The 71578-nt window shown below is 46.5% G+C and overlaps 1 protein-coding gene across 1 annotated transcript; it reads right to left on the reverse strand.

Moving 5' to 3' along the window:
- Positions 1–833: 833 nt before the first annotated feature.
- On the reverse strand, positions 834–6167 carry UPK1B (uroplakin 1B). The gene is made up of 7 exons (XM_009487051.2): positions 6099–6167; positions 5352–5552; positions 3717–3791; positions 2853–2975; positions 2390–2569; positions 1510–1593; positions 834–884 (listed from the first exon to the last, which is right to left on the reverse strand). Exons 1-7 carry the CDS (start codon positions 6165–6167, stop codon positions 834–836), a joined length of 783 nt encoding a protein of 260 aa, XP_009485326.2.
- Between the last annotated feature and the right edge of the window lie 65411 nt (positions 6168–71578).

Genomic DNA, 71578 nt, shown 5'->3' on the forward strand with positions numbered 1-71578 from the left:
AAAGCCAACTACAGCACACGGCCCCTCATATTCTGCACAAATTCTAGCCCATAGACGTGTGAAATCTTGTGTGAAGTACATAACAGCTTTTTGAAGGAGTCACTTGTTAGCAAGAGGAGCTTTTTCTGGACTGACAGTTCTGAAGGTAGGAGCACACACATTACTTTCATCAGTGACAGGAGGTAGGCTTTAATATAGGCAGCATATTGCTGAGGAATGAGCTAGCCTTTTATTGAGCTTGACTAGCAACAGACTTTTTATCTGTGACATGTCTTTATTGCTGAGACACTTAAACTCTTAGAGAATCTGCCTTATTCTAAGTCAAGGGGTGACAGAGACCAGGAATGGAGAGTTGAACGAGAGGTCTGCAGTCTTCTCCCTTGCAGCATTTGTCTTTATTGGTCACAGGAGGTTACAATTTTGCTCACATACCTCTTGCCAAAGCCTTTCATGTTATGATTTACATTAAACCTAGTTTTAGAGAGACATTTTTCTGGAGCAAGCGTATATGGACATTTTCCTTTCTGATGTCATCACAGAACAAATCAGATCACTTTTTATCTTATGCTCCAAGGATATCTTGCACAGCAAAAGAAGGATTGTGCCTCAGCCAGGAGGCATTAAGGCTGCAGAACAAGGGGCAAAGAAGGGACAAGAAGATTCTTTCCTGGAATCACCAGCTCTCTGTGTCAAGTTTTTGGAGGGGCAAAAGTAAATATGGGAGAGGTAGTGGGAAAACTTCAAATCCTCCATGGCACAAGGAGAACGGGGCAGGAGACAAATGAATGCAGTTTCACATGGTGCTTCAGGATAGCGCTCAGGACACCGGGCCTTCAGTATTCAATTCTGCTCCAGTAGAACATGGTACCAAGGAGGACGCAGAACTGAAACGACAAGACTACTAAGTTTCTCTGCTCCCCATTTCCTTCTTCCCACCTCTCCCCCAGCCCCATTTAGTCCTACTGGTTGGAGAGAGCAACAGAAATTCTTGATAAGCAAAGCACATTCAGGCAGAGGAAGCTTAAAGCTTTTTATCTGCACAGAAGCTTCACAGTGAAGAAAGAAGATACATGCAGCCCTAAGTATTTGACTGGATCACTCAGCTGCTGAGGATTATCTGTCATGAAGCTGCTGAACCCTGAGTACTTAAAACACTCACACAAAGCTTCGAACTAAAAACTGAATTATCTGTCATGATTACTGTTTAGATGTTCCAATACCCTTTGCAAACAAGTATCTGCAAGCTGTGTTTTCTGTGTTGTACTGCTGAGGTGGCAGCAGGCCACAGCAGGCTGGAAGGCCATCTAGCTCCTCGCCTGTGGAAGCCAGAATGGAAAGGAACTTGTAAATGTAGCCCTGTTAGTGGAAAAGGCTACAGGCAGATTGGTGACGAATGAAAAACTATAATCTACAGACATTTTAAATGCATCAGTCCTGTCATCCACCTCCACCCAACTGGGTGTGGAATAGCAAGAAAAGAGGAAATAAAGACAAATAGTAAATACTCACAGTCCAGCAGAGGATGGCAAAACCAAACCAGGCAACACCCCAGGCATGTGTGTTCATTGGCCCAGAAATAGCATCATAACAACCCTGTAAGACAGCCGTGAATGAATCAACACCAGCTTTGAGCTTGTACCACAAGGCAACAAGCTTATCCACCTCTGAGAGAGACTGAGGTGGCATGCTCCTCTCCTATTGCAATTTGAGTAGCTCACAGGGTCTCCAGAAGACAAGCGAGACCTAAACTGCTTATTGACAAGGTGCAGATAGCTTACCTGTTTCTAACTCCAAACACAAAGTAGACCCATCCCAGACACTTCAAGGACTTCCTGTGCCATCCTCTTGCCAAGTATATATATATAACTAAACACAGCCAACACAGAGTTGACCTCCAGAATCAAGAAGCTGCAGGAAAATTTGGAAGCTTGAATGCCCTCTAGAAATGCTCGCTAGTGCAGAAGCTGATGCTCGTGATCCAGCAATCTGTTTGAATAGGACAAGCTGGTCTACTGAAAAGTTCTACCTTGAGGGGGAGAACTGCTGACTTGCTCACTCATATTGTATGCACTCATCTTTGCGCTAAGTTTGATTTAGCTACTGTCCATCTAGATGTTGGAGATGTCACTTCTTTAGAGATGCCACTTCTTACTTGTGGCATTAAGAGAGTTCTCTTAATAGTTCTCTCTCCATCAGGAAAGCCTTTATTTCAACCTATCCTGTGTTCAGCAACATGGCCAGGACCCTACAGGTATTGCTTCTCCTCCAGAAAGCTTCTGAACACCTGTAGCTTACAGTGGAGGAGGAAGGCTATTCACTGTTTCCTTCCCTTCCAGCAAGGCGCTTTTGACCAACATATGTTAACTGGAGAAAGGGGAGAGGATCTTACGTTGCTGTTATAGTAGCCAGGGACTCCAAGCTTGCAGCCATCGAGGTTGACGGGAGACCCTCGGGCGTCCATGACACAGCAATTGTGCGGCCAAGGGAAGTCAGCATCGCTGTGTGTGGTGCGGAAGGCGGACATGTACTCCTGCCAGTCAGAGGGGCCCTGCACCCCACAGCACTGGTTCTGTGGGGCAAGAGAAGGGAACAGTCTTTACAGGCCCAGGTCACAGCTCTGCACATGGCTGGTTAGGCATTAACCACAGATTTACGGGAGAGATTTTTGAAGTGCCTGCCTTTGACAGTGTGCCATCTGATAAACAAGCAAAATGAGGAGCGTGGCAGGACTTTCTCTAAGGTTCAAGGCAGATGCCATTCTCTTTATTACCAAGTGGCCCCAAGGAGGATCTTGAAATTCCAGGGCTGCAGACCATTTAATAATTAGTGAGAGTTTTCAGTGTTATTATTACCTGAAGCATGAGTTTATCCCATGTTTTTGTGACCCCTTCAGTCATCCATTTGTCATTGTTATTTACTGTCTCTGACTTCTGATACCTCTCAAGCATTTGCTTCAGGAAGAGATTCGGAGTGAGCTATAGAAAAAAAACAGAGAAGAATGCAGGAATTATGTAAATAAGGGGCCATGTAAAGCAAATATAAGGTTATTTGGGGTGGGTTTGTTTGCTTGTTTCAGTGTCCTGGTAGAGAACAGGAATGCTCTGTCTTCCCCAGTTTTACACACAGGAGACTAAAGAGCAAGATTTGAGGAGCAGGAGCAACAAAGACGTAGATCTTGAGCACGACTCTTAAGCAGGCCCTACCAGATGTCAGATCGCAAGAGATGTGCAGAAGCTGTGGGTTACATTTGATATGTTGCTTGGAACTAAAGCACCACAAATAATTTCCTCTCTCCTGCCAATATCTCCAATAACCCACGTAATCTTTCCTTCACTAGTAACTCTGCCTGGGGCAATGCTGAAGATTTGTCTTCTGCATGTATGGTAGATTAATCAGCCTGTAGGTGAAAGATTAAAAACTGCATTGATGATTCAGCTAACCCACACTATTATTTCCTTAACTGCAAGGTTGTAAACATTTTAAAATGTTAAAAACCCTAAAACTATGTTAAAAAGAAGAAAGTTATTTCCTTGACTGGAATAATGACATTGGAGACTTTACTTGTGGGGTCTTATTCTAACTCAGCAATAGTCCTTTGAGTTTACACTGTACCACCACACAGGCAATTTACTACACTGAACAGGACAGCCACATGCCCTAGGACTGCAACATTTCCTAGTGCGATTACAAGAATACATGAGGAAAGCAATACTCACGAAGTCTCGGTGAGTCGCTGCTGTGATGCAAGAAGCCATTTCAAATGCATAAGTGATAAGCATCAGAATAACATACTTTGGGAGAAAGACAGCAGAGTTAGCTCTTGGAGCAACAGTTAAGCAGTTTCTTCCAGTTCTGTATTTTTCAAGATTAAGCCCAAGACCCTGCTCAGTGCAAAGGAGGCCAGGCTGTCCTAGTCTCCTCAGTCCTCTCCATTCCCCTGAATGTTCATGTAGCCCTTCCCTGTGCTTGTTTCAGTTTGCAGTGTACTTTCTTGAAGGTGTATGACCGGAATTGTTCTCCATTTGATGGACAAAGTTTCATCAGAACCTCATGGCATTAATACCACCCCGTCTCTATGGAAAATACTTTGCCTAATATGTCCTAGAATAACATTTGCCCTTTTCTTTGTTGCACCTTATTGGCAACTTATGCTTGTTCCATGTCTCCTTCCACTTCCACTTGCCAGCTATAAACTTTTCAGCAATAAGCTGTTTACTCCTAGCAGGAGAGCTTGTACTTTGGGGAAATAGAAGGTGCAATTTAGGGTGTCGTTCAGATCCTCCTGATTTTGCATCATCAGATTTCCTCAGCACTCCTACTTTGTGATCAAAGATCCTTCATGAAAACAGATCCTGAGGATCACCTCTCTAGTCTATTTCACTGTTTCTTTTCCCTTCTCAGCACAACCCCTTTAACCTTTCCCATATTCCCTTTGCAGTTCTCGTGCCTCTATTTCTCCTCCCACATTTTATAACGTTCTTCTCGGATTCAAGGCATTTGTTTTCTTCTTACTTGCTTCTGCCCCTTGTACCCTCTCTTCTCTCCTATACCACAGCCTTGGATTTCAGCCAAGACACCAAAATTCAGAGTTAAGGGAATTCTGTTCCATCAGCTGTTTGCTGGTGAATTCCCTGGCACAAGAGTTCAGATCTCTCAGTGTCTGCTGTTTAAAACAAGCACCCTGCCATCCCATATCAAACCAAGAGAGAGACAGTTCCAGAGCTTTCAGTTCAACTCATCTTTAACGCAAGCACCAGTTAAGTTGCACCACTGTCAACCTGAAGTACTAAGTAAGAAATCATACAGAGATTTGTTCACACCTTAACGTTGTCCTTGGCTTATCCAAAGCTCTCTGTCCCCACCCCTGTAATTTCTGCCTGCCTGCTGATGTCTAATGTTCTCAACTGCACCCATATTTGGTATACTAACACATACTAATGCCTTGTACAGATTTCATTACTTATCAGCTCCTAAACTGAATTGTACATGACAGCTGAAAGGCAGTAAGGGGTGGGGAGAAACAAGGATCTAACCACATCCCAGCTACATCTGATTGCACAAGTGCTTCTGCATTGCTTCAGGGCAAGGTCAGAGTCAAGCCAGTCAGCTTAAACCTTCACTGTCACTATCACCATTAATTCCCTCAACCTGGTTTGGGACCTTCTCACGCATGTGTCCTCACAGGATTCACCTTGTGGGAAACCACAGCCATAGTCAAGAAGAGCTTTTGCTCCTCATCACTAATAAAAGCTGTCTTTGCTCAGTGGGTGATTACCAAGGTGAGCAGGGAAACTAAGGTGGCATTTTTTTCATTTTGGTGGCAATGAGTGGGCAAACTTTGCTATACTTACCACCAGCAGCAAGGTCTTGTTGGACTTAATGACTCCAAAAATGCCAAGGATAGACAGAGCAAAGAGTGCAAAGCCAACAAAGATGCCAATCCAAGCGGCAGCATAGATGTCGTCATTTTCTGTGGCTTCCAGTAGAGGGTAGAGACCATGGGGATCAGACACAAAGAAGATGCACTCTGCTGTCAGGGCAATGCCACACATCTAAGAAGCGCAAGTTCGGGAAATCCATTAGATCAAGCTTCCGCAAAGAAATAGCAGAGACAGAAAAAGATGGAGACCGCTTTCTTTTCATTCAGCTTCCTGCCAAACAGGAGCTACTCAACTCCTCCTCTGCCCAACTCTACAATCTCTTGTATTGTGCCTTCACAGAAGGATCGCAGGCAAAACTCACCCAGCCTAGACCTGAGAGGTCAAGCCTAGGACTTGAGGATGTTAAGGAAGAATTAACAGAATTTTTCCTGTCACTATATGGAGGGTGGTGGCTGGAAGGATGTTGGTCAGCAGCAAGGGCTCTTCCCCTAGAACTCATGTTGGTCTTGTGGATCAGCCCCTGCTGTCCCTTGCTGTTACCTCCCCACCCAACAGATCAGCTAGCACAGCTCTCCTTTACCCCTCCTCTCACGCTTTAATGGTCTATCTATATGTGTGTTTGACATGTGAAGAGGGATTTCATGGCTGGGAACTGCTGTTTTAAGAAGTGTCATATTGGAAGGAAGCCTCCACCCATACTTGTCCCACTTCACGTACCCCAATGACCACATTCCCAAAGACTAATAGACCCTGCAAGATGTGTATGCCATCATCACTTTTTGCCATCTTTAATTAATTCTTCATGCAACCTGGGAAAAAAACAAAGACAGTCTTCAGTTAGACCAGTACAATAGCCTTCACTCAGAACTAGAAATTATCCCTGAGGAGGAGAAGGATAGACAGAACCTGCCAGCCTGTCTGTACACCTCCCACCCCTTGCTTCATAGTAGTTTCAGAGGGGAAACTTCCCAAGGTGTGAACCTGGTAACTCAAACTCCCCCTGATACTTGAGCTACAAAAGATTGGGACCGCTCTGGGGGCAGCCAGTGTCTTCAGCTCCCTTTTGGGTAGGATTTTCATCATCACAAGAGTACCATGCAAACCTCACCTCATAGTGTTGTATTTCCACCTGGCTAGAAACACCAGCTACACCCGGATGGACAGGGGACAAGTTCAGTGCCCTCATCTCGCTCCTCTTCCAAAGGAGCCAGTTTTACCCCAGAGTATGCTATCCACCCTGCTGGACCTTTTCTCTTGGCCAGCACTGCCATGGAACTGAACTGGTAACCATGGCGCTTTAGTTGTATCCCACACACATACCTACAGGTCACAGCTTGGCAGCACCTTGCCAAGGGTAGCTCCACCTCTCCCTCATGCCGGGAACTGGAGCTGGGCCCCCTGTTCCTGGTCAGGTGTGAGGGAGGGAGGGAGGGAACTGCTCAGGCTGCAGCTGGCTCATGGGAGCCAGGCCAAGTAGCATTCCCACCAAATTCCTGAGAGCGCTACATCCTGCAGGCTGGGGCCAGGCACCCCACATTGAATTCATCCCCTTCTAGATAGGGCGGCATAAAGGCACTAGTCAGAGGTGTGAGACCTCTTGGAGAAAAAAGCCCAGATGCCAGTGCCAATGAAGCCCTTCTTTCACAGGGACGGAGTGCATGTGTGCATGGGGAAGGGGAGGGAAAAAAACCCCGACCCTGAGACAGCTGCATTTGCTGGGTGCTTAAGAAAATACCAGCTGTGAAAGAAAGGCTGAAGTGGGGCCAACTTGAGCAGGCAACCGGAAAAGCAGCTTGAACACCCCTCTTCTGCTAGAGTGCCTGCACTAGTGCCTTCTCTTGCTGGGGTTACTGACTCTGGGATTCTTCAAAGAAGCTGTCGGAAAATAAGAGCAGACAGAGCTGTCAATGAAGGGGAGTTTCTTGAGGAACAAAGCATTGTGGGACCTCCCTAACAATGCCACCTTCAGCCTCCTCAGCAGCTGCCCTTTTAGGGTAAGCAGGACTTCCAACAGTGACAGAGGGAAAACCAGAATTTCCTATCACCATTTCTGCAGTGGTTTGAGGGTTAGGCATGGAGACATCTCCAGTGCTCTCACCATTATACCAGCAGCAGCACACTTAAGTATTTTCACATGATAGCGTGAGTGGGCATAGACATTATTTCAAAGGTAAGAAGCCATTTTTATTCCCAGCCAGGTTGTTGGAGGCCAGCCCAATACACCTGAAGCTGTATGGCTTGGTACTTGAAAATGGCAGGCTCATGAGGTCAACCTGAAGCTCTGTCCCTACCAAACTTGTTGACCAACCAGCATGCCCAGGGGCCACATAAAACTACCTCACAGGTCAGATCTAGGTCTGGGCAATGTTTGGCTACATTGGTCTGCAGTACAACACTGCAGAGTCTGCCAAACCTGAGACTGACACTGGTCCTCTACTCATCTGAAAGCTGTAGACACCACTGCCTGACTCATGGATCTTTGTGCTGCAAACTCCAGAGATTTTCAAAAAGCCTTTACTTATTGCCAGCTAAGAGACAACACAAGTCAGGGGACAGTCTGAAAAGCAAGGAAATCTTCCCTGCTCAAATGCAGGCACATGAACTCTGACTACTACAAGGGAAAGCAGGGCTGCTCCAGCTGCCATGTATATAGCAGGGTTGAGTGTGTCATGTGGCTATCATGACAGATTACACCAAGTGTGATTAACAAAGTCACAACACTTTCTTTAACATCGCAGGAACCTCTTTCTCCTTCCCTTTCTCTCCTACAGACCCCCCTGCAGTGTAACAACAGCATTGTACATGGGCCATCCACCCAGCCCATGCGCTTGCCTCACTACAAGCTGACTTTCTTCTCCTCCCTGGCAGGCGGGACCTAGCTTGCCTTTGCCTCTCCCTGGGCATGTATTACTGCAGGCATGTCAGCCTGAGAAAGCAAGCCTCTTCTCCTGGGGCAAGCCCATCTCCAAGGATACTGTAGCTGGGAGGAAAACTGGACACAGTCACCACCTGTCGTGGTTTAGCCCCACCCAACAACTAAGCACCACGCAGCCGCTCGCTCACTCCCCCTACCCCGATGGGATGGGGGAGAGAATCGGAGGAGTAAGAGTGAGAAACACTCCTGGGTTGAGATAAGAACAGTTTAATAATTGAAATAAAGTAAAATAGTAATGATAATAATAACAATATAATAATGATAATGATGATGATGATGATGATGATGATGATGATGATGATGATGATGATAATAATAATAATAATAATAATAATAATAATAATAATATACAAAGCAAGTGATGCACAATGCAATTGCTCACCACCCGCCGACCGATACCCAGACAGTTCCCAAGCAGCGATTGCTGCTCCCTGGCCAACTCCCCCCCCCAGTTTCTATACTGAGCATGATGTCGTATGGTATGGAATAGCCCTTTGGTCAGTTTGGATCAACAATTCTGGCTGTGCCCCCTCCCAGTTTCTTGTGTACCTGGCAGAGCATGGGAAGCTGAAAAGTCCTTGACTAGCATAAGCAGTACTTAGCAACAACTAAAAACATCAGCGTGTTATCAACATTCTTCTCCTACTAAATCCAAAACACAGCACTGTGCCTGCTACTAGGAAGAAAATTAACTCTATCCCAGCCAAAACCAGGACACCACCACACAGATATCAACTGGAGGGTGGCAAACTTCTAGGCACCTTAAAGTTCTCCAGTACCTTACCTAAGTCCAATGGGATTGCAGGATGGGGGGAAGCAGAGAGTCTGGGAAGAGGAAAAGGGAAGGAAAAGCCTTCACTGTAGACCTATAAATGAACATGTGTCATGATGCTGCCATATTAGTATGAATTCTTCCTCTGCCTCCAAGTGATCAGCACTGAGGGAGTCCATTTCTTGGTGTCTACTTTGTTCCCCTGTGCCACATGTGGCAACCCCTTGTCTGGCCCCTTCTCTGTCACAGGGTCTAGTATTGACATCATGGATGAGAGACTGGGGAGGTGATCTAAGGCCGTGACACCAGCTGGGCAGCTGGAGAGCCGACACACCCCAGAGGAGAAGACATGGGAGATTTGGGGCTTTCCGCATGCTGCCTGCTCCTCACACCTCAGACGTAAGCTGTGTTAAGCAAGAACATCCTGCACAGCACTTGGCGCAGATGCGTGACTACAGAGGCATGAGGTAAACCTTGGCCAGCTTGCCTGAGGCAAGCTGCACGCTGGTATAACTCACAACCACCCATGGGGTGTGACACTGGTAGGCAGTCCTCCTCCCAGAGCCCAGAGACACAGGCACCAGCAGCTCATGCCTGCAGACACAAATTAGTTTGGAGATAGAGGAGCCTTCTGCGCAAGCTGGTTAAGATTAGTTTTACAATCCAACTACAGTTTCCTGGGGCTTCAGGGAAACTCCTGAGGAAACTGTAGCTTCAGCTGCAAGCGTTATCCAAAATCTCTGTACAAGAAGGCAGCCAGGTTGTGGGATTTCAGCCTTGAGCTTGCATGGACCTGGGGCTCCTCAGCACATCCCGGGCACCTTGCAATTTAGCTGTGACCTGTCTAGGTCCCAGGTATTCAATTATCACTACCACAGACTTTGCCTCATGCTGCAAGCATCTTTGGAAAGGTGTCTGTTACTCCTGTTTTACCACAAAAGCCTCCCCTCCTACTGAAGCACGTCCTTCTTGCTCTTCCTTATGCCCTGGTCACAACCCAGATTGCAGCTTCTCTCCTCTCGTCTCCCCTTGCACCCCCAAAACACTCCTGTCACTCATTGGGGTCCAGCTGAGCCTGTCAGAGCCCAGGAGCAGTGGTAGCCCTGCCTCCCCCATCCCTCCACAGATTGCCCAGGGACCTGTTATTTCCATGCCCTTAGAGCTTTCTTGACCTCTTCTCCGTTCCTCTACTCACAGGGGCTCTGCAAGACCTGCAGCATGACTGTGGCAGCCAAAAAGGAAGATCCTTTCTGCAGAGGCTGGCTTCTGCCCTTGTATTTTAGATGACCAACCCCATGCAGGCTTTCAAAGGAAGCCCTGCTTGCAGCTGTGCCTGGACTGAGGCAGGTTTCAGTCTCTGTTGTGCATCCCTCGCACACATTGGGCTGGTTGATCTTCAAAAGTCTCCACACCCTCTTTCTATAGATTGGGACAGGATTTCAGTAGCCTTACAGATGAATGCCCCTTGCTTAGCCTAGTCCTACTCCATCTGTAGCCAAAAAGAGCCAACAGGGAAAAATTGCCCCATGGCATTGCCCCATGCAGAAGTGGGTCCCATTTTGATTGCCTTGCATTTTGTGCCAGTTGTCATGGTGGAGTCCTGGCACTGTGATGAAGGGATGTCCAAAAACACCCCTGTGAGCATCATTTGTTTCTACACCCTGCTCTTGGAGGTCTATCAGCATGGCAGCGGGGCTTACCAGGGCTTCACCTCATCCCTTGCTACCCCCCTTTGCTTCAGCGTCCCTGCGCAGGGCTTTGCGTTCTCATCCCCTGGTGTAAGGAAGCGGAGACAAAGGATGCATTTGTTTTATTACTTATGGGCTCTGCAGCCTTCAGACGCCTTGGCCGAAAGGCTCCAAGCCACTCAAGCACAACTAAACAAACCCATCCATGCAATGGCAGAAACCAGGTCCTTGCCAGTAACCCCCTCTGGCACAGAAGCCTGGGCACCACACCCCCTGCCCCTCACCCTCACCCAGCCCTGGCTGGAGAGCATGTATCTACAAGCAGGAGCAAGATGCCTGGGCTGGGGCTGGGGCGCTAACAGAGGGAAGCCAACGGGGTGGAACCGCTGCTGGAGGTGCTGTGCCGGTGGCAGTGCTGCAGAAAGCCTCCGCGGGCCACAGACCTGCCCACACCCTGACCTGCTGTGGGCTCTGATGCACCAAGTCTTGAGGGTCCAGACAGCAATAAACCCAACTTTTTTCTTTCAGCTGGCTTTAGTGGAAAATATAGCCCGCCAAGGGGCTTAAAAAGAAGGTAGTTTCCAAGTGCTTGAGATATCTTCAGAGTTACAGAGTTTTTAAGAAGATGCAAATATGTTATTGGTGAGTCACTTGGACTCTGCTGTAAGAAGCCAAATGCTTTACAAGTGTCAATTCATCATTCATTTACTTATTTTAAAGCAAACACCTCCAGGGCACACAAAACCACACACTCCTCCAGCCCCGCCGGACTTCCCCTATCACTCCACCTGCCCCAAAATGCAGCCGCCTCTGACAGAGACAGCTTGTGCGCCAGGAGTCAACCACACTCAGAAAAGGAAGAGACAGTCAGTTATTTTGTGCTACCAAAGGAGAAAAAATAAAGCAAAAACAAATCTCAGCACCAAGCAGAAGTCAGAGACTAATTAAGTTTCCTTTTGAGAGATATTGCTATGAAATGAAGCTTGTGTGAACAGTGGAGTGGCTGGTAAATCATCATCAGGCATAATTACCTCAGAAATAGAGCTGGGAGGTAGGTTTTTCCTCTCTCCCTCATTAGTTCAGCACAGCCAAAACAAGACAGTTTTTTTCTTTTTTTTTGCCTTTCCTATTTTCACAAGTGAGGGGGAATTACAGAATTCATCTTTCTCTGCAACAATTTTTTTTTTACAGTCAGATATATTTGCAACAGATTTAATTTTCCCATTCCCTCCTCCCCAGTCTTTAGGAGAAAAAATATGAAACAAATTAAAACAGCCATGAGAAGATACAGCCTGAGGTAAGAAAAATAAAATATTTAATAATCTTCTGCAATTAACCTTATCCAGGTACCAGACTCCCACATACTGAACGCAGCCCAGGGACTAAAATAAAAACCATTAAGCATAAAAGCTTCCTTTTCTCCTAACAGACACTTATTGCTCGCATGCCTCATTAAGAGGAAGATGATGACCAAAGCAAGGCACTCACCCCTTCCTTCTCGTGATGCTTCCCACCAGAAATCCTGACCCACCTGCAAAGCTGAAAAAGCCCCTTTCTCCCACCTCCGCTGGGCTTTAAAGAGCCCAGGTTGCTTGAGGAAAGTGTTGTGTGATTGGTAGGGTGCCCATCACATGAGGAAAACTTTTTTTCTAGCCAAACCTGTTCCCTCATCCTCCGTGGGACTGGACCGTGTCTCTGTGATTTTCAGATTGTATCGGAATGCTGTTGTGCTGAAAACAAAGCTTTAAAGAATTTCTATTATTATACTCTCGAAAGGGTAGATGAATGACTCACTTGTAGGAGATACTTGAACTTTAAAGAGCATGGGCAAGATGGAAGAATGTAAATATAAATACTAGGATTGCTGGACTCCTGTTTGAACATGTGTATAAGAAGAATGTACTGACTAGAAAAAGTGAGTAAATGAATTTTAATGTTTTCATTTGATTACGTTGCATGGGGAAAATCCAAAGGTTTGTGTTGGATCCTTTTTCATTTTATTTAGCTTGGGATTTTTTTTGGAAACAGAAGTGTAGGTGTTGGCTACTCTGCAAGACACTGTGGATAACAAGAAAAGTGGGGAGACTATTGCATTTCCTTGGTCCCTCTGGATTTTTAACACATTCAGTCTTACTATGACTGAACAGAGTCAAGTACAGACATATACATTAATTAGCCTGTGATGAACTGAGAGGGGCTGAGGCTGAGGAGCACAGCAGGGTCCCAGGAGTCATTTCTGTGACCACCTCATGCCAGCATCACGAAGGAACCACTCCCATCCGTGAACAGGAGGCTCCTAACTGCATTTGCAATGTTGCATGGGAAGACCAAATCTCACATTTAAGGGACAGGGCTCAGGAAATCCCATCCCTAGCAGTGTGGCTGCAGTGTTGGCTGAGCCTGTGCACCCATGCGCAAGTTCAGCTTGACACACACCACCTGTTTGTCCCAAAGAGGGGACTTGTTTGATGAACACCCCTCCAGTGCACAGCAGCAGAGCACAGCAGCCGAGGGGCTGCCACCTTTCCTGGCAGACTCCCCACCTCACTGGCCAGGTCAGCGACCTCCCCCTGAGGGCACCGCTGCCAGCAGCCCCAGCCCCAATTCCTGCTGCCCAGCTTTGCTCCCGCATTCCCGGGAGGGCTGCGAACAGCTGCTTCCCAGTCCGCAGTTCGACCTTCCTTTCCTTGACCAGATTTCGGTTTGAGGCTCGTGCCTGCCACCCAAGCCCTCCACGTGCCGTGGCTGAGAGCCAGCTCGTCCCTGGAGGAGAAGGGAATTCCTCACGGCCGCCTCCTCTCCCATCTCCGTGCATCTGTGTGGGGGTGAGGATGTGGGCCGTGAGGGACAGATGTCCGATGCGCCCCTTGGGTTTGCAGCTGGCCTGGCCCCACGCCAGCCTTGCCTCCTGCCTCCCTGGAGGGGCTGTGGCTTTTGCTACAGCTGCCTCCCCTTTTCTGCAACATTTTTGCCCTTTTTTTGCCACTTCTATACCTCTCAACCTCAAGACAGAGAAATAACTGTGGGGTGTGGAGAATAAGTAAGGGAACACCACCTAGGGAGATCAGGGGAGAGCAGCTCTGTCCCTGAAAATGTTTACCAAACAGTGCTGAGTGTGGGGAGACAAATGGCATACCGTTAGCAACAACCATGGGCTAATTATAGTGGGTTAGGATAAACCACTGGGTTGGTGGGCTAGCCACTCCAGCTAAGCCTGCAAACACACAGACTAAAAAGCAGAACTGTATGTATATATTTAGTATAATGTGGAATGCAGTAAGTAACTTCTTTCTAAAACCTCAGATACCTTGGTGAAGAGCGTTACAGAAAACCCAGATACAGGCATCTTTGTGATGCCGGTAATCCTGGTATTTTGCATTTGGCAATGCATAATCCATCCATGAATACAGCATTGCATATTGCATTCATTCCTAAGAAGGGTGCTTGAGCACACTCTTAAGGATTGGGGCTTCTTAATATTTTGGGGAATGAGGGGGATAGACCTTATTTTTCTAATTTTGTAGGGTACTTTCATTCATGAGCTTATAACCCTGGCCTTATTTTGGTGGTGTTAAGACTTGCAATTTTGGGTGTTTGCATAAAGCCCAAGTTACTGGAATCATGTGATTGCATGAAAATCTGTACTTTCAGCCTTTCAGAAGAGACCATTTCTTCTCCTTCTGACAAGTGAGCAGGCAGGAAGGACAAAAAACTTGGAGGAATCTTCTCTGTCTGGTAAAGAACTGGGTTTAGGCAGGGAACTGCTTCCCCAGGGAGTTTTGGACTAGTGCTCATAGTGAAATTTGAACATGTGGGTAAAGGCAGTAACAAATTAAATATTGGTACCCCACTGCTTACAATTAGGCCAGCTGCTGTGGCTCCTTTTCTCAGTGGTCTCAACCCAAAAACTTGAGAAAAAGTGGATGTTTATAAAGGCTAATCTGTATTGGCTGCTACTACTGTTAATAAAGAAGACCCTCAGGGTGCCTTCCTGTACACCTTGAGAGAGATTTGGGCTCTAAATCTCCCCCTAGGGATGCCTCTTTTACTCTGCTGACTATGAAGGAAACTTGTAGGAGAGCCTCATCAAAGGCCTGAGGCTAATTTCTGCAAAGGAAAACCCAGACCAAAATACCTGCATCTTAGAGCTGCTTGACCTCACCTAGGTCTTTCAGCAACCTACAGGTCACATTTTTGTACACGCAGAGACCAGAAGATAAAAGAAGCACGGAGGAGCCTGGGGGAGCCCTGAGGTCAAGCCCTGCCCTGGGTCCCCTCCCACTGGCAGGAGTTTCTCCAAGCTGTGCAAGAGTGGCGCGCCCCAGCCAAAACCCTTGATGACGTAAAAGGGTCAGTAAGTGGGACATGGCTTCCTCTTGAATCTCATCTTCAGATGAGGGCAGGCCAGCTCACTCTGAAGAGGAGCCTGACCACTGGGAGACTAGAAATCTCACTGTGCCTGGGCAAAGGATTGCCTGGGATCTTGCAAAATACGTAGCAGGATAAAAGACTTTTGAGAAGACAGAAATTTTCTGCTTGTGTTTTGGATAGCTCCTTTAAAAGGCTGAAAATGTCTAGGGAAGGTCTGCTAGAAAGTGTCTCTGTATTGCTCTTGGTTGTGAATTTGAGGGCTTTCTGGCCTCTGAAAGATTGCAGATGCCAGTGTTGATATATCTATTAGGATTTGGTCCCAGCTCCCAAATTGCCTTGGCACTGTGATGGTCCTTTGGTGCTGGTGGTTCAGTTCAGTTTCATCTAACAGACTGGGAACAAAGCTGCTCTGTCTGGACCCAGTGACTGCATTGCTCTCGCTGATGGTTAAAAACCTCTCCTCCAAAATCCTGTCTGTCAGTCATGAGCCACAACATGGTAGAAAGAAGAGGTCTTGTTTAGGGACGTTTACTGCTTGTTTGCAAGGGGACAAAGAAATTTGTTCACATTAATTGTTCTGGCTCATTACTGAAGGGTGTTTGGGGGATACCTCATTCCTCTCAAATCCATCCTGCTTGCCTCCTCTGCATTAGCTGCTTCTGATCTGGGAGGCTGTAACGGGCTGGTGGTGGAGCACTGCCATCTACATACGGTTGCCTGTCACTATCCAGTTTCCAACACGCTTGCTATAAGCCAAGCACTGCAAGCATATGTCTGATTTATCTCAGTATTTCCACCATCCACCTTGCCAGAGGGCTGCAGCACCCAAGAGAAATAGGGAGGACAGTCAAGTTAAAGTTGCATCATAAGCATCTCAGCAGCAGGAGGAAAGGGGAATAGCAGAGGGGTGTTGGCTGGTGTGGTGCTTAGAGCACTGGGATGGAAATAAATAGCATGCATGCCTTGGGCGAGTTTATAGCACTCCTGGGGTGACAGCCTCTGCCTTGGCAAGTGTGTGGGTGATGTCTCACACCGACTCATTGCTTTGACAGAACTGTAGGCACTGTTCAATATTCTTCCGCTGAAACTGTCTATTAAGGTTTCAGTAACTAACTGGAAACTTCCCTGAGAAGTTCCTTCTGTAAGACTCAGACCCTGTTGTGCACCTGGGGTTTGACCCAGTCAACCCTGTACCCAGATGTACCTGGGTTTTAGTCTCAGGTGGGCGATGGATGGAGCTGTGCTTTGGGCCATCAAGCCCTTTTATATGGACCTTTTCTCTAACCGTAGCTGCTCCACGGCTGGACATACTTCTTGAGTTAGTCTTCCTGCCTCTTAATAGCCTTTAGCGAAGGCTCAGCCGGTCTGTGCTGCCCTCTCATGGGCACACATAGGAAAGGTTAAGCTTCACCCTTCGTTTTTTTCAAGATGCTTTTTAACGTACTAATCAAGCACCAGTTTTTAACACACGATTTCTGAAAAGCCCAGAAGGTTTATGAACAACTTCTAAGAGGTCTCTGAAAGGTAACTACGAAGAGAAATTCTATTATAGTTGTGCTGGACTCCCTGCAGCTCTTACCTTTCTAAAGAACTTTGCTCTTCATTTGGAAACATTTAGACATCTAATTGGGCAAAAAGTAGGGAGTTGTTGCTCCCAACAACAGGCTGAGCTTCTCCCATATGCAATCCTATCTGCCATGTCAAACATATATCAGCAACATGGCATCATACCACGGTCAAGGAGTCTCGCAGGAGAGCTCAGTTATGCTACCAAGGATTCAAACAGGGCCAAAAGCTGAGTTCTCCAAAGAGCAGTACTTTGCTTTCAATACTGTGGGGTTTCAGCAAACTGGCAACACTGCCCTTCCCTGAATGTCCTTGCAGAGAGGCAGGATATTATGTTAGAGCCAAGGGGATGCTTAAGCAGTAGTGGGATAGAGCAGGCATCGCTCTGCTCTTCAAAGGGAATCCTGTGGTGTTCATGGTGTGTATGCAACTTGGAGTCACTGTTAAAAATCTTTGGCTCTATGACCAATTCCTTACATTTTAATATAGCCTTGTCCCTAATGTCTACTCATCTGTCCACACACTAAAAGCTCCTCAAGGTGGGAACTGCTTTTCTTCAAGGGCTGGTATGACATGCATTTTTCCCACTAACAAACAAATGTGCTATTCCACATCTTTTTATTCACATCGGTTTCCTGTTTTATACTAGAAGATAAGCTGAGGGATGGGAAGGAGGAAGGACAGAGGTCACCTCTTGTTCTTACAAACTCCCTAACCCTACTGTGGATCCTGGCTCCTAGTTTGTAAGAAGAATTTTTAAGTGTTCGACTAGGTGATTCCAAAAAAGACATTTGCCTTACAGGCTGGTAATTAATAGTGAAGTTGTCACAGCCAGTGTAAGCTGGGTGTTGCACTCCCTTAGCTACATTGCCTACCTTTATACTTTGCGAACTGTACTAGATAGCTGCGCACCTTCCTACGTCCAGCTCTGCGTAGCCCTGTGTTTCTCCACCTCTTGCCACTTTAATGAGTGACAATGAACAAGAGGTTAATTTTGGTCTCAAAGCAAGTAATAACAAGTAAAGCAAGTGAGTCCATCTCATAGTTTGTTTCTTCCTTGGTAATATTTCACTGCAGTTTATGACATAACACCAGCAAAGGAGGGTGAGTTCTTCCCACCTGGGAGAGGCGTTGCATGGTGAATTGGGATGATAGTCTTGAGAGAGAAAGGAAGAGCCACTTCATTCATTCATACCAGGCATTTCTAATACACACCAAGTACCGCAATGTCTGCAGTTAGTTTCCAGTCTTGAATTATATGTATAGAAATCTCTTGGGATTGCTTTGCCTATCTTCAGCTGTTCTGGAGTGACATTCCAGCCCACCAGCTTTCCCCAGGAGAAGATGACAAGTGACTGTTCATCCAACCCTTGTCACCTCAACAACTCAAAGTTCCCCTTTTCATTTGTGTATGTTGAGGCATGGCCATGAACTTTTGGTGATGCTGCTACATCAATGTTGTCCATGAAAGCAGTCCCAAAAAAGGCATGCAGCCATGGATATTGATGCCTGACCTTAAGGGAATGTTTCTTCTTTTTCTTCTGCATTTCATCTGGCTGAAAGAATGGTCAAGAGCAGCTTTCCCTTGAATACAACCTGAGGGCATGTCAGACAGGGTTTGATCAATTTGCCCTGTATATTCCCTTTCTAAGCACTCCCACATTCTCCAGTCATCAGCTTGAGTGCTCTCTTGAGCTAAGCTCTTTGTCAGGCTTTACCCAGAGGTTAATTTCTTCCATTTCAGACATGCAAGCCCTGAATAGTTGCTGCTGCCTACTTCGAGTTTCACATGATTGTGAAACTTTGAAATCAATGACATTAAACCAGCTTAAAATTGGTGTTATGTAGCAATGATTCATATCCAGTGAGTCACAATGAAATGTCTCATGCTATAAGTAGCTGGCCATTGAAGAGCTATCCTGCTTGTGCCCTCCACCTAACTAAGAAGCAGAGCAGAGTCTGTGTGAACTTTTCAAAGGATCTTTAATCAGCAGTTACAACATTTTTTTTTTTTTAATTGGTTAGAGGAAGTACACAGGCAACTTTAGTGTTGCTTGGGGCATCTGAGTCATTTTCAAGTTCTGTACAGAGATGGCAGAAAAAGAAACTGATGTTTTGATCCAAGACACCTATTTCATGGTGAGTACACTTTTCTTCTGGTTGGCCCCTCCACATCCTGCTTCTGGGGGGAGTACATGGGTCACAACAGAAACGTTCTGCACACCATAATACCATGCTATATGGCAGCTGAACTGGATGTCATGCTTCTGTGCCAGTCCATGGATCAACAAAAAAAATCTCATCTGTGAAAATACTGCGCTTTCTTGGTGCCCAGCTCAAACTACAGAGAAAACACCCTCGGGAACTACAAACTATCTCCAACCTCCCCACCTTCCACTCCATGTCCTATCCCTACCCATTAGAAGCACACAGCAATACACAGGTGTGGGTAAAAAAAACAAAACACCCTTTTAGAAAGAATGCACTTCAGTTCACAGCCATCTCCCTTGTGGTGAGGAGAAAGAACAAACAACAGATGTTAGTCATGTTGCTTAGCACACTACTGGAGGATATTCAAATATACTGTGACTAGCATGCTATAAGGACTTATATGGAATAGTTCTGGTTACACACAATGAACTGTTAATTCCTTCAGAGCACCCAAGGCAGGAAATTTAATGACAGTTTAATGTCATGTTGATAAATGTCCACTTATAAAGAAGAAACACTGATCCAGTGGTTTAGGAAAGAAAATATGGAAAAGGGACATTCACTCTGGAATTAAGACTACAATAAATGTTTCCATTTTAAATCTAACTTTTCTCCTTTTCTTCACCACAGAAAAGCCTTCACACACACAAACAACAGTGGTGCATTAGTGCCTTAATGTGAGGTAGATTTTTTCTAGAGCTAAGATGTATTTTTCAGCAAAACTCTGAAGCAAAACAAAAAGGACAGCTGTCCTTGCATTAGCCTAAATGCAATTATCTGCACCCCTTCTGGAGGATTTTTTTTTTTGTTTTCATAAAAACGAAGATCCTGGATTTTTTTTCTTCAATAAATGCAGTTCAAAATACAATCCAATCATCTGAGAGGCCTGAGAAGGAAGTGACATTTCTCCTCAGACAGCTCATGATGGGTTCCCCCATATTTCTGGTCAAAGTCCTTGCTCAGAGCTGATCAACTCCATCCTAAGTCTGTGAAAGCTGAAGGCTTATCCATGGCCTACTGCCTTTCACAGTCTCTTGCCATCTACGCAAGCCAATTGCAGGCCCACACAGCCGTCCTGAGTGCAACCACATTCATTTCTATACAACTGCTCCTCAGAGGAGAGGGACCTTGATCCTGAGAAACAGAAGACATCTGCTCTCTCTTACATGCACTGGGGAGGACTTCTTGCTACCATGCAGCAACTTTGGTAGCATGAGGTGTGGCCAGGCCACCAAAGGAAAATTTTGGCCTTGATATTGCTGAAGGACTCTGAGTAGGGCCTCTCTTGCAAAACTTTTGTCATCTGTAAGAAGACTATGTTCCAGCTCATTTCAACTTATCTGAAAGAGAAATTAAGGATCTTTCCTTGCATAACTCCCTTAATGCTGACATGAAGTTGAGGGCATACACCAATAGTCCAAGAACTCAGAAGTTTTTCATAAGTAAAAAGAACAACAAAATACAATACACAAATGATAGAAACAGGAAATTCACAGCTAAAGTGGTACCCAAAAGCACCCTAATCCCATTCTACAGCAAAATTCAAAGACATGCCAACATCTCCATCTCTTAGGAAAACATGCTGACAAGTGACCAGAGAGATGAAAAGGCTTCAGCCGGTATCTTCGTCTTCCATGCATTTCCTGTTTCACAGAGGTGCATTAGCACTTGCCTTACGTTCACAGTGCCTGTATGTACAGGGCCACTTATAAATTCTTGATCAAAACTATATCAGGCTGAAAAACAACCACTCTCTCTGTTTCGTTGTGTCAAATTCTTCCAGTTGCTGAAGATAAGTAGGCCTTTCAAAGAACCTCACTGCTTCAGTGGGACCTAGATGCCTAGGTTTACATCAAACCTCTTATAAAACCCATGAAGATTTTATCTGGATCTTGAGCCATCTTTAGGCTCACAACAACCTTGAAAACTTTTCTGACAGGTGTGGTTACCTGCCTTTAACCTGGAAACACACGAGTTAACTGATCTTTTTTGAGAACCTTGGATAGAAAGGCAACACTGCTCAGACACACAATTTGTATGCCAAATACTTGCCTCTGTTATTCCTGAGTTTTCTGGGGCCAAGCTCTGCTGTGGAGTATCACAAAACCTAATCAACAGACTTCTAGCTGAAAATAGATAGATGAAAGATAAGTTTCTATGGTGCTCTTTTCATAGCCATAGAGACAGTCATTTGGGAATACGCTACCATCCGTCATGAAAATAAAGCACTTGCCTAAAAAAGAGAAAAGTCTGTAGTGACAAAAAACTTTCTGGCACCTACTGCACATACACATGAAATGAAGCCAAAATAACAGTATGCTCTGTTGCACATTTTCAATAATCTTCAGTCAAGAGACAAGAAAAAGAAAGACAAACTTTCTTTACAAGGTGGAAGCAGACACTTGGATAGTATGAAAATGAGGATTGTAAGTGTTTTGAGAATCAAGAGCAGTTCAAATGATGTGTTTGCAAAGCATACCTTGACTCTGAATTTCTTGGGCTACCAGTGCTTGTTTTTTGTTTGTTTAGTTTTATTCATCTCCCACATTCCTGAGTGACAATGTCTTCTGAAGCCACAGAGGGTGTGTGCAACTGCTGCTTTACTGTTCTGTTTATCAAAATATACACTGTACTTGCAATGATACAAGCAAGACAACCCCAAAAAGCAGAGTGATCAGAACCAGCAGGGATGGTTAAGGGTGAGACAGCTGTGCCCAGTGTGTGGAAGAGGCAGAGAGATAGCTTTTTGCATGACAGGAGCTCTGGGGGCAGTGGGAAGGCCACAGACCCAGCCTCTCAAAGTATTAGATGAGCATTGGCACTGCTGCATAGCTGGAGAGAGTAAACCGCCAATGCACCATGAAAAAAGAGAGGACTGTGGGTCCTCTAGGGCTGCTTTTTAATTCTACTTGCTTTTGTACTTACATTGTCTGAGCTGTGAGGTTTCTCTGCACAGAAACACAGAGTCTAGGGGTGGCCTAAATGTGGGATTTATGCATTTGTATGCACAGACAGCATAGGACTTCAGCAGACCTCCCTCTTCAAGATGCGTCATATGTGCATGCAGGTTCATGCACACTTTAAGATTTGAGTTTGTGCATCCAAACCAATACTTGGTTCCAGGATTTAAACCCAAAGGGAAGCACAAGCATACAGAACAGAGAAATCAGGAAACAGAGATACAAGCAGACCTGTTCCAAGTTACTGCCAATAACTACAAAAGCATGGTGCTGTGAAGGCTTCATGCAATACCACAACAGCAAGGTCAGTAGGGGCCAAAAGGAGTGCACAGGACCTCTTCCAGAAACACCTCTGCATCTTCATTCTCCTCCAACGTTCCTTCCATTTCTGCCTGCCTGGCATTCATCATAGACTGCACCTGGGCAAAAGGAAAAGGGTCATTTGGGAGCCTATTTCCTTACCACTGATGGCCAGTACTGACCTTGCCATTCCTCCACAGGTTCTGCATTCAGTACAGTGTGAACCCAGCAGCAAATCACAAAGGTGATATTTCCCCTGACTGACTAGAGGCCAGTGAAGGAAAGGACCTTCTCTCTTTCTCTGTCTTGTCTCTTTCCTCTAACCTCCTCCTTTCCCCAAGGAGCTCCCCACACTTCTTCTGACTCACTCCCAAATTATCGTTGACTCCACTGACTTTGAATATCCTGTGTTTTAAAACCTTGTAGGATCAGCAGAGATAGCTCTCCTGAATAGGAGTGTGTGGGCAGGAAAAGTGTTCCCTCCCAGTGTGGGATAGAGGGAGCTGGAGAAGGGTCACAGGGACACAGGTGGACCCTACGTCTGTCCCTAAGCTTCCCTCACATCTCAGATAACAGTCCTCCAGAGCACAACCACCCCGTTCTTCCCATCCTCCCACGCTCTTCCACATACCCAGCCTCCCATACCTCTCCTCCCTCTCCTTTTAGAGCACGTGTGGTCCTTTGCACCCCAGGCACTCTGCTCCTGCCCCGTGCTTCTCCTGCTCCCAAGTCAGCAGACACACAGTGAGAGAAATAGTCATGGGCTGATCATGTTTCCGGTGTGCTCAGCAAAGCTGGCTTTCTGCTGTGGCCATAACAGACAGTCCCTGCTGAGACCCAGCAAGACACCATACCTGCAGCAACATGAACTGCAAAGGGTCATCAGGCTTCTGGTACACCAGTTTCTCTGTGATCTCCTGAGACAGAAACAGACAGAAGTATTGATCCTTGGGTAGATGGGTGGCCGCACTTTCTGCTCCAACACTAGCTGCATTTTAAAAAGCATGCACCTCTTTCAATCCCCAAATATGATCAAGGGTCCTTTTGTACAGCTTTTCTTAAGTTTACGCTCAAGAAAGCACAGGACAAGGAGGGACCCAGGGAAGGGATAATTTGGTCCAAGCTAACTTTAGGTCCAGCTTCTCAAGCAAGCCTCTGGAGGGAGAAGGGAAAGAGATATTTCACCTGGAATATCTGCAGAATATTATGTTTCTCCATGTACTTAATGGAGACTTCAAAGGGGTCTTCATACACCATTGGCTGCTCCAATATTTCACACGTAGTCTCTGTTGCCTTGACTAAAGTTACTGATGACCCAGCCTCAGGTGTTTTACTGCCAGCCTGTCCAGAATCAGGCACGCACATCTTGACTTTGAAACCTGGGAAGTCACCCACAAGTGATCCAATCTCATGTGAGTTTTCCCTAGATGCGGGAAATTCAATGACAGGTAACTGGTCCTCAGAACCTGGTGGTTTCTCAACAACCAGCCGGTCTGCAGACACTGGCAATTCCACTACAGATGGCTGGTCTGCAGATGCTGGTGTTTCAACCCCAGGTAAGTCATCCAGTGATGGTGGGGATTCAACTATAGGTGTTTGGTCCTCAGATGGTTCAGCAGCTGGTGGTATGCTAGATTCCTCCACTTCAGATTCTGAATGATCACTGGGCTCTTGCTAAAATATTTAACAAATAAAGAACAATGAATATTTTAAACATGTAGCCCCACAGACCACATACATCACATTACTGCATCCTTCTGCAAATATGTTGCAGCCCCTCTTAGAGCATGCACTAAAAGGCTTTAATTTCTGTGACTGGTCCCACCCACGCTTTCTACCCATAAGCCCAGGAACTCCATTTAAGCTCAGGCCCCAGTCTTCAGACCTGGTATGGGCTATGCAGTAGGTGTACCTGTGCCTGATCCTCACTTACTGACTAGTTTTCCTAGGGGGACTCTAAGCATATATTATAGGTAGTTTTGTCTCTGGATGGAAGTCCCTTGGATGGATCCCAGACCCGACTCATTACCTTGCCTTGTCGGGTACTGTTGGTGAGCCGTCTTATCAGTACCCTGCCCAAGTGCTGTGGGCCTGTGCCCTGTTGGTCAAGGGCACTGCCCTGCCTGTGCTGTGGTTGCCCTCAGCTCCTGGCTTGTCTTCCTGCTTGGCACAGCCCTGGTCCTGCTCCCTGATAGCAAGCAGCTGAAATCTGGGCAGGCTTCACCCATCTGTCCCTTGAGCACCTGCCTGTGGACTACACTGTATCCATGCCCCACGCTCCCATTCCTTGTCCTGTGACTGAGTTCAGGTGGGGTCCTGCCCCATTTCTCCCCCTCATCCCAAAACCGCCTGGGGCAGAGGAGGCAGAAGCCATGACGGCTGCTTGCCAGTTTTGGGGTTCTCGGTTGCAGCTCTGTTGCTCGTGAAGCAGGGTGCTGGGGGGAGGCTGGAGAGGGGTCAGGACCTGCACCCTTCCCTGTAATTGGGAAGATGGGTGTTTTGCCTAGGGGTAGGGAGTACAGGGGGGCAGAACGCTTCACTTTGGGGCGGGGGGGCTGTAGGCCGCGGGGGTCTGGGACAGGGACACAGGAGGCCGGGATGGGGCGCCCGCGGGCGGCACAGGTTGGTGCAGCCAGAGAGGGCGTGGGGGCGACCCCCGGGGCTGGGTGTGGGCGGGGGAGGGGGTCTCGGGGCCCGGGGCCGCCGCCGCCCACCCTCACCAGCCCCCGGCTCTCCATTGCGGGGCAGGGGCGCGCTTCGCCTCCCGCCGGCGCCGGCCTCTTCCGCTGCTCCTCGCTCGCCGTAGGCGGGAGCGGAGGCGGAAGACGCCGGAGCGGTTGCCGGGGGAACGGCCACCCCTGTGCCTCGGTAGGCGGTGCCGGCGGGGTCACGTGGGCGGCGAGTGCCGGGCGGCCATCATGGGTGAGGGCGGAAGCGTCGGGCGGGAGGTGGGGAGATTACAGGGGGCTGCCGCGACGCCTCGGCCCGGTGCTGATGGCCACTGCCCCCTCCCATGCGTTATTCTTCCCCCCCACAGCAGCTAGAGAGGTCTCCTGGTGTGTGTGGGCTGCCAGCGAGCCCTCCGTGGGGGCCTCTGGCTGCTTGTGGCCTGGTGGAAGCGAGGGGTCACTTGGCAGAGGGAGGGGCTGGGGGGTCGCCTGTAGAATCATAGAATCATGGAATGCTTTGGGTTGGAAGGGTCCTTTAGAGGTCATCCAGCCCAACCCCCCTGCAGTGAGCAGGGACAGCTTTAACTAGATTAGGCTGCTCAGAGCCCCCTCCAACCTGACCTTGAATGTCTCTAGGGATGGGGCCTCCGCTACTTCTCTGGGCAACCCCTTCCAGTGCTTCATCACTCTCATTGTAAAAAAATTCTTCCTTGTATCGAGTCTAAATCTACCCTTCTTTAGTTTAAAACCATTACCCCTTGTCCTGTCACAACAGGCCTTGCTAAAAAGATTGTCCCCATCCTTCCTATAGGCCCCCTTTAGGTACTGAAAGGCCGCAATAAGGTCTCCCCGCAGCCTTCTCTTCTCCAGGCTGAACAACCCCAAGTCTCTCAAGCTGTCCTCGGAGGAGAGGTGCTCCAGCCCTCAGATCATTTTTGTGGCCCTCCTCTAGACCCACTCCCACAGGTCCACGTCCTTCTTGTGCTGAGGGCTCCAGAGATGGATGCAGTGCTCCAGGTGAGGTCTTACCAGAGCAGAGTAGAGGGGCAGAATCACCTCCCTCAACCTGCTGGCCACGCTTCTTTTGATGCAGCCTAGGATTCGGTTGGCTTTCTGGGCTGCAAGCGCACATTGTTGGCTCATGTCCAGCTTTTCGTCCACCAGTACCCCCAAGTCCTTCTCCGCAGGGCTGCTGTCAATCCCTTCCTCCCCCAGCCTGTGTCGATATTGGGGGTTGCCCAACCCCCCAGTATCTGACTGTAGCCCAGCCTGCCACTGGCTTTCCATTTTGCATGGATCTGAGTCACTTCACTGTGAATTCCAGTGTCCTTTCGGCAAAACATGGCCTGGCTGTGGCCTTTCAGCCTTACCATACTCCTATAAAGGATGCAAGAAAGCCCAGAGTAGACATTGCTCTTGTTGGCCCTGCCAGTAAGTACCGTGGTAGTGAGAAGGCCTGGAGGAGACGGGCAGAGACAAGCTGCACACGGTCAGATGGAAAAGGACATGGCAAATAGAATCATAGAATCGTTTAGGTTGGAAAAGACCTTTAAGATCATTGAGTCCAACTGTTAACCTAGCACTGCCAAGTCCACCACTAAACCATGTCCCTAAGCACCACATCTACATGTCTTTTAAATACCTCCAGGCGTGGGGACTCCACCACTTCCCTGGGCAGCCTGTTCCAATGCTTGACTACCCTTTCTGTGAAGAAATTTCTCCTAATTTCCAGCCTAAACCTCCTCTGATGCAGCTTGAGGCCACTTCCTCTTGTCCTACTGCTTGTTACTTGGGAGAAGAGACCAACACCCATCTCACTACAACCTCCTTTCAGGCAGTTGTAGAGAGTGATAAGGTCTCCTCTCAGCCTCCTTTTCTCCAAGCTAAACAACCCCAGTTCCCTCAGCCGCTTTTCATAGGACCTGTGCTCCAGACCCTTCACCAGCTTTGTTGCCCTTGTCTGGACGCGCTCCGGCACCTCAATGTCTTGTATTGAGGGGCCCAAAACTGGACACAGTATTCCAGGTGCGTCCTCACCAGTGCTGAGTACAGGGGGACAATCACCTCCCTGCTCCTGCTGGCCACACTATTCCTGATACAAGCCAGGATGCTATTGACCTTCTTGGCCACCTGGGCACACTGCTGGCTCATGTTCAGCTGGCTGTCAACCAACACCTCCAGTTCCTTTTCTGCCAGGCACCTCTCCAGCCACTCTTCCCCAAGCCTGTAGCGTTGCATGGGGTTGTTGTGACCAAAGTGCAGGACCCAACACTTGGCCTTGTTCAACGCCATACAGTTGGCCTTGGCCCTTTGATCCAGCCTGTCCAGATTCCTCTGTAGGGCCTTCCTACCCTAAAGCAAATCAACACTCCTACCCAACTTGGTGTTGTCTGCAAACTTACTGCAGTAAGTACACTCGATCCCCCTGTCCTGACTGTTGATAAAGAGATTAAACAGAAATGGCCCCAGTACTGAGCCCTGGCGAACACCACTTGTGACCGGCTGCCAACTGGATTTAACTCCATTCACCACAACTCTTTGGGCCTTGCCATCCAGCCAGTTTTTTACCCAGTGAAGAGTATGCCCATCCAAGCCATGAGCAGCCAGTTTCTCCAGGAGAATGCTGTGGGAAATGGTGCCCAAGGCTTTACTAAATCCAGGTAGACAACATCCACAGCCTTTCCCTTATCCACTAAGTGGGTCACCTTGTCATAGAAGGAGATCAGGTTGGTCAAGCAGGACCTGCCTTTCATAAACCCGTGCTGGCTGGGCCTGGCCACCTGGTTGTCCTGTACTTGCCATGTGATGGCACTCAAGATGATCTGCTCCATAACCTTCCCTGGCACCGAGGTCAGACTGACCTCGGATCCTCCTTCCAGCCCTTCTTGTAGCTGGGTGTCACATTTGCTAACCTCCACTCAACTGGCACCTCCCCAGTTAGCCAGGACGGCTGGTAAAGGATTGAAAGTGGCTTGGTGAGCACTTCCACCAGCTCCCTCAGTACTCTTGGGCGGATCCCATCTGGCACCATAGACTTGTGTGTGTCTAAGTGGTGTAGCAGGTCATATGGGGGCTTCATTCTGCTCCCTGTCCCTGTCTTCCAGCTCAGGGGGCCGGGTACCTGGAGAACTACTGGTCATACCATTAAAGACTGAGGCAAAGAAGGCATTAAGTACCCCAGCCTTTTCCTCATCCTTTGTCACTATGTTTCCCCCCGCATGTAATAAAGGATGGAGATTCTCCTTAGCCCTCCTTCTGTTGCCAGTGTATTTATAGAAACATTTTTTATTGTCTTGTACGGCAGCAGCCAGATTAAGTTCTAGTTGGGATTTGGCCCTTCTAATTTTCTCGCTGCATAACCTCACGACATCCTTGTAGTCCTCCTGAGTTGCCTGCCCCTTCTTCCAAAGGCCATAAACTCTCCTTTTTTTCCTGAGTTCCAACAAAGGCTCTCTACTCAGCCAGCCCGGTCCTCTTCCCTGCTGGCTCATCTTTCGGCACATGGGGATGGCCTGCTCTTGTGCCTTTAAGATTTCCTTCTTGGAGAATGTCCAGCCTTCCTGGAGTCCTTTGCCCTTCAGGACTGCCTCCCCAGGGACTCTGTCAGCCAGCCCCTAAACAGGCCAAAGTCTGCCCTCTGGAAGCCCAAGGAAGCAGTTCTGCTGACCCCCCTCCTTACTTCTCCAAGAACCAAAAACTCTGTCATTTCATGATCACTGTGCCCAAGACAGCACATCACCCACAAGTCCTTCTCTGTTCGCAAACAACAGGTCCAGCAGGGTGCCATCTCTAGTTGCCTTGCTTACCAGCTGTGTCAGGCAGTTGTCTTCCACACACTCCAGGAACCTCCTAGAATTTTTCCTCTCTGCTGTATTGTATTTCCAGCAGACATCTGGTAAGTTGAAGTCCCCCACGAGAAAAAGGGCTAGTGATTGTGAGACTTCTCCCAGCTGCTTACAGAATATTTCGTCTGCCTCTTCATCCTGGTTGGGTGGTCTACAACAGACTCCCACCATGATATCTGCCTTGCTGGCCTTCCCCCTCATTCTTACACTCAACCCTATCATCACTGTCATTAAGCTCTAGACAATCAAAACACTCCCTAACACACAGGGCTACCCCACCGCCTCTCCTTCCTTGCCTATCCCTTCTGAAAAGTTTCTAGCCATCCATTGCAGCACTCCAGTTGTGCAAGTCATCCCACCATGTTTCCATGATGGCAACTGTATCATAGCTTCTCTGCTGCACAGTGGCTTTCAACTCCTTGTGTTTGCTGCCCATGCTGCATACTTCGGTGTAGATGCGCTTCAGTTGGGCTGTTGATTCCACCAGCTTTTTGTGGGGAGAAGCCCTAATTCCTACGTGATCATTCTCAGGTACTTCTGTGATTTCTCACACATCCATAACCCTTGTGTCTTTGCTGCTGCATAGGTCTCCATCCCCTACCTCCACTGAGACGGCAGACAGAAGGACCTCGCTAGCACACTGTCCCTCAAACATCAGTGTGCCGCCCCCAGGCTTACCTCTAGCGAGCCTGGTTTTATTCCTTTCCCCCTTCAAATAGCTTGTAGGGTAGTAGAGTGCTTGGAGAAATATTTACATGCACATTCATATGAGAGGTACTTTCTCCTCTCCTCAGTTTTACACAGATCCTGACAGTTGGTGTGCTGTGTGATGAACTTTGTCAGAAAAAGCAAATAAACAGATTGCCAGTTTCCCCCAAAGAGGAGATGAAAGGAATAAAGATAAAAGCTGTGCTGGGTTACCACAGTAACCAGCTTCTGAAATACTCTGGTTCATGCTCCAGTGCGACAAGAGCTGGGATTGAAACATGAGTGGCTGAAACTGCCATGGGGTCTGATGGGGGGGTGAGAGGGAGAGAGATACAGGACTTCAAAACCTGTGCTAAACTAACAGATGTCACTTCCATTCAGAGCTGCTCAGTTTGTGTGTGTTTTTCAGGTTACGCTGTTGACCTTTTAAGAGAAACAGCTTCCCCACTGCTCCAGTACTAGCCTCATGACAGCATTGTCTGTATCCTCAACCATGCTGACCACTCCGATCATCTCGCACTGGAGCACTGCCGTCTGCACTCATGGGAAACCAGGTCATTACTCAACTCCTTTGAGTCCATCTTGCCTCTCCCACTTTCCCATGTGTCTGTGATGGTCCTGGACAGCATGGGACTGCTGGCTTTTTGAGTGTGGGGTTTTTTTTTGGTCTGTGTTCACTTGGAAAGATCTTGAAAGATGCTGGGTAAAATCTGTAAAATTGTTGAAGTGTCTTAGGCAGTTGGTGGGGTGGACTCTCAGGGAGATTTCGGGATCTGGCTTCTTCAACCTCTACTGATTATCCCATCCTTACATGATGGAAAAGAACACAGTATACTGCGTGGTGCTCAGGATTGTCAGTCTTTGATTTGTGGACCCTGACAGATTTCCTCCAGGAGCTGTGGACCAATGGAGCAGGCTTAAGTTTGTAGGCAGAATATTCACTGGTTTGTCTTGTACATCCCTTGGAAATACTCTGTTTATTCTGCAGTGATCTGTGCATGTTTAAACTCACATTTGCATCCCTTGTAGCTGTGAGGAAGTTTTTGCTTGATGAGGTCTTGCTGCCAGTCAGTCTGGAAACTAAGACAGCAACATCCACAAACAGTTGAGGTGTGAGTTAGGAGATCTTCCCTGTCCTGCAGCTAGGTATTTATGCACAGCTTTACAGCTCACGGAGTTAGTTTATTGAGGGTCTGAAAGGAAAGCTGTAAACTGTTACAGCCCTGTCATACTTCAGGGGGGCGGTGTTTGCTCTATTAACTGCAGCTACAGTTTTAGCTGAAGTAGGCACCTGCTTTCAGTTGTGTATGTATGAGTAGTTGTATGCTGAGCCATCCCAGTGCTGTTTTCTCCACAGCATGACTCCCTGCAGAACTTCTCCCATGGGTTTCTCCTCTCCATCCTTTACTGGACGGGACTAAGCAGTTCTCTGCTGCCTGCTGGCTTCAAATAGCATCCTGCTGTGGGTAAATCTCGAGCCCCATGTCTTCCTTTCATCCGTGCCTCATTGGTAAACAGCAGATCTCTCCATTTCCAACCTCACTGCCTACTGCAGGGATCTGGCTGCTGGGGCTGGAAAGCTAGGATTTTGTACAAGGAAGTAAGATGAATGACTCCATTAAATAAACATCACTGCTCTGTTTATTCTTTCAAAGGAACAGATTACTAAAAGCAGAAGATGCATTTTAAATGCATTAAAAATTCTGAGCAAAATAATGCCTTAAATACAATGCTCATGTACCATAAATCACATGGCTTTTTTCTATCCAGGCACATGGAAAGCAAAAACGTATTATTATATCATTATTTATATGGCACCATATGCTAAGTCTGGAACTTAAAGACTTTGAAATAAATAAGAAAACACCAGCTGCAGATCAGCAATATGCTCCTTTATTGGGAGTCACTGTGTAACTGTGGCTATCATTCCTGCTGTTAAGTTAAAACTTAAATAAATTGTCAGAGAAATAAGATAGCCATTAGAGATTCAGTGTCTGTCTCCTGGGGACACTTTTTCTAACAGCTGTAACAAAGATCTGCTGCTGGTTTTGTCCTATCCGTGTAGTAACTCATTGCATTTGTCCCTGCAGTATCACACAGTTGTTCAGTAGAGATGGTTGAGCTGTTCACTATAAATAATGTTGGTTAACAATGCGGCCCCTTTTGGGTTAATAAATTATGCTCAAACCACTCCTGAGCCTCTTTGATTGGTTTCTTGCAAGTCTGCAGTGAAGAGTTGGAACAAAGCACTTTCCACAGTCTGTTGACTTTGAATATTTCTTCATATTTTATTGAGCTGTAAATATATATATATATATATATGAATAAAATAGCCAAATCCTGAAAATGCCCATCTTAAACTCCTGTCACCTCATCCGGTACTTGAAAATCATAATGGGATGCATGAGATGAAACACATCGGAAAATTAAATGTCATTGCTTAAAGGGGCAGAGGGCCCTGGTCAGCACCAGGCTGGGGAATTTGTCCCCCTCTTTCGTGCCTTAGCCACTGAGGGGCTCAGGCTTTCTCTCAGACTGAGGTCGCCGGTCAGAGCAGCGAGCTCACCCGCTACGCCATCCATGAGGCTGCTGCAGCCCAGCTGGTACCCGAGGCCATGGCCTCGCGCTCCCCTGCACACTGTGGCTCCAAGACTCTCTGACCTGTGGTTTTGCACAGTTGCAGCCAGATGTAGTTAAAGCCTTCCTGAGGTCTGATAAGCAAAGAGCAGCTTTGTGGCACGGAGCAATGATCAAAAAAACAGGCTGTGAGGAAGAGGAAGAGGTCCTTGGAGAGACATCTCTGCTCATCCACGTGCCTCCCTGTGACTCTGGGTGGGTCGTGTGGTTGCCCCACGTGTTGGTTCCTTACCTGTATGGTGGGGTGATTGCTCTGCCCTCCGTCCAGAGGGTTGTTGAGAAAGTCACTGCATTTCAGGCTGGGAGGAGAGCAGGTGTGAGTGCAACAGAGCAATGTGGAGAAAGCCAGCTCCTGCATGAGGTAGAGAGGGCTGAGATGCGAGGGGACGAGAGGCAGGCTGGGGCTGCTGACTTGCACCCAGGCTGTTCCTACACCAGCAGCCTTTGATGTGGGCCCGCTTCTGACAGCAACGTTGAGGAGGAGACTGTACCTAGGTGTCTGCTTTTGTACAGGTGGCTCTGAGTGTTTGTGTGCAGAGACCAAGCCAGAGCATGCTGGCAAATCCAGCTCTTCCCCCGGTACAGCCTCTTGCTAGGGCTCTGCCCGCCTTTCCCAGCAGAGAGCAGCAGAGCCTCGTAGCTGCTCAGAGGGGCTCTAAGTGTATCCTCCAAGATCTTTTAGCAGTGCTTGCCTCCACAAAAAACAGCCGTAAACCTTCGCTGAGCTCGCAGGGGCATGTCAGGACTGTCAAGACCATTGGTGTGGGCAAACGGAAAATGCATGCTTGCAATCCCGAAGATTCAGTGCTTTCCTGAAAACCAAGGTGTTTGTGGAGAACAGAGAGACCTTTCTTGAGGGGATGCTCTCCAGGTTGTCTTTGTGCTCAGTGCCAAAAGGGAGTGCCTCAAGGGTGGCTTCAGAAAGTGGGGAGATACCTGTACCAGGTTAAGCAAACCTCTTTCACAGATGACTGGCATGGACTACGTAACCCCTTGCGGTCTCCTTCAGCCCCATCTTTGGCAATGCAGGAAAGAAACATGTTATTAGCTTCTGTGTTCGGAAGCTTCTGTGTTTGCTTTGGGAACCTGTTTAGCTTACTTTAGATTTAACCCTTTCTATTAAAAATAAAATTTCAGCTGTCTCTTTCTTATTCTCTCCTCACTTTATAATGTTATCGTGAATATTATTGGTGATAAAAATGAATGAAAAATGTGAGACACTGCTTCTTTGCTAAAGTGTCAAAACTAATTAATCTGTGTCTAATTTAGAGAACGTTCTCCAGGAAAATGAGACTTTGTCCCCTGTTTGGAAACTTACCTTCTGTTCCCTGGGAGTTTAAATAAGCCAAATTTGGGATTACACTGGCAGCTTCTCAGCTGTATTAACTGGGGCAGTTCCTGTCATTCCTTAATTGTCCCATTCTAATTCCTGAAACTATCACGGTTTTATACATTCTCTTGAGAAATTATCCTAGACCTTCTGGGAGGCCCAGTCCTTGCGAGGGAGAAGCCTTCAGTTTTGTCTCAGCATCACATGGCACCAGAGGGAGGAGATGCCCTGCTCTGACTGATGTCCACAGCGAACCTTCATCCCATCCTCTCCATATCAGCTGTGAAATCCCTGAAAGAAGGGAGAGTCCAGGCATGATGTTCACCTGAGGGAGTGGTGCTTGTGGAGGATGCTGGGGACAAGGATAGCAGCTGGGTAGTGGGAAGGCACAGGTTTGCCTGTTCACTCCACCCTGCAAATGCTGCCTTACTGCTGTGTTCCCCTCTGCTGTGAGCCCATCTTTTGCTGTGGGACAGGGAGGCAGGCATGGTATGGGACAGGCTTTTGGAAGGCAAATGTGTCGCACAGTGACAGGAAGACCCTGGATAACCCTATCAGTAGGTCCCTCTTGAAGAGACTGTAATCCACGGACGGTTGTGAGTGGCTTTCTGTGTTCCTCAAAGCCTTGTGGCCAGAATGCCCCCTCCATCCTTGCTTCCTCATGCCCCCTCATTTGGCCCGTATGCCAAGCTAATTTAAAATGTGATGCAAACCACCTCAGCCCTGGGGTCACTGAGGTGGTCTCCACAGCCTCCCGCCACTCACCCTAAGTAGGATCTGTCTTTCTTTATTGATGCAAATGATGCTTCATCTCTGAATCGTAGCTGTACATGGGAAAGGTGCAATTAGCTGCTGCAAGGAGCTGGGCCCATCTGCCTTGCCTTGTTTAACAGAGGCTTTAATTAAAGACCCCCTGATGCTAGAAAGCCACATTAATTATTCATCTCAAAACATTTACATAGAGTCCCCCGTTTCCCTTCTTCAATAAATTATCAACTTCACGTCTCCATAATTCATCGAAATGACTAAAAATACATTGTCTCAGCCTCCATCACCTCCCTCCTCACTCTGGCTTTGTCTGTTCCAACTGTGATGGGTTCAGTATCTTAATGTGAAGGTCTCCTACTGCTCTTAAGTAAAAAATGGGGGATGGAGGAAAAGAAGGAGAGGGAGAGGGAAAGATTTGTCCCTGCCTGGGAGTCATGCAGATGGCAGTAATTTTTCTCTTTTTCTTTCCCACAAAACTGGCATGATCCTGAGGCTTGAAGAAGCTCGTTGACTATTTCTAATGAGGAAAAATCCACTGAGGGGAGGAGAAAAGACATTTCAAGGGGCAAAAGAGGCCTTGGGTTTAGACGATTTCTGTGCTCAGCTGCAGATATCCTGTGTGACCCAGACCCCAACAGTTACTCTCTGTGGATCACCTCCATACCCCACCTGTAGAACAGGCCAACTGTTCCCTATCTTCCTGGTAGAGGGATGCTGCTTTACTAATTATAAGCTGTTCCAATGTAGCTGTTTTAAAGAGGAAAAAAGCAGACAAGCTTAGGCAGAGGGAGAAGTTCTGCAGCAATTCACAAGAAAGATGTCACTGCAGGCACAACTGAGGGAAAATTCACTTCAAATAGTTTTCTCCAAAACATTTCACTTTGTGATAAAGTGAACTGTCACATGAGAGAGGGAAAAAAACCCCAGTCCTCTGAGGGCTTCTTTACATGGGGAGTTAAGACAAATTAGTGTGAGGTGTGAGTTAATGCGAAGAAGTCGAAGTGCATTAAACTTCTGTGTGGATGCTCTGATACAGATGGAAAATGGCCTCGGTTCACTATGGTGACAATTGAACAAAAGCAAAACAAGGTCGCTTTAACCCCGAATGTCCACGCAGGGCTTACCATGCTTTAATTCATATGCATTCATTTCACATCTTTGGTTAATTTACCTTAACTTTCATGAATGTCCTAACCTGCAGGGCTTGGACAAGTGTGTGTGCTGCCTGGTTCTGAATAACTACTGTTCTCTGCAGAACCAGGAGCAGTCTGGTGCCTACAGAAATCAGACCCAATGTGCTTTCCTGGGAGCAGAGGGAGCTGGTGGCTAGGAAAGGGTGATCTGCTAAGATGGTGGGTGGAAGGGGGCAGGATGGACACTGGCAAGTTTCTTGGGATGTGATCAAAGAGAGTATTAGAGAATGAACCAAGAAAAGAAAGCACTGACTGCAGAGGAGTTTGCCCACTGACCTTTAACGACATGGGTTCAGTGTTTTCAGAAGGAAATAAAAAGGTTTCTACGTTTGGACCTGAGCACATACAGGGTCCAGGTCTAAGACTAAAAATGGGGTTGAGCTGATTACATACAGAGTGATACACTTATCCAAAGCATTACTCTGTTGACTTCCATCTTTTTTTCCCTTCTCTTGCCCTTTTTGCAGTTTTAGTTGGGCTGTCTTGGCTCAGCAATGAACAACATGGTGACAAAACCTTTGTCAGGCCATGAAGATGTGCACAAATCTTGGACACCACTCTCTTGGAGCTGAGACACTAGAAACTTTTCCCACATCAAATTCCTGGAAGACAATTCACTGAGGTATTTTTAAATATGAAGATGCTAGCTCTGGTTCAGGCTGTTTCTCACAAATTGATAGAGGCTGGGGACACATAGGAGGGAAGTACAGCCATATTCTGCTCTTCACCAAATACATGTTCATGAAAGGCATGAACAATTCTACAGTTCTCATGGTAGAATTAATGTAATGGGGAGGAATGTGTTTGGGGACACATGAAATACACAAATTTAAACACGCAGGAGCAGTATCTGTAGCAGAGAAGACAGAGAGGGAGAAATAGGATTGTCAGCTGGAGGAGGTGCTGGCTTTTCAGAGGCAGGCTTTTGGAAATGGGTCACTGTTTGGAAGATCTCATCTGCTTCACCATGAATGGCATGGTTTAGTAGACTCTAGTTTGTTAGCCCCAGCCCAGCTCTTGAATTAGGAGTAGATTTTAGCTCGGTGTGCTGTTAGGTCTGGGAGTAACCTTTTCCCACTGACCTTTTCCCTGGATACTGGAGGTACCATTTCATAGGATATGCTGGAAAAGAACACCAATGGAGGTCATTCTGCTACTCAGGATATCGCTAGAGGATGCTAGGTAGCACTGAACTCAAAGCTTTCTAGCATTCAAATGGAGTCAGATACTTAGGATTAAATTTACTAAGATATAAATATCATCTATTGCTTACCATTTAAATTATAGTTCAGACTATGTTATTAAGGGATCTGAATTAACATTGTTCTGGATGTAAGAGAAACACATTTTTGCAGGCATTAGGAAAAAGCTCTTATCCTTCTCTTCCATCTAAGCAAATTGGATTAAAATTTTCTGCAGTGAAGTTTTTTTAGCACTTTATACTGTCTATGGAGACCCCTTAAAAATTGGGCTGTGGTTTCCATCCAGGTGTACGTAAGTGTCAGTCTTTAGATACCTCACTCACAGTCCAGTGTTTAGTGTTAAATTTGTATTGGCCTTAACCTGCTTTGAAGTAATAATTGGTGTTGTGTCTCCTGGGGGATAGAACAATATGTAATTGGCTTAAAAGAAGGAATATCTGGTTAGACGTTAAGAAGCCTTTAAGGGTACAGTAATAAAGCACAGGAATAAATGGCTCGGGGCCTTCTGCCTGTAGAGATGTTTGGATGAACACACTGAAATGATCTTGTCTTCTTCCAGAAGGAAAGCAGAGATCATTCTTTGCAGTTTCTTTCAACTTTATTTTTTATGTTTCTGCATATGCTGGCAAAGTTTTCTTGCCAAAAGTGGCAATAGCAACATTTTCATTGCCGCTGCATTGTCATTAAAAACACTACCCCATCAGTGCCCCAAAGGAAGAACAGGCTGAAATAACAGAATGCCAATGAGAACATCCTTTCTTTCCAAGCTGGCAGGAGCAAGCCATTTTGGAAGGTGATGTACATCTCCCATAACCCATGCTCTATCTTCCTTGGTTGAGCCAAATTGCCTTCCTGGCTTGTCAAATGGGAGAAGTGTTACCACTGTAATTAGAAACATTAAAGCAATCAAAATGAGAATACAAGCATAATTAAGGCACTATTGGTTTATGTCCCCTGCAGGCATTCTTTTAGAATAAATGACTTTTTGGTTTAATTTAAGCCTCTTCCAAAAACATCACTAAAACAAAGTGGGAAAGGAATTTCTATCCGTATATTTGCCAGTAAAACTACTTAGTTTTCTATCTCATAACCTAGTTTACACTGGTAGAATTTCCCCACACTGACAAAATCTAGAGGGTATTGCTGAATAAAGAATGTAGCTTTAAAAGAATAAGTTGGATCTGGACAACAAGAATAAAAGAGGAGCAAGAAAGATTTCCCTGGCTCTGGATCAAGCCCTTCATAAAAGAGGAATCAGCTCTGCTGTGCCAGTGTCAGACATGATGTTATGAAAGCCTTTGTTCCCTGTGAAGGAAAGGTACACAGAATAATTAACAAGGCTGGAAGAGTGTTTTCCAGCCTGGGTGGGTGGAAAAAGGGTAGATGAAGATCAGGAACATCTAGTGAGTATGGGGGTGCTGCAACTCTTTTGCCCCTCTGTAAGACTGGAGTAGGGTTGCGCTATGGAAGAGGTTGAGCCCCACTCCTAGAGCTCACTGGGTTAAGCCCTAGAAAAGTAGATGTTCAGCTCTGATTTTCTGAGACTGAGCTGCCTGCAGAAAGTAGCCACAGCCTGTCTGCCTTGGGAAAGATGGGCTTAGTGCTGGGTGTGCATGTGTATGGGGAGTGGTTTGGGTGGTGACAAAGAAGCACACTTGCCACCCATTAAAGAAGTGCTGCTTCTTGGCTCCTCATTCTGCCAGAGGAGTACTTTTGCTTGTGAGCCTTGTAGTTGTGGTGGCCAATTAAGCCCAAGAAAAGATGCTCAGTGTTACCCATGGGTCAAGGCACAGTTGCCACACAGAGGGTTAGCGAAGAGTGGGTATATACACACCCCAAATGTGTGCGTATCTTCTGACCTCACTGCCTTCAGCTCACAGGAAGGTTGAACGACTGGAGGAATGGCAGATAGACTTTATTTGAGGTTGATGTTAACCTCCCCACTGGTGGGAGGTCATGGTGTCTGCTGGGTATTCCTAGTGGTCTGGGAAGAACACTCAAATTTGACCATCTCTATAGGGATTTGAGGCTACTATATGTTCTCAGAAATGTCTTCCTCACAGCCATACTTCCCTGCTTTATTGAACTTAGGGTCTTTGATTTATTTATCCGCTGATCAGATCCCATGCAAACCCTCAATCTGACTGACACAGGCGAGAAACACACAGAGCCAGCTAATGGTGATGCAGATGGGAGGACATGGCCACTTCCTTTGAGGACCTGCCTTTCTAACAGAGTTAACAAGGCCCCCATTAGCACCGTAGGGTCACTGGCCCACTCATGGCTATTCCAGACTCAGCTGTTTGCCCACAGGCCAGAAAAGTGACAGCTACATAGTCGGCATCTCCCACCACCAGTGCCTGAGTTACTCAGCTGCTGTGAACTGCAGGCTAAACTCACCACACGTGTTCCTTCACTCAGATAACACAGCAAGCAACAGGTACTGCTGGGTACTGCTGCAGCTTGCTGGTCCTAGCACTGCCCTTACAGGTGAAAAGTGCCATCGGGATCTGAATGTCCCTGTGCTGGACAGCTGAGAACAGATGGGCAGCATAAGCCACAGAGGTAGATAACAGACATTGACTCTGAATTTTCATTATAGTTCTTCATGCTAAAAATGAATCATGGTAAGAGTCAATGGGTGTACTGTTCTGTTGTGGTTTAGCCCCAGCCAGCAACTAAGCACCACGCAGCCGCTCGCTCACTTCCCCTACCCTGGTGGGATGGGGGAGAGAATCGGAGGAGTAAGAGTGAGAAACACTCCTGGGTTGAGATAAGAACATTTTAATAATTGAAATAAAGTAAAATAGTAATAGCAATAATAACAATATAATAATAACAGTAATAATAATATACAAAGCAAGTGATGCACAATGCAATTGCTCACCACCTGCCGACCGATACCCAGACAGTTCCTGAGTAGCGATCGCTGCTCCCCGGCCAACCCCCCCCAGTTTCTATACTGAGCATGACGTCATATGGTATGGAATAGCCCTTTGGTCAGTTTTGACAACTCTTCTGGCTGTGCCCCCTCCCAGTTTCTTGTGTACCTGGCAGAGCATGGGAAGCTGAAAAGTCCTTGACTAGCATAAGCAGTGCTTAGCAACAACTGAAACATCAGTGTGTTATCAACATTCTTCTCCTACTAAATCCAAAACACAGCACTGTGCCTGCTACTAGGAAGAAAATGAACTCTATTCCAGCTGAAACCAGGACACCTTCCTCCCCAAAACTGACTCAGCCAGAGGTTTGGGGGTGCAAGGGTAATTTTTTGGCTCAGATTTGAGCATGTGCATGAAGGTGAGAACTGTGGAGATCACAGCTGCCTTTGCTCGTCTAGCTCTGGCTAGGATCTGCAGCCTTAGAGTGACTGGAGTGAGCAGCTCCCTTATCCCAAAGCCTTGCCCTGTTAGTAAGGCTGCTGCTTCCCCTGGTTGCCTGGCTTAGGACTGCTGCAATTCCTGGCCAGGGAAGGAAGCACAGGAGACCCCTTATGCTGGAGGATCTCCTGCAGCACCTCTGCAGAGGGGCACAAACACCACTCCTCTACCTCACTGCTTCTGTTTTTGTCCCCTGTCCCCGTTGAGTGTTGCCACAGCTGATGTGCCATCTGTACAGAACAGACTGATGGCTCTTTCCCTTGCCCCACGCCCTCTGTGGAGGCAAGAGGCTGATGACCGGCTGCGACAGACATGCAAAAGGACAAGGTGAACGTCACAGGCAGCACCAAGAAAATCCATCCGAAACCCTGCTCCATATGGGGAATACAGTTCCAGCTGTTCAGCCTTCAGAGTAAGCTGGCTCTGAAGCTGCTACTACCCTGGCTTTAATGCTAGGCAAGCACAGACCCATCAGAGCTGGTGAATAGGGGGAAAGCAGCAGGGGTAGCAGCATCACGCTGGTACAAGGAATCTCGTGATGCTATTGCTCCCCATGATTATGCTGTTAACAGCCAAGCAGGGTGGAGTTTAATGAGCAAAGGTAGATGAGAAAAGGAAAACAACTGAGACAAATGATGTTTAAATGTGATGGCTCATTAAACAAAAGCTCTCTGCTATGTTTCTTTCCTTGGTAGCAACAGAAGGGACAATGGCCATAAGTAAGAAGCAACCCACTGACAACAGGAAGGATTTATAGAAAGTAACACACTTAATTTAGCAGCTCCAGCGCCGATAAGCAGAGATATTTTGCATCAAGTAACTCAAGTGAAGGATTTTGCAATGTTTTTGCATGAGGCAGAGAGCTCTTTTGAGCCCAAATCCCAGGAGCTGCTCACTGTTTGAATATCAAGGACCAGTCCTGCTTTCTTGCACATCCGAACTCCTGCTGTTTCCAGCAGATGTTTTGGAATGCAGAAGTCAGTGCAGCACGGGACGCAGGTCTCACACTAATGCATCCACCATCCTGTCTGGCCTGGGTTACCGATGCTTCCTTGTGGGGCTTTGATCCTGACCAGATCCTGTAGTTTTTACTGAACTGTAGGCCTTAACAGACTTTGAGAAGTTATTCTAATCAATCCCCCTCCGAAAGGCAGGAGCAGCTTTGGTGTCCTTCCTGCCAGCTGTGTAACCTGTGCTCAGAGCATCCGAGCAGCAGAAGCTCTACATCCCCAGAACTGAGCAACTATTCCAGTGTTTCATTGTCATTATGCACCTTGTCAGTATATTGTCCTATCCAGCCAGGATATGGAGGACAGATTATTTCCTCCCTCTTTGCTGAAGCCTTAATATCGATTTTGTAATAGACTGCCTTTCAGCTTTCCAACAACATGTGAGAAAAGATCTCCATAATGTTCATCTTTCTTACAAGGCAAATGACTACTCTGCATTTATATAAATCACAAAACTGGGTGTGATCTTCTGCTGAAAAAAAAGATGCTATTTATCATATTGAAGTTTCTATTGTGTCATTTATGAGAATAGTAAAGGCAATACTCTTCAGACATAAAATACCTGGTCCCCCAGGAGCTTCCACCAGTAAGCTGCTGAGCTGAGAAGGTGGCCCCACAATCCAGCAAGAGTGGAGGATGGGCCCCTGGACTTCTTTGCCAAATCAGAATTTGTCAGGAATGAGAAAGACTGAGTACATGATTACTTCCAATGTTAGGACATCTTGGATGGCAAGAGAATAGTATCTTTACTGCTCTTTTCTTGTTTTCTGCATGGGCAGCCTAGCCTTATCAGAAATTTCATTGCCCGGGACTGGAAAATTTAGCCACTTGGATGCTGTAGGAAGTATGCTGCTAGCTCTCTCCATAAGAAAAAAATCTTAGAAGCAGACACAGAGATATCAGATTTACATACCCTGTTCTTTGGCCTTTTTAAAGGTCAGGCACCAAGGAACTAATGCAGATTTTAGGATTCCTGCTGAAATGGTGGTACACAACAGCAGTGGCACAGGCCCTTTTGTTGGCTGTGTTCTGCACGTGACTGCGCTGATATTGTAAACCACAGTAAAACAAGTAACTTTGTTCTAACTGCTGCAACAGAAGGTCCTCTGTCTCCCAAACATCATTTGATCCAAGAGGGATTGAACTGACTTGAAAGCAGCTTTCATCAACACCTTCTCTGTTCCAAGTGAGGAGCTTGCACCACTGGAACTGCCTGTTCACAAAGCTTGTGGGAAGACAGCCAGCAAAATACAGCATCCATACAGAAAGTGCTTCTTGGTTAAGGGATGGCAACTCTGCGGACAGGAGAAAGGCTGCTGAGACAATTTATCTACAGTGGGGAGTTTAAACATCCGGTTCTCACTTCAGTACCAGTGTTTCTCCTGTTTAGTGGATGTCAAAGTGTTGCAGTTGAGCAGCATCTCATTTTGTGCATACAAATCAATGGTCTGATTGATTGCCCTCAGACTGATTTTTGTTCAAAATTGTTGAAGCCCCATTACCTGGATGACATGAATCAGAGAAATTAAAGTCTCACTGATTATGATGTTATAAAGCAACCTGAGTCTGCAAGAGAATAACCTATGTATTTGATACCAAGGCACACTGTGTTTGCAATTGATACTTTGAAGGCAGATACCTAACATTAGTCAGAGCAACCTACAAGAAAAACAGGACACAATGGTAAGGCAAGGCCAGCTGGACACACAGTGACTGAAGCGTCTTTCACCTTGGCTTCTGGCAGTGAGGGAATTTCCAAAGTTTCTTACTGACAGTAGGATTTAGCTCTGAATTCCATTGCTTAACTGTGGATGTGTGGAAAGTTATGACTTTACAGTCAGCACAGATCCAGTCAATGCAGGCTGTGTGGTTTGGAGAGCTGTGCTGCTCTTGCTGAAGTAGACACAGTTGGTTGGCTGAATGGCTCTCCAGACTCCGCAGCCTGCATTGACTGGGTTTTCGTTGACTGTAAACAGACGTTTGGCCCCTAGTTCACATGTAGGTACCTGCAGCCCAGACGCCTACATCTCACACTGCTGTACCTGCACACAGTTTAACTCACTCCTGAACTGCAAACCTCACCTCGGTGTGCACCTCATCAGTCAATAGCAATAGCAAGCTCCTGCAAAAAGTGATTACCAAAGCATAATCTCTCATTCTCTGGCAATATCAGCTTAGTATTTAAGACCAGTCCTTCCACTTCATTTCACATCATGAGGATGTAGAAAGTATCTGGAAACTGAGTCCTGAGCTGGAATGTCTTCTGAATGGTGTGTTCACAAAACATTCAGTCCCAGAAGTCAAGAATATGTAAATGCATATTTCTCTCAAACCTTTCACCCACCTTGCCTATCTTATAAATGACTTCTCCCAGTTTTACTCTGATGGACTTCCTAGAACTTTCTTAATTCTTTCCAGGTGGCCTCTCTCTGGTTTCACATCTACTGATGACCACATTTTGTTCCTCTATCTATTGAAAGCAGTAACCACTGTATCTGTTCCGAAACAGCTCCCCATGGACAGACCCAGGGGGATTCTGATGACAAACAATTTGATGCTCATTCGCGTTATGCTGACAGGTAAACCCACTGAGGGTGACCAGAACAAATGGGACCTGACTGTCTTCATAAATTTCCTCGAGTGCCTGGTGGGAGGCAGAACATGCTCTTGCCAACGACCTCTGAGACTGCAGTATAAAAATAACATAAAGCATTTAAAAAGCAACAAGAGGGGAAGGATGCATTTTATGTCAATTCAGTCAAAAAGTCCTCAGAATTAGTTGCCTGGAGTGTTTGGGAAAGCTGACGGAGTATAATAGCACAGAGACTATTTTCTTGCTTCTCAGCAAAGACAGCATTAATCGTCTGGGCTTAATATAGCCTTCCACATGCCAACTGGGTGCAAAATTATGGCTGGTATTAGAAAACCACTTACCATGTGGACAGGCTTAAAGTGCAATAAGCTGTGGGGTGTGGATGCAGATGGAGTATGCCTAAGGACATTCAGTGACCTTGAGAATCATATGCTGTGTCTCTGGAGACATAGTGCCTCTTCATTATGGACCCTGACAGAGATGGAGCTCTTCATCAGTGGTGGGGCAGGGAAGGACTTGAATTTGGAGCCAGGCTTGGATTTTAAGATCCAGGTATATCTAGAGGTGTCTGAGCACAAAAGATCTATTGTAATCGGTTGTATACACATAATATATGTGCATACACATATAATATCTGTATGCATAATACATAGACCAATATGCATCAGGATTGTGCCAGGGAGAGAACCCACAGCTCTGGGTGTTTGCAAGAACGTCATGTATGGAAAAAACCACAGACCTGTAGGTATCCTCCATCCTCTTCCATACCCAGCCTGGCTTGATTGGTGTACCTGCTGCCAAATAGCAACACTTATTTTGACAGAAAGGGAGCAGAAATATGGCTGGGTGTCTCTTCTGAGACTTTGTCTTAGCACTTGAAGAATGCAGAGTATGGCAAATAAGGTCAAACCCTTTAACACCCTGTATTGTAACATCTGTACAACAAAGCCTAGAGATTGTTGTTCTAGTACTACTACCTAGTAAAGTGGGCTCAATCTCTCAGTGCTTATGTGACGCTCTTTTTTTCTGTGCATGAATTGTGTCTCAATACTGTTTTTCTCCAGTATATTTTCTCAAAAGTTATTAATAAAGAGTTTTGACTAATAAGTTACAGGTTTTGCAGTGAATTATTTGTCATTCTGTCTGTAGTTGGCCTCTTCGGTTATGCAGAGATCTCTCTCTGTGATCTCTGATGAAAGGATTAATTTTAAGAGCATGGTAATAAATACACTGTTGGTGAAGTCTTTTGGACAAATGTAAATCTTTGCTAAAATTAGAAGACATTCAGCCTAGCATTTCCGTGGTTATCCAGATACTGACATACAACAACATCACGCGGAGTGAGTCAAGCAGAAGGCTGATTCACGGATCAGGATTTTTGATAATCAACCAACAGTAGTGTTTAGGTAATTATGTCTGTACAGGATGTTATGACATGTCAGTCCTACATGTATTACCAGTTACTGAGACAGCTTTTTTTATTACTAAAATATACCTTTCCTGCCTTGAAACATTACAACAATTGTGGGAATTTCTCTTATTACTGAGCCACACGCCGCCTTGGTGAAAGTGACAGGGCTCAACTTGTGTGAATTAATGCTAAACTGGAAGCACAGAGGAGACTAACCATGGCTCCTCATCTGACTGCTGGAAGGATGAAAGGTTTGGCAGCAGGGCTGGAATTGAGAGAAGCAACTAAAAAGAAGGGGAAGTGAGAACATCCCAGGCATTTCCAACAGTCATCTTCTTGTGTTGGTGACCAGATACTGCAAGATCACTGAACACCCTTTCTCCTGTTTTGACCTGAGTTTCTGAAGGTGCCTCTGCACTGAGTGCCACCAAGACCCACTAAGCTGAGGGGCCGATCCAAGTCTCACCTTCTACATGGGAAGGGGGCTGTGGGGAAATAGCTGGGTACTATACCACCATTTGGCTATTGCAGCTGTCAGGAGGTATGAGCATCCTTTACTGCTGCACACGCTCTTGTGCAAACCTGGCCACAGTCAGGAAGGGGAAATATGACTTCACAAAAAGCAGCTGCTACACACTTAACATCTTGTGTTGTCATCATCAGCTGTGTTGGTTCTTAGTTATACTGGGGATCTGCTTTCCTTCCCAGCCTGAGGCTGGGGAGCATAGCTGTGTTCCTCAGCACTAGGCCACTGTTTGGGCTGTGCATGGAGGGTTGACCCTCTCTCCGGAGGACAGACACATATCAACCTCTGATCCTCTCACTGGGAATCTTCCAAGAAACTGTCCCATGTTCAGATCTGGGGAGAAGTGGCCTTAATTGCCTGCTAGACCTCTAATGCATGCTTTGCAAAAACTATTGGAGTCTATCTGAAGGGCTAAATAACAAGGCACAAGGTGCTTGCTGTCAGGCTGGAGAGCCATAGCTGTGCTGGTGTTCATCTGAACACTGCCAGGTCAGTGCTGCTCACTGTGCTCCTTCTGCTGGAAGATGTCTCACTGTTCCTGCTTCCTTCTTCCTTTCCCCCCCCTCATTCCAGGAAAGGCTCCTTGGCTTTTAGGTGGGGGCAGATCACAGCAGATGTGAGTTCTCCTTTGAGACTCGCCCACTGTTTGGCTTAATTAATCCTGACATGTTGCAGTTGCTGTTACGGAAGAAATGTCAAGAGAAATCAGACCAGCTGGTAGCATGAAAACCGGGGAAGCCAGGACTGCACAGTGCCTCACTTTCCTGGCAAAGTTTGATTTGCTTTCCCAACGGGGGCAGTGGGGGACTGGAAGGCTGTGAGCAGAAGAGGCTGACCTGTGTCAGCCGGTCTTGGCACATTCCCCTTGCATTGAGATCCACTGAGGGGACAAGGAACTGTTCCCCAAGCAAGCCCAGCAGGAGATCTAGCCAACAGCAACTGGTGGTGCTGGGCTTTCATGAGAGCCAGGACAGCCCTGGGATTCAGCTTGGCTTAGGGTTCTGCTTCCCTGAAGTGTAAGGCTGCAAGGACCTTAGTTTAGCTCCTTGGGTAGGGAAAGGAGCACTGCTGAGCTGCTTCTTTATCTTCTTTTATTCTACCTGTGAGCACCTTCAGCTGCTGTTTCTCACCACTTCCTTCACCTTTATATCTATTGACTTGAATTATTTCATACACCAATCAATTTGGTTGGATTTATGAGCAGCTTTCGTGCTTCTTTTTCTTAAAGTGAACAACCTTCATATTTTGATGTTCCATTAGACCATCACATCTGAGCTCTTTCCTTTCTGCAGTGATCTGATTTAAAAAAATGAGAAGCTGGTGTAATAATACACAGTGCAGCTGCACAATGTGGATGCATTGTAAATACATATTTCCCCCTGTATGAACATCTCTTCCTCTGTGCTTTCCTGTGGGACATGTAGCTTGTAAGTCTGCAGATGCCACAAGCCTGGAATAGGATTGCACTTAGAGAGAACTGACTTTGACACTTAAATATTGCCTGAAGTTGAGGAGCGTATTTTGTGCTGTGCATCTTGGGGATGCAAGCAAGGAAAATTTCACTTCTGCTTGATGCATTGGCAAAAAAGTCTCTTTGTTCTACCACAGACAAGCACTTACTTGCCAAAGGGATGTTACTCATATTTAAATATTAAGAACAAGACCTTGCGATGGCATAGTTATCTCTGGCTTGCCAAGCTCAGAAGTAAGTTTGGCTTCTAATAGTGTAGAAGGAATATATTTCTCCTGTTTTGAACCCACAGACTGCATGTTCTGTTGCAGGCGTTGGAGGTCTCATTCCTGCTGTCTGCGCTGGGCTCAGCGCAGGAGTGTTTCTCTGGTATGCCACAAGGGAGTGGACCATGAGCTGTGTTGCACCAAGAAGCAGAGAAGAGACCAGGCACTCAGAGATGAGCATGGAAAGGAGGAAAAAGAAGGATGGATTTGTGAGGGCCATGCCACTCCACAGGGGACAAAGGCCTGTCTGCAGCAGAGGTGCTGGCTTTGGTAGCTGTGATGGCAGTAGCTGCTCTGCACTGTCAGGCCTCTTTGCACTGCACCAGCGAGCTCCAGGCCCTGGGGCTGCTCAGGGGTCAGTCTAGGCAGTAACACTAGTCAGTGTTACCCAGGGCAGGAGGTTATAGGAGGCAGCAAGACAGTCATGGTCTCTTGTCCAGTATACGTATGAGTGCAGAGGAAAGCTGGACTATTGCTGGCCAGTGATGGCCCCTCCAATCTGCAGCAATCAGTGCATTCTGGTTTCTATGTGTCAGCCAAAGGCTCAGCTCACCCTGAGAGCAGTCCTGTCGTCCTGTGTATTGTGTCCCTCATCCCCATCCCACTCCATGTTCCTCAAAAGATCACAGCATTGCTTATTCTCCCTTTGTTGTGGTCAGGGCAAAGAGAGGTGCTCTGTTGTGCTGTAGAAGACCTGTTTTTTTGGGACAAGCCCTTGTCTCTCATTTTGTGCTTAATCTGAACCTTACTGCACACATTCAAGGTGTAAGAGGGCAAAGGGAATGGGATATGTGGGCTATGAGAAACATAGCTCAGATAACAGTCCCTGATTCCACATCCATTCACTCTACTCTTTTCCAGAGGTGCTGCTCTGCTAGGCTGAACGTCATCTCTGGAGCCCTCAGCCCAAGAAGGACATGGACCTGTTGGAGTGGATCCAGAGGAGGGCTACAAAAATGACCTGAGGGCTGGAGCACCTCTCCTCCGAGGACAGCTTGAGAGACTTGGGGTTGTTCAGCCTGCGGAAGAGAAGGCTGCGCGAAGACCTTATTGCGGCCTTTCAGTGCCTAAAGGGGGCCTATAGGAAAGATGGGGACAATCTTTTTAGCAAGGCCTGTTGTGACAGGACAAGGGGTAATGGTTTTAAACTAAAGAAGGGTAGATTTAGACTCGATATAAGGAAGAATTTTTTTACAATGAGAGTGGTGAAGCACTGGAACAGGTTGCCCAGAGAGGCCGTAGAGGCCCCATCCCTAGAAACATTCAAGGTCAGGTTGGAGGGGGCTCTGAGCAACCTGATGTAATTAAAGCTGTCCCTGCTCACTGCTGTGGGGTTGGGTTAGATGACCTCTAAAGGTCCCTTCCAACCCAAAGCATTCTATGATTCTATGATTCTATGATTCTGTGATTCATCAGGCTGCACAATACACTTGCTCTCTGTGGTCACAGCAGGGCTGCCTGTCCTCTGGGTGATGAGTTTCCAATGAATTTAGAGAAAGAGACCTGAACCAGGTCAGCATTACTGTTCCCTGGATCCTAACATCCATTTCCTTGCCAGGAGAGCTTCAGGAGCTATGAGCACAGGGAGGAGCCTCATAGCCCAGTGTGAAGGGAGGTGTGCATTTGTGTGGTGCTAATCAGTCTACATGAGGTGGGAATGCACCTCTGCTTGCGTCTCTGTGTACACATCAGGTCACTGCCTGAGCCGGAGCTTCCTTCTGCTGCTCTGCCTGAGGAGAACCATAGAATCATAGAATTGTTTAGGTTGGAAAAGACCTTTAAGATCATCCAGTACAGCCATTAACCTAACACTACCAAGTCCACCACTAAACCAATTTAAGGTAGAGTAATAATTTCATGTTTCCTGGTTTGGTGGCTGGATTATTTATAATGAAAGTAAAAACTAGGAATCATTACAGTTGGAAAGGATCTCTAAGATCATCAGTCCAACCATCAACCCAACACCACCATGCTCACTAAACCATGACACAAAGTGCCATGTCTACCCGTTTTTTGAACACTTCGAGGGATGGTGACTCCACCACTTCTCTGGGAAGCCTGTTCCAATGCTTGACTACTCTTTCTGTGAAGAAATTTTTCCTAACAGCTAATCTAAACCTCCCCTGATGCAGCTTGAGGCCATTTCCTCTCGTCCTATCGCTAACTACTTGGGAGAAGAGGCCAACACCCACCGCACTACAAAGAGGTGCACACACAAAGGGCCATGCAGCATGGCTGTTTTATGCTTTTTTACTCATGGCCCTTCTGTGCACTCAGTGCTATCTCAGGGCTTCTCAGCCATGTCAGCAAGATTGACTGCTTCAGGGATGAAGGACTGAGGCTAGGCCAGGACTCTGGGGAGTAACTGCCATTGATGAGCCATTGGAAGCATTCCTCTTCTCATGTCCTGCATGTCCTACAAGTTGTCTGCCTGCCTGCTTGAGCAGGCTCAATGATTTGGCTTTGGTGAAGCAGGCAGTGGAGTCATTGTCCCATACTTTGCATCCCTTGGTCTAGCCTACTTTGCTTGAGAGCTGGGCACTGCACATGGTGGAAGCTCTCAACCTTTCCTTCACTACTGTTGGGTTGGGCACAGCAGGCCACTGCCGCAAGTGGTGTGGGCTGCATTGGCATCCAAACAGGTTTTGGTCTGGGGTGATGCCAGTTACTTTACCCCAAGCCTCCACAGGTGAGCAGAGGTAGCTGTACTGATGGAAAAGATGGCTACCCCAGCTCACTGGCACTGCTGCCTTGTTGGAAGTTTCCAGCCCTGCCCAATCTGCCGGGGAAGCTGTGCAAGTTTTGTTACCTCATCTGAGTTGTGCAAAATCCTCAAGCTTTGCTCATGTTAACCATTTTGATGGCTTCAGCTAATCCGTTTGTTTTTTCCATGGCTTGGATTTGGGAAGGCTCTCAACAGTCTGCCAGCAGTGCTGTGTAGGCCCTCCATCCTCACAAGGGCAGCAAGAGCCAGCTGAGGTACATCTGCTCTTCCACTGGCATGGCTGAATCCGAGAGAAGGCACCTCTCCATTGCCTGAGGCCTGTCTCGCTCACAGCCCTGCCCTGGGTTAGTTTTAACTAACCAGTTAACTAACCAGCAGTGCAATCTCCTCCCTGAGCTCTCTCATGTCAGTATAAAAGTGGCTTACATCTGCTTTTTAATTCATAATTTCCTTACAGACTTACCTTGCATCATCAGAAGCTGTTTCCAATCCTATAGAGTGCGAGCAAAGGCGGGGGCCCTTCAACTAAATGCATGTAACACCAGCACAATTTTATGGGTGGGCAAGCTCTGAGTGATGTGACTGAAGGTATGTGAATATTCACAGCCATTAAAGTCAGAATAAATACAGTGCGGATGGCCTAATAGATTCAAACAGTGAATGCTGTAGCAGGAACTGCCATCAGTGTCCATGAGCAAAGAAAGACAAAGTTCATCCAAAGAAAAAAAAAGGGTATATTCACTCTGCATTATTAACCCAACCACAGCTTCTCCTGAGGGAGGCCAAGCTGGTAATAGCTGGAACAGGGGAAGGCAAAGGAAAAGGTTCAACAAAAATGGCAATAAAAACCAAACATTTTTTCATGTTTCACCTATTGGTGCTAAACTATTAAATGCATTTGTTCAGGGTGGGAGGATATGAAGCCCTCAGGCAGGAACAGCGACACACAGAGATACCCCTGAGACTTTCCACGTTGGCTCTGAAAGATGCTCCACGGATGGTTTTTTGCAGTTGTACCACAGGACCTCCTTGAAGGAAGGAGAGACACCACCACCCCCCTATTCACTATGGGACTGCAAGGTAGCAGGAATGGAAGGACCAGCACCTGGCTGGGTCTGGAGGGAAGACCTACTGACGGTTCTCCTGCCCTTATACCCATGCTCTTGAACAAACCTCTAGAAGTTAGTTATCATTAGTGTCTCAACAAATTACAATAAGGTTTGGGGACCAGCTCCTCTGGGCGCTTTAGTAAACCTGAACCTTATTAGACATCTTCCAGAAAGTCATCAGAGTCTTTGCACATTTGCTTCAATGTTACTAATTTACAAGGGTTACTCAATTAGGAGAGTCCACTAACTTGTAAAACTTTACTTATTTACACTGTTTCTTGGAGAGGGATTTTCTCAAAGCATGATGTTGATAAGCTTAGGCATTACAAATCCTCTTGCTGCTTTTGTCAACAGGCAGCCTGAAAGCATTAATCAGAAAGATGCATGCTTCCCCGCGGTGGCTTTGCTCCAGTTCCCCGCTGCTGGGCATGGCCCTGTAAGGCACCGGCTTCCCCCCCAAGTCTGGAGGAGCTCTGCATACTGCCATTAGCCTTTCCCAGGGCTGGAAACCCCATTTGAAAGGCAGCAGAAAATTGGAATGTTTCTCACAACCCCCTTTTTAGGCAACAGGCAAGACAAGTCTGTCTTTGCCTCAAAAGCAAAGCACTCTCCCTAAAGCATGCGTTTCAGGTCAAGGCAATTTTCTTGCACCATACACGTCTCTACTGCATGAAGCTTCAGCAGGGCATGATGTGGGGTATGCTTGGGATTCAAAGCGTGTTCTGAATCACTTTCCAGCCAAGTGAAAAGTTGTGGTTCAAATTACTCCTGCAGAGAAGGGAAATGGAGCACAGGGTGAGGAGGACTGGGAGTGTTGTGACCTCGAAGCCCTCAAGACTGTCTTGATCACCTTGAGGCGTGTCCCAAATGCTCCCTGTTTGTCTAGGAGTCTCCAAGTGATTTCAGCCCAAGCCAGTTATACAGCTCTATGTTATTCACATGGTAAATGTGGTAGGTAAATGCTGCTGATCTGCTAATCCTGGGAGGTGCTGGTATACATTAATGGTATGTAGAACTTGGCGTGATTTCTGCCCTGCCCCAGCCTGGGGTGTTAAATATCTCTGTGATACTGCTGCAAGTGAGATTTAAAGAGGAGTTTCTCATTGCTGCTAGTTACTGAGATTTTGCTCTGGGCACTTGGTGAATACTCATCTCCCTGGTGGGCAGACACTGTTGCTGCATGAAGCATGAATTTTGAACCAACCTGGCAGACTGGGACAAGTCCTTCCTCCATGATGGATTCACTGAGGTGGTACTTGGGAAGGTGAACCCATCTGCTAGCTGGTTTGGGCACAAAAGCCACTGTCTCAGGCAGTGAGAAATAGGGGTAGCATCCAGCTGCCAGAACAGGCAGATATTAGACACATGGAGGGCTTGACACAGGTTGTGTAGAAGTGCTCCTTTTGACCCTGTGTCCAGTGCCTGCCTGTCTGGCTACTTGGACTTCTTTATGTGTTACTCAGAGCATTATTCTGTGTATTGACATTTGCCTTCTTTGAAAGCTGCAGGTAGAGGATAACCCACTGCCTTCTTACACAGAAAACGCCAATAATGAAATTGGATGCAGTGGATTCTCCCTTCACTAAGAGCTCCAATGGTTTCACAAACGTGTCATGAGTGTATTGGTAGCCTTTGCTGCCTTGAAGGGGTTTGCTTCTTGAAGCAAATTGATCTCCCCTCAGAGTAAACATGAAAACAATGTTTTTCAGCCCTGACAGTTCTACAGGTGTCTGTGCAAGATCATGTGTTAATGTGCATGCAAGGATGTTGCTAGGGAACTTATAGAGTGCTAAATGAGGAAATGCTGTTAATAGAGGCAAGTGACAGGGCCTCAAAAGTCTTCCTTTGCAGTTTTGCTGATGGTCAATATTATATAAACAGGGACAACTGTGAAGCTGGGTTGGGTCGTCCCCTGGTGTCAGTGGGCCTACTTAAATAGCAGCAAAAAAAAAAACCCAAAAAGGCTTGCTTTGGCTCTTGTGGTGGAGTTTTGATGTTGCTCTATCCTAGTTAAGCTTCATTGCACCATCTGCTTCTGGACAGGGTAGATAAGTGTTTTCTCTCTAGATTAGCTGGTGAGGACTCTGCTCTGCCTTATTTCACTGTACCTATTTGGCATTCACTGGTGACCAATCTGAACCAGCCTGTTGCATACCTATCTGAACCCCAAGTTGGGGCAGTGCTTTCCCAGTCAGCCTGAAAATGTTTTGTGGTGTCTAGAGCACTGAGGGAGGTGAGTTTTTGCCACACCTTTGTCTGTCTCCAGTGGGCCTCTTAGAGTTTAATTCAGCTCAAAGGTCATCTTGAATGAGATTCTCCTCCCTTCTTTGTGGTGTGAGAGGCCTGTAGAGCCCAAGGGATGCAAAGCTAGCAGGGACTGCCAATATCTTGCATTTAAAAGGGGCCAAAAAACTTTTGGCTCAGGCTGGCTGTGTACACTTAACACGTGATCTTCCCAGGTTAACTCCTCTTGCCTTCCCCTCCTAAAGGCATATTATTTCTGTAACAAATGTTGCTCTTCCTGCCATTACTGACCCCAAGAAGCAACCCTTTTTGCTTCTTACAGAGGGTTAGGGAGTGCTGAGCTTGCACTCTTTTGGAGAAACATTAAATTGTGTATGTTATGCACTTTCCAACCACTGTAGATATTAGGGCTGGCAATCCTGGCTTGCTCCCAGCTGAAGCTATGATGTTGTGCTACTTCAACTTCTTTCCAAACTTCTTCAGTACTGTTGTGGTTTAACCCCAGCCAGCAACTAAGCACCACGCAGCTGCTCGCTCACTCTCTCTGCCCTGGTGGGATGGGGGAGAGAATTGGAGGAGTAAGAGTGAGAAACACTCCTGGGTTGAGATAAGAACAGTTTAATAATTGAAACAAAATAAAGTACAATAGCAGTAGTAATAATAACAATATAATAATAACAATAATAATAATATACAAAGCAAGTGATGCACAATGCAATTGTTCACCACCCGCTGACCGATACCAGACAGTTCCCGAGCAGCGATCGCTGCTCCCTGGCCAACTCCCCCCCAGTTTATATACTGAGCATGACATCATATGGTATGGAATAGCCCTTTGGTCAGTTTGGATCAACAATTCTGGCTGTGCCCCCTCCCAGTTTCTTGTGTACCTGGCAGAGCATGGGAAGCTGCAAAGTCCTTGACTAGCATAAGCAGTACTTAGCAACAACTAAAACATGAGTGTGTTATCAGCATTGTTCTCATCCTAAACCTAAAACACAGCACTATGCCTGCTACTAGGAAGAAAATTAACTCTATCCCAGCTGAAACTAGGACAAGTACATAATCCTTCCCTTCATGTAATTACTTGTTGCATTTCTTTTTTAGGAACAGATAGAAAAAAACCCCAAAACAAATTAACTAAACTCCAGTAGAAAAGGTTCTTTTTGGGTATAACCATTTGTTCTCTCAGCCAAAGTGATCTGCAAGTGCCTGGTGTCAGCTGGAGAGGGAAAGTCTTTGCTGTGCTGTGTTGTGTGGATGAGAGCAAGTTGTGTACCAGATAAGCTTTTTTGGAATGAGTTGAGGATGGAGTTGTTCCTCATGTGTCCTGAAGTATAACTCATCTGTGTGGCTCATGCTGAAGTAGCCCTGATAACTTTTTAGGCCATTGCATGCCAACTGCTACAGCAAAAAAAGTTCTGGAATACTTCAGTGAGCTTAAAATGTTTATTGGAAGAATTCTCTCCTCCTTGGCTCCCTAGTGTTCAGATCCAGAGACTTATTTTTTTTAATCTTGAAGGCTTTGTGTGCCCAAAAGATTGTCTGATTACTCCCCCAGCTGATCTAATAAAAATTAATTCCTTTCCCTACAAACTTTGTCTCAGCTACAGCCTAAAGGCTTCACAACTTCAACAATACTACTACTGTGAGCAAAGCTGCCTCCATTTCAATGAATCCAACTATGCAGAACTCAAAAGGAATTAGCTGTGCAACCATTTAAAAATGACTCAAATGCATTTCTATGCAAAAAAAAGTCATAGCATTAAAATCTTGAGCCTTTTCAGGGCTTGTGTCCCCTTTGTGCAGCTGGGAATTGCCCTTCTCTAATAGCATGAAGCTCCCATTTCTACCGCTTCAAGACCATCGAGCATTGAAGATGAGAGGGTTTTTGTTGTACAGGGCTTTTATGCCTAGAAAAGCATCGCTAGCCCAAGGCTGAATTAGAATCTTGCCTGTCCTGAGTGGGGATAGTTTAGGGAGAAATGCCTTTGAAACTGATGAGTTATTTGTAACACTAGAATACATCTCAGTGAAGATGGATTAATGGGTAGAGTACAGCTGAGCTGGTGAAAGGTACATGATTAATTCAGTTTTGACAGGACTGTATAATTTATAGCCTGGATCACACCTCCAATTAGGCATATCACATTTATTTCTACAGCTGTAGAGTCTAGGAATACCATACCCAAATGTCAGCTGTAGGGTGCTTGGTGCTGTACAAACAGAAATAAAGATGCAATGTGAGAGAGAGTGCACCTGAAAAACGTTGAGACGATTTTGGAAGGCAGGGCTGCTCACTAGTGAAATATTAGACTATTGAAGCTTTTATGCTTCATGGATTCCTGACTATTTCCATAAATGTCCCAGTTTCTGTCTTTGCAGCTGTTCCCTCGTGGAGGCCATGTTTGATTCCAAGGAGAAATAAGCTGAGGAAGGCTATTTAGCAGGGCAGGAGAAGCATTGCAAAGGTGGATGTCTGGTGATGCTGTAGATGATGTGGGTTTTGGATGCCAGGGTCACCAGAGATTGAAGTTTTGCTCATGAGGGTTGTGTGGGTTCCTGCCTTCTGGTGGGCTGAAACTGTAAGAGAGGACTATAGAAAAGAAGGGGAATTTGCCTGTAAAGGAAGAGGACTGTCCCAGGCGGAAACAGGTAGGTCACTGCCTCATTATAGTCATGACCAAAGTGATGAGGAAAGCTAGCTAGGCTGGAGCTCCTGGTTCCTGTAAGGGCATTAGCTGCCCTTGCTGTGGGTCCAACTCTCAACATCAAGCAGCCTAGGAAAAGCAGGCTTAAACTGAACTGCTGCCCCTTTACACTGTGCGGAAGGACCCCCTGCCAAATGATTGTGAAGTGGATGCCAGTCAAAACCCCACATTGCTGTTGCTGCACTGAAGACCTTGCTGTTACACCTCTATCTGTAGGACTTGCAAGGCTGCTGTAGGATCTCTGCTGTGCACGTCTGCATCACACCTTGGGGCTACTGTTCACTGCACAGCTTGTGCTCCCCTTGTTAGTGATTTAGGAAGTATCGCTGCATAAATCAGTATGCAGGGAAATAACTTGGCGTCTCTGCCAGGTGTCTGTTTTCCTCTAGTCTTCCCCAGTATTTCAGACTGGATCGGTAATGAGGAGAGAACTATATTTGTGTGGAAGTGAGATGCCAGCTCCTTAAGGATTCATTTATTGGGCTGCAGGCCAAGGCATATTCTGGCCCTTGATTGCATGTTACTCGCTGCATTTACTTAATCCAGTGGGGAAGGTTTTAAATTTTCAATCCAACAATGTGAATGCATCACTGCACAGTCCTCTGATTTTCTTACTAGCAACATGTGAGTAATGGGGTTAAGGAGGGAAGAATCAATAGAGTTGTTTGAGGGGGGTCAAGATCTGCTCTGTGGCTCTGGGCCCCTTCTGGCACAGGTAAGATATGGACTGTGCTCTTTTCACAACATCAAGATCCATTTTATGAGATGCTTCTGAAAAACCTGGTTTGTAGATGCTTGCCTTTGCCTTCCTAGAGAAAGCCAGCTGCTTTGTTCTCTTTCGGGAGAAGGATTCATCATTGGAGATGACACCTCCTGGAAACCGTTATAGAACATAGTATCCCTGGTAACTGGAGCTGATATTTCTAAACTCAGAAGAAATCTGTGCCATCTTAAACTGGGAGTCAAATGGGTAGGGGAGGATAACTTCAGAAAAAGCTGCTCTGAGCTTCTGAGCTGGAGGTAGAATCAGGACTCTGTGTGAGGTGTCTAAACGTAACCTTTTGCACAAGAGTAAACCCAGTCCGAAATTCAGTAGTGCCTGTGTTATCATTCAAACAGTAGTATGTTCAGGGAAGTCACTTAGACCTTGTCTGTCCTACGTACATTTTAAATTGTTAAAATATGTTAGTGCAGACACCACTCTGAAGAAAACCTGAGTTGGTTAGCATGCCCTGTTATCACTATGATCTTGCTATGATTCTCTACCCATTAAATTGGATTGAGATCAAGTACTGTTGAAGTGAGGCTTTGATTCACTACCACATGTGAAAACAAGGAGAAACTGAGGAAGCTGGGCTTTCTTCAGCCTGGAGAAGAGCAGGGTCAGGGAACAAGCACCTGCCTTCCAATGCATATGTGGAAGCCATCAAGAAGATGGAGGCAGGCCCTTTTTGCTGAGGGTAATTAATCACTGGAATAGGTAGCTCAGAAGTTGTGGAGTCTGTGTCCTTAGAGATTTTGAAGAACTGACTGGTCAAAGCCCCAAGCAACCTTGTCTGAATTGAATATTGACCCTGCTGAAATTGTTAATTTGCTATTTTTTTAAGTAAGAATTTTTTTTTTTTTAAATTAGTTTTTTTGCTCAACTTAGTTGCCTTGTAGGCAACATTTTAAATTCAAAGCTTAAGAAAAAAACTTTCAAACCTTTTCTGTATTTGAGAAGCTCAAACTGGAATCTCTCCACAAAAAGATGCAATGTGAAGAAAAACACTTTTAGTAAAAATTCATTTGAAAAACTTGGACCTGGTTTATGCTCAGTTTTAGATGTGTCTAGACAGAGTGAATAACACTGGGGGTGGTAACTAGGACTTCTCAGAATTTTCATATTCATATTTCAGTTGCACCCAAGGGCCCCCTGGTAATGAAGCCCCCCATAGGTTGGTCCAGTGCATCCCTTTGAAGAGCACGCAGATGAAGAAAAAAGTGAATTTATTATTAATGGCTTAAATTAACTAAATTGAGTTGAATCTGCGCTACCAAACGGAAAGCTCCAATTGGTTTCCTAAACATCTGATCCTCTATAGTTCTCCAGCTGGGTTTGAAGGACTGTATGTTTCCCCCATGCTCTCTTTGGCTGACCAACACCCAACAGCTGCTACCTCAAATGGTTTTGAGAGCCCCCTGTTTTCAAAAGGACAATCTCTGTGGAGGTCACACACTCCCAGCTCCTCATACTGATACAGTATAAAGAAAGGCAGGCATGGTGTGATAAGAGAGGCCTTGAAAGACGGGACAGAGGATGCAGTGCAGAGGAGAACAGGCATGGAGTGATGAGAAAAGAGGTGCAGGACACCACTGTAGACCCCAGATTAGATAAAGAAATGCAGACATGAGAGCAGGACAAAACCAGTATTAAAGAGGAAAAAAAAAGAACAAAATCCAATATATGTAAAAGGTCTCCATATGTAGTGAATCTGGATGCAGTGTGCAGTGTGCAGACCAAGGAAGGAGGAATGAGATGTAAAATGTTGCTAGAAAATATATAAACGCAGCTGCATATGGACCTTAGATGGAGGAGGAAGAATACATCAGCATTGTGCTCCTCCCTGTGAAGAGAAAGATGGGGTGTTTGCCAGGAAGTGTGTAAAACAATTTCATCTGTGTTATCACTCAGACTTTTTCCAGATAATATTCTTTCTTTATGTTTTTCCTCTAATAATTAGTTCTAGGCAAATAATATTTCTTTGATTAGGCTGTTAAGATTTCAATTACACTGACAGCAAAGTCTTAGGTTTGCATATAAGGTCTGTTTCCATATTGTCTACAGTAAGAATTTGAGTGCAATGGCAGCACTCAGTAGGTGAGTGATAGCCATGAAAAAATAAAAATGAAACAATGGCCAGAAGAGGTAATAACTTCCTTGGGCTCAGCTTTGTGCTGTCTGGCATGAGATGTTGTCCTGCCCTCCCAACCTGCAGTACTCCATGAGACCAAGCTTTTCTGGAGAAACCAGCAAGTGAGAGATACCACAGGCTGCTGCCAACTGCAAGTCAGATGGCACTAGGGAAATGAGTTCAGGTTTCCCTTGAAGAATGGTGGCAAGCAGGCACTTAAATTGCTGCCTCTGCTAGTCCAGTCCTGAACTCAGGCCTCTACTTGCTGCATCTGTCCTTTTCCATCTTTATTTCCTTTCTCTTAACGTGAGAGGGACCCTGTTAGGATTCCTGGAGACTTGACCTCTGCATTCAGTAGCTGTGCTTAGTCCCTGCTGTGCTGCAGCAACAGCTACAAAACCCAGAAATGCTTTTGCTGGTGTGACCCGTTCTGTCCCAGACCATTTTCTAAGATAGGCAAAAAGTAAGGCAACTGGTGTAGTGAGTTTTGTACTGCTGAGTGAGGCACCTCGCTGAGACTGCTGCTCTCATTTCTCATACTGTAGCTGTATTGTCGTTGAAAGCATTCATTGCCATTCACCTTTAGGAGTTTAATTTACATAATCATTTTTCTTGCAGGGCTTCAGAATTGGCTGATCTGGACTCTCCACTTGAAAATATCTTAACTGTGCTTTTCAATATGCACACAATGCTGTGAGAGAACAAAACGATCTTGTTGTGTTACCATAGAGACGTCCAGGGTCTAAGAAGGGCTCCTGCTCAAAATTGGACTCTTAAAGGGACAAGGGGCTGTTAAAATTTGATGGAGGGTTTAATCCTTGACCAGGCACTGGTATAGAGCAGTGCTGTCAGGGTGAAATGAACTGGCAGTCCCAACGTAGTGCTTTACAGACAGTGCTCTTCAGTCCAACTGGCCCAAAGGGGCTGTCGTCTTGGTAGATTCAGGAAAAAAAAGAGGTGGAGGGAGGCGGGGAAAGGTCCAGGAAATTCACTTGAAAATGTTAAATCACTTTACATTTTTCCTTAATTTTCCTGGCTTTTTTTGATTTGAGTGCTAATTAAGAGGCTTTCCTTTGCACTTAGACAACTCAACTTTGCTTTTCAAGCATACACTTTTTAAGCGTCACTAAATGAAAGCGGGGTGAGGGAAGGTGCAGGGCTGACAACTCTGCTCTGGAGACTGAAGTCCTATGTTCACAGTTAAAGGCAAATAGCAGGAGTGTAGCTGTGTTCCTGTGTCGACCTGGGGAAAACATGGTTTAGACTGAGAGGACACTACCTTCTATGAATGCTGAGTTTTTAGTGTTGGTGCTGTAATTGCCAGCTATAATGACTGTTTTGTGCAATGGAGGGAGAAGAAAATGTCTCACTAGATGCATAAAGGGAAGGAAAAATTGGTTGGGAGTAGATTCAGCAACAAAACCTTCTGGCAGTTAGCGCTGTCTTTGCTTGGGACTGCAGTGTCTGGGCTACTTACAAGCATGAAAATGTTACTTACAAATCCTACTTGCCAACTTCTTTAAAGCCCTAGTCCAAAATGGAGAGGCTATACTCTGCCCCATGTTAGTTAACTGAGGTGGGCCCTGGAATTATAATCCTAAAATGGGCATTTGAAAGACCATTGGTGAACGTGTTTTGAAAATCCACCTTTTGTCATACTGACTGTGGTGGGACATGCAAATCTGGCTTGTATTATACATGGAGCTATTCCTCTCCTCCCCAACAGTAGCTGCTGGTTCAGGCTCTTAGGACCTTCTGTCTCTGGAGTCTGATGACAGCTGAGTTCAATCCTTCCTGCTGTCCTTAAGTCAGCCCTGATGACTCCCTCCTCTGGCTTAAATCCTGGCCCCAATAGACTCACCTGATGACTGTTTTGTTATGTAGTGAGCATGGTAAGGTCTCTAAAAGACAGTTCTTCTCTGTGTCTCTCTTTGCTGTGAAACAAACCCTTTCTGGCCCACGCTAATGTGAATTATGCACACCCTGCCCCGCATAGGAAGCCATAGCATATTGTGCCAAAGCAGTATGTTCAGCAGAGCTAAATTTGTGCACATCCAAGTGACTACTAACTCCTCAGGTGCCATGTACTCTGACAATACCATGCGGCCTGTGGCTAATACTAAGCAATGGCAGACCATGCTGTCAGTAATGGCTTGGAAACTTGCATTCCTGTCAGCAGTGATTTACAGGGTGGTTTAGACTCCTTCCAGAACAGGTGAAAGGAAGATCAGCTGGTGTGGGCTCGGGGCAGCTTCCCAGCAGCACAGCAAATGCTGCTACAAGGAGGGGTTTGAGTCCGAAGTGGCACACGGGCAACTAAAAATATTAAACAGCAGGTTGTGTCAAAGTGCAAGTTTGTGTTTTGTTCTTGTATTTCTTTATTCTTATATGTGGCTGCCTAGATTTTGGAGGAGTCACCCTTGATGTGGCTGGCTGCCTGATTTGGAAGATCAAGGGCAGACCCAGAAAATGCTGAGCACTTGCCACATGAAAGTGCTGACAGGCAGTGGTGAGGCCCATGCTTCCCAAAATTTAACAGTCACTTTGGTATGATGCTAATAAGTAGCATCATGCTTTATAGGTGGAAAACCCTGCTGAAATTGACCTTTAGGCCAGTAATACATAACCCCCGCCCATCATTTCATGGGCCACCTATCTCATCTATGTGTATATTGCACTGTGGATACCAAAGATCTGAGCTCTCTCCTACCTCAGTCCAACAGAGATGCTTTGCTCAGCTGCAGAGTATATTGCAGTCCCTGAGCCAAGCAACCCTCCTGAGTTGTGAGCAGCTGTGAGGGTGCTACAGAAATACCTGCATTGCTCTATGGGCTTGGCAAAGTCAGTGTTTGCTGAATGTGGAAGTCTCTGCCCTGTGCTCTCCAGACTGTCCTGTATTTCCCTGGGGTTTTCACCATTACCTGGGATATCTCTGGCCTTTCTAGATAACTTGCAAAAATAACTTTTAATCCAGTCAGTTATTGATACAGACACCATTAGCAACACCAAGATTAAGTGAAGTGGCCATATGTCCACTGGCACAAGGATTTTAGCCTCTTGTTTTCCTGGACTCCCTATTCATTTTTAGTCCTCATAGGAAAAAAACTAGTAAGTGGCTGAAAAACATTATGTATGGTTACTAGTTGCCAATGAACATCGAACAGTTAAAAAATGCAGAAAGCTGCAATATCTTTTATTAGACCAGTGGATGTAATAAGGAAAAAAACAGATGAGTTTTCAGGCGTGGAAACCCTTCTTCAGGTCAATGTACCCAAAAGTGTGTTGATATTTTTCAGCTACATCAGCTGGTCTAGTAAAAGTTATTGCTTCTCTGTAGAAGTTATTGCACCTCACATATCTTCAGACCATCACAGCCACAGCAACACTGCTACTAAACAAGATTCTTGAAGATCCATTTTGTACCACAACTGCAGGAATATGTCCACATGAGTCCTAACTTTAGTGTATTTCTTCTCAATTTTGTCATCTATTTATTTTCTGTCACAGCCATGTGTAATAAATTCTTTCAGCAGTTCTGGGGGAAAAAAAATTCAAGAGTGATTGATTTCCATTTTCTGAGCTTTATGGGGTGTGCTACTTAGAAGACTTGTCATTACCAACATTTGCTGGTGTTTAGTGGAAGATTTAATTCACCTACTGTAATGATTTGGGGAAATCTGTCGATGTACAATTTAGAAAGTTATTATGTAAATGGCAGCATTATGAAATGCTTTTATGTGGATGCAGCATCCACCGTTTGCTAACACGGGTGGCAGCATGTGTCTGACAGGGTACAATGGACAGTTGTTAATCACAGCAAGAACAGTGTGTCCAAAGAAAAGATTTAGTTGGAGCCTTTGGGAGCAATTTGTTACAAACATGTCTGTGTGGACTGGGTTTGGGGGAGTGGAGTGAGAAAGAGATGAGGGATTTCAAAATGTTGACTTGAAAGGTGTTCAGATTTAGTTTTGTTGACATACACTGAAACACAGCAGGTTTCTGGACAGGAGGAGGGGATAGAGGAGAGGATTTTGTAGCCGAGCAGGTTTGCTTTTACTGTGGGAGCAGCCAAAGAACACTCAGAAGATATAGAAAAGACGGAGAGACTTGACAAGTTTGTGGATTAGCTCAAAGCACATTGGGGTGATCCGGGGTGGTCAGAAATCACAGGGGTGGGGTGCATAGAAATGCATTAATTCCCCATGCTACTGAGGAAAGGAGCACATCGCAGTACACTAAGCCAAGTTGGTGTGTCGCAGGTATTATGTGCCTGTGATGAAGAAACCAGACAAACCAGTGTGCTCACGAGGGTGGAAAGGTCTAGGGGAAGCAGTGCCTCAGCCCAGCTCCTGGGTGCTTGTGAAGCTTGGCTGTATGGCTCCCTTCCCATGAAGTGGTGGCGGGCAGAGAGAGACTGCTCTTAAGGTGTGGGTCAGAGTGGCCTCGGAGAAAGAAACAGTGTGGTGGCCTACTTCAGCACCCAGAATTTTGAAAGTACGCCTAATCTGCCTGGGTTTCCATGGACGCATCTGGTCCTGCTATCTGGCACTGAAGGAGTGTGGAAATTTGCCTGTTATTTCAGGGCTGGTTTCACTCAGATATTCCCGAGGTCTCACTGTGTGGCTGACAGGCAAGCAGAGATCATTGCTGTGGCAGGGATCAGGTTATCCTGACCAGCACATGGGCAGTGCTTGCCTGAAAGCCTACATTGGCTATGCATCAGACTCACGGTGCCTGTATTGGACTGCACCTGACTCTGGACAGCGAGGGCAGGTGAGAGTAAACTAGAAAATACCCACCTCTCCCAGGCCTGAGGATCCTGCTGATTCCAGTACACAGGCTTTCAAAAACACAAACCTTTGTACTTGGGACAGTATTCCCACGTAACCATCCCTGTGCCCAGGAGAAAAAAATTTCCTGGGATGGATGAGTTGACAGGAGAATCACTGTTTCTTCTGGTTGATGACATCTGCTTTGTATACACAGGTGTTCAGCAAAATAAATCTAGGGGTTTGTTTTAATTTTTTTTTTTTTATTGAAAAGGTACAGAGATAGTTAATTGGGTGTATCTCTGAAGGTCTGTCATATTTCTTCTCGGATAGGATTAAAACGGTTCAATCCGCAAACTCTATTTCCTCTGTCAAAAGGAGATAACCAATTCCACAGCCTGAAGTTATTAATGATCAACTGAGTGAATTTTATCCATCTCTTTATATCTTGGAAGGACACTTCACTGAAGCTGATTTTGATCAATTTGTAAGCAATGTCACCTTCAATAAATTCCCATCTGACAATAGATAACCCACTAACAAGCTGGGAGACAGCAAAGGTGATGTAAGACTTGGCATCTATTGCAGCTCTTGAACCCAACTACATCCCCACTGTTTTTTTTAAAGCCATGTTAAGGGAAAAGAAAAAAAAAAGAAAAAAGCATAGTCCTGGAAAAAAGACGCCTTCTCTAATTTGATTCAGAAAGATGTTTTTCCCCCGAGACATGAGAATTGCATTACTTATCATAATTCTTTCAAAAGAAAAAGCAGGTGGGAGTGGTTTCATTTTTCTCTTTCTGTTCTTGCCCAACCTAGTGCGTAAAGTCTTGGCAAATATCTTGACCATTCAGTTTAAGGATCCCATGTCTGTTCTTGTGAGCAATGTAACACAACTGAGTCCTGCCGTGGTCACCTGCCAGCATCTGATGCTTGGGATATTGCAAAAGTATCTCCTCTATCTGTGATGTGCTATTCCATCAGCGCCAAGGAAGAGGTGTGGACACTCAGTGGTGGGAAAATCAACTGCTGGAGCAGCAAATATATGTCTGCTCGTAGCTCTAGCATCCAACCGGCTGGAGTGCGCTGCACTCGCTGAATAAATGGTTGGCCTAAGCCTAATATTTTGGGGAAGGCTCAAGGACTACTCAAGTAGAAATTCAGAGTTCCAGGAACAATATCTCCTTGTCCATGTCCTTTCTGTACAATCTGCAAGCTATTTTTGGAAGTGGTGGTAAGGTGGAGAGGGAGCCAGGGTGAGAGGACTGACTGGTGCATCTGAAGATTATTACTCCCTGCGGGCGCTCCATCCTTCTGGAGCGTGGCCACAGACTGTTCTTGTAGTTGCTGCAAGAAGCAGCTAAAGTCACTTGCTGTGTCACTGTGTTATGCAGCTATGACATAGTATCTGCTGCGGTGACCAGATCCTAAAGGTGATTAAAATACTCCTTGCTCCTACCAGCTTGGGTCAGAAGGGAATCATTTGGGTCCAGTCTGGGCAGAAATGCTTTCTCTGACCACCAGGCTCTTGATTCGCATTATGCTCACTGCGCTCTTTAGGAAGCACATTAATTCAGCCACCGTACAGGGTGAACTGATCTTTGCTGTTTACCTGCCAGCTGATGCACAGCAGGATGCAAGGAACAGTCCAAGGCGAGCTGGGATGGCATTTGCCAAATGCAGTGTGTCCTTATACTAAAAAACACGCTTATTTCCATTAGGTCAAGAGAGCTTCTAAGTCTTGGCAGATCAGGAAAGCAGTCCGTCAGTCCTCGGGAAAATATGCAGTTTTTCTTGTTTTTACTTGATTTGTCTTTGCATCCTTTCATCCCTGGAAGTTATCTGAAGGAGTAAGGGTAGTGGCAGGCCACTGTGCCCGATGTGCTCTGTGCTTTCTGCCCTTGACTTTGGTGAAGGAGGTTGTGTTTAGCAAGAAACATTCGTGGGCTTTCATCGTAGTTAGGAGTGTGGACATACCCATTGCATTCCTCCAGGTGGCTGCTGCATGTACCCACAAGTATGGGGGTCTCCTGGAGCTGCTTCTGATCAATAAGAATATCATGTTCCTCTATCCTTTTTCTAGATGAAAAATACAGCAGGTCAGCTGAAGTAAAGGGAAGCAGTCTGAGAGAGTCTGAGAAAACTTCAGTCTCCATATTGTCAGAGAATGAGGGAAACAGCTGGGCTATCACTCTCCTTTCGCTGCTCTTCTGAAGTGTTATGCTTCAGCTGCTTGAGCCTTGGCCAAGAGCTGGCTCCTTAATGGAGCAAAACTATTTCTCAGCCCGCCTGCCCATGGCAGGGATGAGTGGAGGGTGTTTTGCAAGAGCACTAGACCTTATGAGACTGTCCACATTGCCAGGTTTGATGCCTGCGGACACGCAACAGGCACCTGACAGACCTGGAAAGAGACTGAGGCTACATCCCCTGAATCACCATGCTGGTGGCTTTTCACTCCATTGTACCACCCCTCACTGAATTGAAATCCCAGCCCATGTGGGAGTCAGCAGGAGTTTTGCCACCTGATAAGGGCGGGTCAGCCATTGCGTCTCATAAAGTTAGTGGGTTTTTTTCTGGAACCAAGAAAATCAGTAGACCTGGACTGCTGGCGTGATGTTTTTACCTAGTCTTCTGGTAGAAGGGTGCCAAAGCTTGATGTTGGGCAAGGCAGAGCTTAGCCTAGGCTGGTTAGATGGTAGCCAGTTTCCCACTTACTGTTTCCAGAGGTACCAACTTAGCTTTTTCCTGTTGCTTCATCATTTCTGCTCTGCTACCCCAGATGCTTTTCCTTGTCTTCTTCGCTCCCAGGTGCAGCTCCCTGTTTCTTAGTGGGAGTGCAGCCACATAAAGGGTCAATGCAGCTTTTGAGGTGACTGAGGAAGCGGAAACCTGAGAGGCGCTGAGCAATAGGGTAGGCTGGGCATGGGGATGCTCCCAGAGCCTCTGGCTGGGAAGGAGATAGGGAGAAGTTTCGCAAGGTGGATTGGCTGCCTGCAGGATGCAGAGGCTGCACGGCTACACTTTGGTGGGGAGGAAACTTTGGGTAGGGGAATGAAGCAATTGTACACTTTGCAGAATTGTTAGAGGATTTTCCTGACCAAACTGCTTATTTTCACAAAGCAAAACTAATGTGGTCAAACTTGGACAGGGAGTTGGGCATGTGGAAGAGGTCGGTCTGTCTGAGCTCTCTGCTTTGATCCTTTCCCCAGATGACCGCCCTAAATTTGTAAAGGGCTCCTTTCCTCCCTTCCCACCCTCTACATGCACGCTTGATGTCTAGTGTGCTGGATTTTGACTGATGGATTGATTTTTCTGTGTGGCCTTAAGGACTGCAATTACTTAAGCTCATGACCCTAAATGACACCCTTCTTGGCGATGCTTGTGTTATCTAGTATTGTGGGGCCCCAACTCCAAGAACCGCCTTGCTCCCTTCAGAGATATCTCGGTCTGATTTTCAGGGGTGCTGAACACTCGTGTCAGCCACTCTCTTGAATAGCGGAGTTATACCTTGGAACAGCAAGCCAGCAATGTGTATACCGTGCGCTGCAGCACTGCCTGGTCCCGTGCAGCCCATCCTAAATTATTTGCTGTGTGCAATATCTCTTCTTCCGTGCAGCTGTAGGGAGGTGCTGGAGAGAAGAAGCCCCCAGCGATGCTCCGGAGAAGCCGTGGAGGTGCAACCTCCAGCTGGACCGCCACTCCTCACCCCGGCCCTTGTAGCATCCTCACGGATGCAGCGGGAACGGGGCGGGGGGGGGGCGGGGGGGGGGGGCAACCTCAATCTGTGGGTGGCCCGCGCAGGGAAGGAGGGTAGTGGGCTGTGCCTCCGTGTGCTGGGACGGGACACGCCGTGGCGTGGCGGGGGGTGACAGCCGCAGCCCGGCGGCTTGCGGGGGCGGCTCGGGGCCGCCAGGCTGCGCTCTCGGGCCGGCGGCCGCCGCCGCTGCCGCCCTCCCCGGGCGACCGGGGCTTGGGGCACGGCGGAGCCTCGCCGGGAGCGGGCGGTCCCGGGACGAGGGCGGCGGCACCGGCGGCGGCACCCGCGGCTGCGGGGGAAAGGCAGGGCTCGGCGGCCCAATCTGTGCCCCTCGCCCGGCCCGGTATGACGCGGCGGCGCCCCGGAGGCGGCGGGAGGTGGGTGCCGGTAGCCCTGGCCGCGCTCCTGGCCCTGCGAGGTGAGTGCTGCACGGGTGGAGCGGGGCGCGGTACCCACGGACGGGGCATCAGCCGTGGGGTCGGCGCCGGGGATGGGGCGGGCCCCGCCCGCCCCATCCCCGGCGCCGACCCCACGGCTGATGCCCCGTCCACTGAGCCGGTGGGGAAGTTTTGGTTGCGGTCCCGCCGGTGGTGCTCGGAAATGCGGCGGCGGGTGAGCGCTTTTGCAGGCAGGCGTGGGGAAAGGAGCGCTGCTCCGCTCGGCTCCTTTTGCTGCCTCCCCTGCACCATCCTTCTTCCGATCTTTTTTTTTTTTTTCTCCTGACGGTGCTGTAAAACTTGCTTTAAACCGGGCTTCACGTCATGCTCTGTTGTCTGGGCCTAGCCCCTCGGTAAGCTCACCTGGGTGGAAAACTCTGGTCTATCCTTCAGGCCCTGAGGCAGCAGGGAACTTCCTGCAGAGATGGTGACAGGTTGCCCAGAGCCCTCGCTGTCGCCCGGGAGTCCCCTCTGCCACCTTCTCCCAGGTGCGTGACAGGCTCCTTTTCAGCTCTAAGATAAGCTCCTACCCCTGGGGGTAGTGGGGGAGAGACCCAAAGGACTCCATCACCTCCTACCCCCAGAAGCCCTTCCGAAATAAGGCGCATGGCCCGGTCCTCTGTGTGCAGAGGGAACAAATTGCATGTGACAGGTGCTACTCACATCGCTTAGCGCATTGCTGGAGAGCACTAGGAGATGCTGTGATGAGGGCAACAGAAGAAACTACAGAGTGCAAAACGTTCGCACTCATCTGTTGATCAGGTGGTGATGCTTTCTGTCAAGTAACACCAAACTTTAGAGAAGGCCTGTTCAGTTATCTTTTACTGAGGTCTACTAGGTAATTTCCAAAAGGTTTGCTCATTTGTGCAGAGGTCCACTAAGTAGTTTTGCGGAGGTCTGCTCAGAAGCGAGCAGTGCACAGCTCTGCTGAGCCATCTGAGCGCTGCTGCTGGCCACCTTCGCGGCTGGGAAACTGGGAAACCAAGGGATCCCTGAGAGAGTGAGAGGACAGTAAAGAAGTTGATGGGATCTCCTGCAAGAATGCCAGAGACATCCCGGCAAGGTCTGGATGAAAATTCCTCGCAGTCAGGATCTGGATGGAGTCTGCTGCTTGGGTAACTGTGCCTGGCTCTCACTGCCCTGCGAGGTGCAGCAGGCCATTCCTGTCTGCCCAGGACCCACTGAGAAACAAGTCTTGTGATGGACAAGGTGAACTTTTCACAAATGCCTCAGCCCTGAAAGCACCCTGAGCCCCATCCTCAGAAAACATTTGGGAGTCTGAGTTGCATGCATTAAATGGAAATTGCACCCACTGACTTCAAAGAGATGGATTACAGGGAAAAGAAAAGTTTATTAGCATTTATTTGAAAGAAATATTCTCAGCTCTTTCACACTTCATGCTATTTGTTTGAATTTTTGAACTTTTCCCAGTTTGGAAAACGAGTTCAATGACTTCCAGGTTTCTCAATGCTGCAATTTTTTGTCTGCAGACATTGCAAAGGTGTAACTGTCTAGAAAGTTACCGTGCCTACTGCAGTTAGAGGCATATAAACCATGAAGTGTTTCTGTTATGTGATATCCCTGCAAAAACATATCACAGTAAAGAGATTTAAGGTTAAAATTAAAGGGGCATTTAATTATCTCTTTAGGCAAAAAGATTGACTCAATAGTTAATATTCTTTTTTTGGTTGAGAGTGTGTGGGGACAATGACAATGGAGACAGCTAGGCACAGAAACACACCTCTCCATGAAATATTTCAGTCTGCAATAGTGTAATGTTTTTTCTTGCACTTCCCTTTGATGCTTAAAGATTACCTGAATGAACCACCTGTGTCTCAAGCTTGTTTTTTTTTCTTTTTGTCTTAGGAAAAGTCTTTAGAAGACAGTAGTAGATGAAAGTATCTGTGGTACACAGTTACTTCTGTGTTACACAGTATGGTCATATTTTCGGTGGTTCTTGAATTTGAAAAGGAAACCCTGAAAAGGTATAAGGAACAGACATACACTCATGAAAGCTGAAATACAATTGGGAGGGTTTTTTCTAAACAACATTTGCAGAAGAACAGTAAGCGTATTTCTACTCTGGGTTGCCAAGTCTGGTTAGGAAGAGTGATTTTTTTCCTTTTCGAGGCTTTAGATTGGTTTAGAGGATAGAGAAGAAAAATGATAGGGTCATATGCAAAGTGAAGCCTAAATGAAAGGTGAAAGGTTTAAAAGTTAAAGGGTCAGAAACTGTAAGAGTGTATAAACAGAAGAAATATGTAATGCTAAATAAATGAAAAGTGGTGGGGAAAAAAGGTCCCTGGAGGTCATTTTGTCATTCTCACACTTTATGCCTGTGATAAAATGCAGTCAGAGTTTCTAGTAAAATGTCAATCAAGTATTATAGTCCCATTTTCTTACATTGTTTTGCAATTTGTAGAATCACAACAATTCTTTCTAACTGGAGCTAGATGACTGCTTTCTTTGGGCCTATAATACCCATATTTAATGCTCCTGGGGCAGGGACAGCATCTATGTTTTCCCTCTAAAGTATTATGAGCATAATAACTTCTGCAGAAATAATATTTTTCAGGCTCCCTAGAGAAGTTTAAGGAAAGATAGCAGGGAATTCTGTTTAGAGCTTTGAAATCAAACCTGTGATTGCAAATCAGTCCTGCTACGTAGCCAGAAATAGCACACTGCAAATTGTCGAATGTGTTAGAAATCACACGTCGGGTACAGTTAAACTGCCGAAGCTACTTTTTTTTTTAACTGCATGGTGTTTGGATCCTGTGACAAAGTATCGCAACAGGTGAGATGTCAGCGTGTTACAGTCCGTTGCAGCTGGATCTTCCAAGATGAGGGTAGGGCATGTGCGTTGGGGTGTGTGTGCACCTGGCAGTAGTGCATCAATGCAACAGCAGGTCTGCAAATTTTCACACAACTTTTCTAGTCCTCACTTGAAGTCATCCTCCTGGCAGTCTGAGGTTATCACAGCTGAAACTGTGCGCTTAAGTTTTGGCGTTGCAGCACCCTTGTGCTAGCCCACATATCCTTCCCAGCCCTGCAGCAGGTCCTCAGCCCTAGCAGGAGAGGACTGTGGCAGTCCCTTGCTCTTCCATGCTTATGCATTTTGGTTTTGGAACAGATTGCCATTTGTGTCAAGCTGTGTGGTTTTGTGACGTGTAGATAAATCATTTTGCTCGCAACCTGACCTTGGTCCCCAGCAGTAGGCACAGATGCATTAACTATTTCTTGCGTCTCCAAAGTGGGCATCCTTCCCTTATTTTGGAAACTGATTCTTTATCTCTGTTTCTTCAGTATTGCCTAAAACCCAATTTTCTTTTGTAAGCTTCCCTTCTCTGAGGGATCTCAAAGTGCCTCGAGAACAGCTATATTTAGCTGCTCAGTAGTAATATGGATATACAAAGTATGGTATAAACAACTCATTAAGAAACTTAGAAATAATTTTTCCTGCCTTCATTGGGGAGATGAGTTTTAGTTATTACACCAGCAGAACAGATGGAGAAAGTGAGGCTCAGAGAGGCTTCATGACCCAGTGAAGGTCAGCAGATGCTGGTAGTAGTTCTGAGTGTCTTGGTCCAAACAGTAACCACAGAGGAATGCTTAAATTTATGCAGCAGGTTAAGCAATACTGTAATGGTACTCTTTAGGGACATTCACTACTAAATTGTGGTGAGTCATCTATATTTAGCAGGATGCTACTGTCATTGTGCTTTTTAAGTAAAGTGCTTTTAAC

The sequence above is a fragment of the Pelecanus crispus genome, chromosome 1 (assembly GCF_030463565.1).
Source record: "Pelecanus crispus isolate bPelCri1 chromosome 1, bPelCri1.pri, whole genome shotgun sequence".
Lineage (NCBI taxonomy): Eukaryota > Metazoa > Chordata > Aves > Pelecaniformes > Pelecanidae > Pelecanus > Pelecanus crispus.

Excerpts from the sequence above, each read along its gene's own strand:
- UPK1B (XM_009487051.2), bottom strand. The coding sequence starts at position 6,167 with ATGGCAAAAAGTGATGATGGCATACACATCTTGCAGGGTCTATTAGTC. Across the intron at positions 3,792-5,351 it reads ACAAGACCTTGCTGCTGGTG|TATGTTATTCTGATGCTTAT; the intron begins GTAAGTATAGCA and ends TTTCTCCCAAAG. Across the intron at positions 885-1,509 it reads TTGCCATCCTCTGCTGGACT|TTCTGCGTCCTCCTTGGTAC; the intron begins GTGAGTATTTAC and ends TTGTCGTTTCAG.